Source organism: Apium graveolens, chromosome 9 (genome assembly GCF_009905375.1).
Source record: "Apium graveolens cultivar Ventura chromosome 9, ASM990537v1, whole genome shotgun sequence".
NCBI lineage: Eukaryota > Viridiplantae > Streptophyta > Magnoliopsida > Apiales > Apiaceae > Apium > Apium graveolens.
In genome coordinates, this window is record NC_133655.1 from 216,604,114 (window position 1) to 216,676,202 (window position 72,089).

The 72,089-nt window shown below is 34.0% G+C and overlaps 1 protein-coding gene across 2 annotated transcripts; it reads left to right on the plus strand.

Moving 5' to 3' along the window:
• Positions 1–49,295: 49,295 nt before the first annotated feature.
• LOC141683730 (7-hydroxymethyl chlorophyll a reductase, chloroplastic) lies at positions 49,296–58,236 on the plus strand. Of its 2 annotated transcripts, none has more exons than XM_074488483.1 (20): positions 49,296–49,453; positions 49,590–49,692; positions 49,800–49,884; positions 50,165–50,276; positions 50,801–50,885; positions 50,999–51,040; positions 51,161–51,239; positions 52,329–52,380; positions 52,474–52,536; positions 53,397–53,494; positions 53,821–53,856; positions 53,936–53,997; positions 54,926–54,953; positions 55,838–55,917; positions 56,062–56,131; positions 56,237–56,294; positions 56,675–56,739; positions 56,828–56,922; positions 57,007–57,097; positions 58,069–58,236. In XM_074488483.1, exons 1-19 carry the CDS (start codon positions 49,387–49,389, stop codon positions 57,095–57,097), a joined length of 1,371 nt encoding a protein of 456 aa, XP_074344584.1. In that variant the 5' UTR covers positions 49,296–49,386; the 3' UTR covers positions 58,069–58,236. The 2 variants fall into 2 exon arrangements, with proteins under 2 accessions (XP_074344584.1, XP_074344583.1); XM_074488482.1 differs by lacking the exon at positions 58,069–58,236 and adding an exon at positions 57,448–57,705.
• Positions 58,237–72,089: the final 13,853 nt, after the last annotated feature.

Below are 72,089 nucleotides of genomic sequence, written 5' to 3' on the forward strand. Positions count from 1 at the left end.
TATGTAAACGCTATTAGTTTTCAAAGAAAATGAACTTTGAAAAGTGACCGTATTTACGAACCATCGAGGATTACGAGAATCACGATATAATTACGAATTTCAAATCCTATGAATTTATATCCAAGGACGATACTTCAAAATATAAAGAATATATACGAAAGGATTTATGCCGCGAACCGTTTACGAGAAATTATTACGAAAACAATTAAGCGACCGAACGAACGTGTTAACGAATAAATAAATGTATCACGCTAACCAACCATGGTAGAAAAGTAACCATGGTTACTTTATCAAATAGTAAGCTAAGCTATATAGGAATGAGCATCTAAGGCTAAAGAATACTAAGCTAAAGTCTAAAACCAACTAGCTTAGCTTGTAACCTAGGAAAGCTAGTAAGATTTGTCCAAGATATGCCAACATAACTCTAGTTTAGGTTATATACTAAAAGATATACAAACATATAACACAAGTCTTATTCAAGAAGCAACATAAAATTCTCTCTCCCACCTTCTTCTTCTTCCATTCGGCTCTAACCAAAACAACCAAGAAATCATTTTCAAAACTCCAAGCTCTAGTCATGGAAAAAATCCCTCATTAATTCTCAAGCTTCATACATCCTAAACTAAGGTAAGATAAATTTTAAGCTCATTTTATCAAGATTTGATGGATGAAATAAATTCAAGAAAGATGATAGTGAATAGTATGAATAGTAACTTTTCTTTGGTTTCTTGATTGTAATGGTTGATTTAAGTTCCAAAAACCCTACCAAGCACTCCCAATACTTCACCATCACCAAGAACACATCTCAAGCTTTCAAGAAAGGTATAAATATTTGACCCATCTTTATTTAAGGTTTAAGTTCAAGAATCTTTTGGAACATTGTTGTAAACCTAGTTTGGTGAATGATTTGTTGTAATCTTGATATTTAGTTAAGTAGATTTAAGGTTGATGATTGTTTCCTCAAGAACATGATATTCTTGAGAGGAGTTAGTGTGGTGATGATTATTTGATGATTGTTGGTGGTAGTATAGAGATTTAAGGCATAAACGAAACTCGGATCGTAATCTCGCTAAAATGAACAAAACATAACATTATGTTTCTGCAGAAAGTCCCGAAAATATAAACTATAGTTTCTTGAAAAATAACACTTCATTATGATATACAATGTTATAAGGATCGTTTAGGCAGTTGAATCGCTTGATTCCAATTTACGGATCAAAAGTTATGACTGTTTTACTAAAAGTGATTTACGCGACAAAAACTGCTACAAATAACGAACTTTGGAAATAAAAATGACCAACTTAAAAATGTTCATAAATCATAAAAATTTTACAGAGAGTATTAAATATAGTTCCATAACTTTTATAAAAATTTCAAGTTAAAATAAGGATTTTTCAATTTTATAAAAATATCGGAGCCAAGACCGCGCGATTAGAAAGCCTTTAGAGCTCATAAGTGGAGCCAACGATGAATATGTAAACGGACATAAGGTACTTCGAAAAAGGAAGCGACCGTGACATGAATAAGTACTTAAAGAAATAATAAGGGTAAATTAAGTGAGAAAACGAATAATAAGTAGGGTATGAGTACGAGTCGTCGTGAATTAGAACGGGACCTAACGAAACGGTTTGTGTTTATGCTTATAGATTTTCGAGCGGACCCTAGAGCATCCTTCGCCTCGAGATACCCAGACAAGTTTACGAACCGAACTCCATATATTGTTGTGTTGTGAAAGGATTGTTTTATTATCATTGCATAAATACCATTTTTGCCATGATACTTTGTAATTGAGTTTTCGCATAATATAGCGATGTTGTACGATACGTATATGTCGTAAAATGTTTAACGTCGCCACGAGCGTGACGTATAATTATAAGACCGATAGTCAGTCGGGATTTTAAAATAAAAACCCAGGAATCATTCCATTAATATTTTAGGACGACTAAAGTCCGTAGTACTTGTATTCCAAGGGGCTCGGCATCCACTTGCTATACATTATACACCTCGGACTTTTATTAAAACGATTTCCAAAAATCGTATTCCCTCGACTATATTTATTTACCCGCATGATGGATATTAATTCATTTATTCATTTAAAATAGGAGAATTATTCTCTAATGATTATTTAGTTCAAAGTTGATTAATTAATAAAGATTACTTTAATTATTTAAAACATAAATTAGTTGAAGAATATTATTTCAAATATTCTTTTAAAAGTATATTATTCGAGGTTTATTTATTTAATGATTATTATTTAATTAATTATTTATTTATCAAATGATTTATTATGATTTAAACATCATAAAACCTAATTTAAAAATACTTTCTGAATTTCAGAAAGTCATTCGAATAATTTCAAATCGTCGGAGAATATTATCTCGACTTACTTTCAAATATTTTGAATATAGTTTCAAAAGAAACTCCCCCTTATTTAATTATCTGTTGACAACGGTCAACTGACATCCTTAGTACTTCCTCCAAAAATTTCGGAAGTACATGTATATATATATATATACATTTATAAGATAAGTTGTTTCTATCAACAAGCAAAACGCTTGGGGAACTTCGATATGGTTCGAGTTCTCGAGATATGAAAGGATTCTTTTAAAGGACAAGGGAGGGGTAGACTCTAGTATTATGTGTACTAGGGAGACTACCAAAGGTACCATAGGTGAAGGTACTCTGTGTACTCAGGAACTTGTGAAGTATGTGTATACCCAAAATGGGACACGTAGCCCGAATGCGGAAAGGGTGATAACCGGGATACGAAGGTTTCAACCTTCTACTAGTAGAAAAGGTTACTATTTCTGTAGTACGACTGATCATCGTATGCGGTGGCTCTAGTGAATGTCCTATTCTTCCAATTGGAATTGTGTTGCAATACCATAACCCAAGCCTAGGTGTTGGGTTTACCATTAAGGTATTCGCAGAATAATAAATCCACTAAAGAATTATTTTCAAAAGAAGGTGTGTATCACCAAGGAAAACTATTTTGAATAAAACATATTTACCATATGACATTATACTTGAGTTTATCATACAGTCATTTCATACTGTACATTAATATGCTGGGCATTATAGCTCACACTTGTTTTCTTAAATTGACACAACACAACAATGAATCAAGATGCCTATCATGAAACTCACAGCCAGGAAATGGGTAGGAAATGGCTAGCTATTCCGTAGGATGTTTGGTGATGTACCTCAGGTAGACCGAATAAGCTGGATTGGTTTTCAGTTATTTTTAGTCCGACTTATTTACAAGTATGACTTATGTAAGATAATGAATAAGAAAAAAATATTTGGCCGGCGGACTAACCTTACTTAAAGGTTATTTCATCGGTGTAACACCCCCAAATCCGGGGTCGGGGATTCGGGTTGTCACGAGTTCCATTTCCCTTATCAATACTTAATCCTAACAGAAAACCAACTACTGAGTACTGTGACCCCACAATATACACACACACACCACAAGTTATAGTCTCAGAGATGAATACCAAAAATAACACAAGTCATTTTATTCCACCATTATAAACCGTTACACCTTAAAAGGGTTTCTTAATAAATTTATATTTCTTTGCCATTATTACAATTCATATAGATACATAAGTCTGGTACATCAGAAGTTGAAAGTCTAGCCTATTGGTAATTTCTACCTCAGCTACAGCGGCATCAACGCTTACTAAAAACTGCGGAACGTTTCCTAACCGCTTGCGAATTGGAAGCTTGGTCATGTTCATCTTTTCTATCTGTTGTTGTGTGATGAAAGAAGAAAGCAAGGGTGAGCAACAAGCCCACCGAAATAATATATATAATAATTAACAATGTATGAGCATTCTCATCATACTCATGAAAGTCTTGGTCAAGAAGAAATGAACCAAGTTTGATATCTTAACGCGACCAAGTCGCAAAATATTCAGTATATATGTATATATACCTTTTCAAAATCTTGGAAATCCTCTTCCATGCATCATATACACAAAGTTCCAGTTTATAACTGTATAAAATATCGTTGCAAGGTGATCTCATATATCTAACCTTGTCTCAACGTTTTTCTCAAAATCTTTGACATGCACAAAATAATCATTTACTAGATATAAGTTTAAAAGATGAAGTTACAAGATACTCCAATATACTTATATCTTTTCCGAATACTACTTGAACTACCACCGTTCAAGGTATAATCTGTGTCAAAAGTTCATCACATAGATGAGACTACAAGATATGATTTGAATAGATTCAATCCTTGAAATATCATTCAAAAGAAATGAAGTTACGAGATACTTCATTAAGTCCCGATATATATATATCCATATATATATCTCTCATACATTTCCTGAAAACCTCTGTCATGTAAAGTATGAACAGAGTTGTAATATCCAATGAATTTGGAAAGAAAAGAATTTTGGCATAAACCTGATATCTTGCTGATCAGGAAAAGATACCAATAAGTAACATTTTCTACTAGTAGATGGACGAATTCCCCACTGGTCATCACCCTGGCCGCAATAGGACTGTATGCTGGACTGCCACTCAGCCACTTACGCATTTGATGGACTCCCACTGAGCCACTTACACTTTCACGGACGCCCACTGAGCCCATATTGCTTATGCCGACTCAATAGATGGACTTACTTCCCGAACGTTGGGTAAGTAATCAATTCATTTACCAAAGCAGCAACCTCGTTGCGAATATAAAATACACCACAGAGCCGGATCCCTCAGGTTTTGAGCGAATATTTAAATCCTCTTTAAAAGGAAGATCTTAAATATAAAAATGAGTTTTGGGATTCGCTCTAACTTTTAAAAATTATTTTGAAGACTCGAAAACACTTTAAAGAGTGTTTGGAGTAATGTTGATTTAATGAAATAAATCAGTCCCGATATATTAGAAAATATCCGAATATTATTATTTAAATAATATTCCCATAAAGAATAATCTTTATAAAAATACTTGAAGTAGAAGTTGTAAAACTTATACTTGAAATGAATATTAAATAACCAAAGATTTACTTATACAAAAGTAATATCTTTATTTGAATCATCAAAGTGAGTTTGATTATTGACATATTATTCTTTAATAAAATAAAGAATAATAATTAGTAAATAATCGGAGTCATAAGTCCTCGAATGAATATTCAAAATAATATTCATTAATAAAATAAACGGAGTCATAAGCCCTCGAATGAATATTCAAAATAATATTTATTAATAAAATAAACGGAGTCATAAGCCCTCGAATGAATATTCAAAATAATATTCATTAATAAGATAAACGGAGTCATAAGCCCTCGAATGAATATTCAAAATAATACTCATTAATAAAATAAACGGAGTCATAAGCCCTCGAATGAATATTCAAAATAATACTCATTAATAAAATAAACGGAGTCATAAGCCCCCGAATGAATATTCAAAATAATATTCATTAATAAAATAAACGGAGTCATAAGCCCCCGAATGAATATTCAAAATAATATTCATTAATAAAATAAACGGAGTCATAAGCCCCCGAATGATTATTCAAAATAATATTCATTAATAAAATAAAGTTATCGAATAAACCTTATTCGATTCATAGTTTTAAAAACTATATCTATATATATATAAATATATACAATATACTCGGGAACATCGACTCCCGATTTTTAGAAAAATGTCCACCTTTGGATCCCCTATACTAATGATATACGTAACTATTGCTTATCTCTAGCATAGGTATTATGCAACTATAAGCATTTGAATCAACATATATATCAAGATTACGAAATAGACATGCATATATACCATATCACATTCTCCAATATATCGCAAGATTTGCTAATTAACCATCATGCATCTATCACAAGATAATGCATATACATATGTATACATCACAACAACAGTGTAACTGGTAGAAAACTTGCCTGAGCGACTGGGGGTTATAAATGGCTTGGGACGAGTCTGGTAACCTATAAACAACATATAAGTTGGAATTAAACCAAAGTCACTTATAAATCTATACTTTAACCAATTTAGACTCTAACGCTCGTTTTGCGCTTAATGATTATCTTAAGTCGCTCGAGTACCCTCGGCTCCACCATTTTTAATAAATTAACCATTAAGAGTTTTAAGGCAATTCTTTCGCGAGTGCCTTACCAATTACCTAATACACTTTACATAAATGTTTCATATTCCAGTTAGTCCTTTTAGGTCTTTAACCTATGTTTCAAAGTAAGGAGAGGGGTAATGGTTCGTTCGCAAAACGCCGTTACTTAAAACGGTCGTTTCTCCTAAACCGTACATCGGATTCAAACGAACCACATATCAAAACGAAGCTCGTAACATGAACTATCTAATCATGGCAATGGTAAAAACCTAGCAGTGAGTTCACGGGTCCTACTGTTAAGAACAAAAACAGTCTAAAGTAAATCGGGCATTACGACGGCTATGTTTACGCGATTACCCAAATTTATACCACTCCAAATCAACCCACAACCAACCCACAATCAACATCCCAACCAAACTCCATCCATACTTCACCATAACAGCCCCAACAACTCAATATTATCAATTTATACTATTCTCAAACATGAATTTAAACTATACTTAAGTTCATTAATTAATAATCCAAGAATTACAACTCCAAAAATATCACAAAACCAACTAACCTCTACATACACAACAATCAAGCCTCTCATGAACTATAAAAACAAAACTAAACCTAATACTCAAAGTAAATTTAGGGTTTGGAGGGGTTATACCTTCCTTGGAGAGTGGAGAATCAAGTAATTAGCTTGGAATCACCCTTAAAAGTCCTTATCCAAGCTTAATCTAAACAAAAACTCAAGAACAAAAATTTTAGTTCTTGAAAAACACTATTCACCCTCTTCTTCCATGATTTTTAGGAAGAGATTGTGAATGAATTAGAAGCTCAAACTTATAGAATAGCTATATCTATGCATAAGGAGTCTTAGATAATTACCTTGCTAATTAACAAAGCTTGGAGCTAGGATTTTGACTTTTACTTTCTTTGAAGAAGAAGAAAGCCAAGAGCTTTTGATGAAGAAAGGGAAATAACTTTTTGTTTTTGGTGAAATGAATTGTTGGTTGGCTTGGTTGATTTGTTTTGTTTTGATTTATTACCTTTTACCATGGTAACTTTTGTGTGGTTCTTAATCAACCAACAACACACCTTTCTTTGTCATGCTTATGTCACCCTCCCCCACTTGTCCTCCTCTTATTGGTTTGATGACATCATAATCCCTAACCTCCTTGATTAACTCTTAATTGCTTGCCTAATGACCGCTGATCTGTTGTGCGGTTAGCTTAACTTTCATTTTCGTTTATCGTTTGAGGGATCATACCCGGGATCTTATTACTTAGGTTTCCTTAACCTTTCTCAATACATTATATTCCTTTTATGATCCTCTCTTATAATCCTTGAATTTAAATCCTTTTTATTATGTTACCTTATACTCAATTCTTTTTGTATCTGGTAGATTTCCGGGAAAAATCAAAGTGTTCGGATTTGGATTCTGACGATCTTTACATACACTTATATACCACATAGAGTACTAATAATATCCCAGAAGATCAATAAAAGAACCCCTACATAGTGTGGCATGAAAAGTTTTCTTATTCAGCATAATCAGCAAAACACTATTCATAAGGGTTTCAAAAATTCCAAAAATTGGGGTTATTACACCCGGTAAGACTTAACTACTTTTGGGTTGTAATAACTATCACTTTGTGGATTGATTTACTCTAGTAATGAATGGTTCGTTTCCAAGACAATAACCTATAAGTGTGTGTGTGTGATAAACGTGGGGTTGTAAAAGTCTGAGTATTTATATATTGTGATACGAGATAAGTGTTATATAGTATTCAAGATGGCATGGTCTCCTAGATCCTTGACCCTGGATTTTGGGGCGCCACAGAAATGGTATCAGAGCCTTAGGTTATCAAATCTTGGAAATGATAGGATATAAAATATGTAGACATAAGAATAATAAATAATTAATTAGAGCTCAAGTCGAGTTCATTGTCAGGCTACATGGGTAGTCTTGACAGTTTTACCCTCAAGGGAATTCCGACTCTAAGTTAGTAACACCTTGCCTATTGTGTCAGGTACCAGTGGAGCCTATGGGGGAGGTTGACCCTGTTGATGATATTATGGCCCCTGAGCGTGACCCTACTCCCGAGCCGGAGGACCCACCCATTGATGACTCGGATGATGACCATACTGAGGATCCCCCAGAGTAGGAGACTGACCTTCCTGTCCCCATAGCTGATGACGTTGAGATGCCCCAGGGAGATGGCATAGACTGGAGGGATATAGAGATGTACCCTCTCCCGACTATTCGCTTTCCTACACCACACCCAGGGATGTAGAGCCCTTTGCCTTACACTTATGAGGACGAGGAGGATGGGATGGACGTATAGACCTACGAGGCTCATGACATATCCTCTAGCGAGCCAGACTCACCTCTACCACCCCCAGCGACCATACATATAGCTGTGCATGACTGGATAGTGGCTCAGCTTAATGCTGAGCTCACCATAGCATCTGCCCGCATTGTGGAGCTATGACAGGCACTGACAGCTGAGAGAGCCATCAAGATAAGATACCTAGGGGACTTCAAAGCTGCTTACCCGGCCATAGCCCGCAGGGAGATCGATGTGATCGAGCTCCGTACCCGGGTTCAGATGAGGATGACAGTGATGGAGGGATACATCCCGGTAGTTGACGCAGAGCTAATGTTGGCAGGATCAATGAGGAGGGTGCAAGACCTCACACGCAGCGACAGTGACTGAGGGGCCAGTGGCTACTGATGGATCTTAGAGAGGGATGGGTGATTAGTCACCAATTTTGTAGAATAGCTAGTAGTAGATAGCATTCCTAGCCCCTTAGGGTGCCCCGGTATATGTATTTATACTTCAACAGTTAGGTTGATATAGTGGTGTATTGTATTCAGAACTATGTAAGGATTTGATTGGTGTTTGGTTCCCAAGATGTATTCTGGGAGACCCTATGATATATATTTAGCAGTATTAAATTATCTACCATATTATCGCACTTGATAAATGCATGCTAGATAATTATTAACATACTTGCCTTCAGATAAATTAATCAAATTGTAAAAGAATTTGCAACTATATTGACATATTTTCATTATTAGAACGATGCCATCTCGTAGAAGCGGATCCAGGGCACAGCCCGCAGAATCTATTAACCAACAACGGAATGGACCTGACCACATAGTGAATGAGGAAAGTGAAGAAGACCTAGACTATAATGAGTATGATGAGGAAGAGTATGTAGAAGAAGAAGCTGAGGATACCCATCAGGGAGGGAACCCCATAAATGAGTTTATGGAGCTTTTAAGGGCAAATATGAACCAACAACCCATTCCACCATAGCCGCATATTGCCCAATAGACTGCGGCCACTGCCTTCAGGGCATTCAAATCCCTCAAACCCCCAGAGTTTCTAGGATCTACCGACCCCGTTGAGGCACGAGCCTGGCTCAAGGAAATAGAAAAGTCCTTCGAGATACTAGGTGTGTAAGAACGACACAAGATCATTTTCGCTTCTTACATGCTAAAAGGGGAAGCTAATTACTGGTGGAAGTCTAAACAAAACCTTGAGACTGATGTTGTGATTCCATGGGATAGATTTACCCGATTGTTCTTAGATAATTATTTCCCTAGGTTTATGGAAACTCAGATGGAGATTAAGTTCCTAGAGTTAAAAAAGATAAGATGACTGTGGCAGAGTATGAGGCCAAGTTACTGAGTTATCAAGATTTATGCCTAAGTTTGTGAATAGCGAAGAGAAGAAAGCGTGAAGGTTTCAGCTTGTTCTGAAATAGTAGATCCAGAACCGAGTGGCAGTACTAGAGCTGACAGATTACGCCACCTTGGTGCAGAAAGCCTCGATTGTTGAAGCTAGCAGTGAGCAAAGTTTTAAGGAAAATGAAAGTAGGAAAAGGAAGATAGGGAGTCAAGGAGGAGGAGGCGGAACCGGGAATAGGAGCCTTCCAAGCAGGTTTGTCAGTGGAGTGGTGTCCCAACCTGCGAGAGGCCCCGAATTTAGAAAAGCCCCAAGTGAGAGTGTTAACCAGGGCGGCGGACAATCTAGGGAAACATTTCATAGCCAACCCCGCATCCCAATATCGGAGTGTCAAACATGTAGAAGAAGATACCTTGGAGTGTGCAGCTAGGCGAGAGCCCCTCTGAAATGCTATAAGTGTGACCAAATCGGACACCTTGCCAACAACTGCAACTGACCCAATATAACATGTTTCCAATGTGGGAAGGTAGGACACATGAGGAAGGATTGCCCGACATTGAAGCCCCCAGCCTCAGGGATGAGCAGAGTTGCATCCAACCGGCCCCCAGCTGCTAGGACTGTCAACATGACCGTTCAGGACGCTGTCCGAAAAACTAACATGATAGAAGGTACCCTTCTATTAAATTCCGAACATGCAAATATCCTATTTGATTCTGGAGCGACTAAGTCTTTTATATCTGAAGATTTTTCAAAAAAGTTAAAACTTAACGCCACACCCTTACGTGAGGTATTGCAAGTGGAAATAGAAAACAAAGTAATAATTCATGTAAATCAAGTACACCCCAAATGCAAGTTGAAACTAGAAGGGAAATTCTTCGAGGTTGACTTAATCCCATTTGCGTTAGGAGAATTTGATATAATCTTAGGAATGGATTGGTTATCCAATAATGGAGCACAGATAGATTGTGAGTGAAAGAGGGTGAAGATAAGAGTGCAAAGTGGAAATGAAGTAGTGTTTAAAGGTCAACGACAGACCCAGGAATTTCTGACCATGCTACTGACAAAGAGATTGTTAAAAAAAGGTAACGAGGCCTATTTGGCTTATGTGATGGATACTAAGAAGGAAGTTCCCAATATACAGGACATATCCATAGTGAATGAATTCGAGGATGTGTTTCTAGAGAACTTAACTGGATTGCCACCCGACAGAGAAATAGAATATAATATAGAATTAGCACCAGGGATGGCACCAGTGTCCAAGGCCCCTTATAGGCTAGCCCCAGTTGAGATGAAGGAACTAACTTCTCAACTGCAAGAGTTATTAGATAACGGAATGATAAGACCCAGTGTGTCGCCATGGGGAGTGCCAGTACTGTTCGTAAAGAAAAAGGATGGCAGTATGAGATTATGCATAGACTATCGAGAGTTGAATAAGCTGACTATCAAGAATAGGTACCCTCTCCCTAGGATTGACAACCTATTCGACAAACTCAAGGGTGTTGTACATTTTTCCAAAATAGATTTGAAGACAGGATATCACCAGTTGAAAATCAAACCTGAAGATATACCAAAGACCGCTTTTTGCACTAGGTATGGGCACTATGAGTTCTTAGTCATGTCGTTTGGACTAACCAATGCACCCGCAGCCTTTATGGATTTGATGAACAGAGTGTTCAAAAAGTACCTAGATATATGCGTGATAGTTTTATAGATGATATTCTAATCTACTCAAAGACAGCAAGATCATGCAGAATATTTGAGGATAGTCTTAAAAATCTTGAAGAATGAGAAATTATATGCCAAGTTCTCGAAATGCGAGTTTTGGTTAAGGGAAGTTCGGTTCTTAGGGCATGTGGTGAGTAGCAAAGGAGTTTTAGTTGACCCCGCCAAGATAAAGGCGGTATCCAATTGGGAAAGACCGACCACCCCAACAGAGGTTAGGAGTTTTGTGGGTTTAGCAGGATATTACTGGAGATTCGTGCAAGACTTTCCCAAGATAGCCGGCCCACTGACTAGACTTACCCGAAAAATGGAGAAGTTCGTATGGACAGAGAAATATGAGGAAAGCTTTCATGAACTGAAAAGGAGACTGGTGTCAGCACCAGTGCTCGCTCTTCCCGATGAAAAGGGAGATTTTATGATATACAACAACGCTTTGCATAAAGGACTAGGATGTGTGCTTATGCAGCACGGGAAGGTTATGGCGTATGCCTCTCGGTAATTCAAGAAATATGAGATCAGATACCCTAGTGTTTGCCCTAAAAATTTGGAGGCACTACCTATACGGTGAGAAATGCGAGATTTACACAGACCATAAGAGCCTCAAATATATTTTTACTCAGAAAGAACTAAACATGAGACAGAGGAGGTGGTTAGAATTAATTAAGGACTACGACTGTGAAATTTTGTATCACCCGGGTAAAGCCAATGTGGTGGTTGACGCCCTCGGTAGGAAGGAGAGACTCAAAATGATAATGACATCTGAGGAGTTAGTTAGGAAATTTGAAAAGATGGAAATTGACGTGAGAATAACCGGTAAAGGAACAAAAGGATTTTTTGGGATTAAGCTAGTGTCGGAATTGACTGAAAAGATACAAGTGTGTCAGGAAAAGAAGATGAATGAAGAAAGAGGAACATTGACCGGTGAGGAAGTCAGATGCGAAAAGGATGAGAAAGGGATCATGAGGTATGCATCCCGAATTTGGATTCCAAATGTGCAAGAGTTAAAGGACGAGCTACTGCACGAAGGGCACAACTCCATATATTCGATCCACCCATGAAGTACAAAAATGTACCGTGACCTTAAGGAATATTATTGGTGGCCTAACATGAAAAGAGAAGTAGCAGAGTGGGTCAGCAAGTGCTTGATATGCCAGAGAGTGAAGGCTGAACATCAGCAACCGAGTGGACTATTACGGCCCCTGGAAATTCCGGAATGGAAATGGGAGCATATAGCCATGGATTTTGTGACAGGCCTACCAAGAATGAAAACCAATCACAATGCCATATGGTTTATCATAGATAGACTGACCAAGTCCCTGCACTTTATGCCGATCAATGAAAGGTACACAGTAGACAAGCTAGTGGACATTTACTTGAAGGAAATTGTAGTGAGACACAGCGTTCCTGTTGCCATAGTGTCAGATAGAGACCCAAGGTTTAATTCTCGATTTTGGAGAAGTTTTCAGGAGTGTGTAGGCACCAGACTAAACATGAGTACCGCTTACCACCCCCAAAGTAATGGGCAAAGCGAAAGGACTATTCAGACCCTAGAAGATATGTTATGAGTATGTGTCATCAACTTTAAAGGGAATTGGAATGACCACTAACCCCTGATCGAATTTTCCTACAACAATAGCTATCACGTTAGAATAGGAATGCCTCCGTATGAAGCTCTTTACGGAAGGAGATGCTTCTCTCCTCTATATTGGGATGAGGTTGGAGAACACAAGATAATAGGACCCGAGTTAGTCCAGCAAACCAAGGAAATGGTGGGACTCATTAGGAAGAGACGGGTAGTAGCTCAAGACAGACAAAAGAAGTACGCCGACCAGACCAGAAAAGATAGAGAATACGAAGTAGGGGATTCAGTGTTATTGAAGGTATCTCCACGGAAGGGAGTAATGAGGTTTGGAAAGAAAGGAAAGCTGAATTCCGGATTCATAGGACCCTTTAAAATTTTGAAGAGAATAGGACCTATGACTTACGAGCTCGCCTTGCCTCCTAATCTGCAGCAAGTGCACAACATGTTCCACGTGTCAATGCTAAGAAAATACCATGTCGATGCGTGACATGTGATAGAGTATGAGCAGGTAGATTTACAACCAGACCTAACCTACGTCGAGCAACCGATAAGAGTAATGGACCAAAAAGAACAAGTGCTGAGAAACAAGACGGTGAAGCTGGTTAGAATCTTGTGGAGAAATCAAAATATTGAATAGACAACTTGGGAACTAAGACGCAATAAGAAATATATATCCCCATATATTTTCTAATTGATTCTGGGACGGAATCCTTATTAGAGGGGAAGACTGTAATAACTCAAATTTTTGAGACTTTGTAAAAAAATGTTTAATGAATAGTAACCCTGACAGACGGGAAAAATTTTTTAGCCCACACTATGTTCTCCATGACAAAATGAGTTTCGGAGCTGATAACATAATTATACGTACCAGATGAGTGTATGTAAACGCTTTTAGTTTTTGAAGAAAATGAACTTTGAAAAATGACCGTATTTACGAACCATCAAGGATTACGAGAATCACAGTATAATTATGAATTTAAAACCATACAGATTTATATCCAAGGACGATACTTCAAAACATAAAGAATAAATATGAAAGGATTTACGCCGCGAACCGTTTACGAGAAATTATTACAAAGATGATTAAGCGACCGAACGAATGCGTAAATGAATAAATAAACGTATCACGCTAACCAATGTTACTTTATCAAATATTAAGCTAAGCTATATAGGTATGATCACCTAAGGCTAAAGAATAGTAACCTAAAGTCTAAAACCAACTAGCTTAGCTTGTAACCTAGGAAAGCTAGTAAGATTTGTCCAAGATATGTCAACATAACTCTAGTTTAGGTTATATACTAAAAGATATACAAACATATAATAGAAGTCTTATTCAAGAAGCAAGCAAGAAGCAACACAAAATTCTCTCTCCCACCTTCTTCTTCTTCCATTCGGTCCTAACCAAAACAACTAAGAAATCATTTTCAAAACTCCAAGCTCTAGTCATGGAAAAAATCCCTCATTAATTCTCAAGCTTCATACATCCTAAACTAAGGTAAGATAAATTTTAAGCTCATTTTATCAAGATTTGATGGGTGAAATAAATCAAGAAAGATGATAGTGAATAGTATGAATAGTAACTTTTCTTTGGTTTCTTGATTTTAATGGTTGATTTAGGTTCCAAAAACCTACCAAGCACTCCCAAGACTTCACCATCACCAAGAAAAAATCTCAAGCTTTCAAGAAAGGTATAAATCTTTGACCCATCTTTATTTAAGGTTTAAGTTCAAGAATCTTTTGGAACATAGTTGTAAACCTAGTTTTGATGAATGATTTGTTATAATCTTGATATTTAGTTAAGTAGATTTAAGGTTGATGATTGTTGTCTCAAGAACATGATGTTATTGAGAGGATTTAGTGTGGTGATGATGATTTGATGATTTTTGGTGGTAGTATAGAGATTTAAGGCATAAACGAAACTCAGATCGTAATCGTAATCTCGCTAAAACGAACAAAACATAACATTAAGTTTCTGCAGAAACTCCCGAAGATGAAAAATAACACTTTATTATGATATAAAATATTATAAGGATCGTTTAGGCGCTTGAATCGCTTGATTCTGATTTACGGATCAAAAGTTATGACCATTTTACTAAAAGTAATTTACACGACAAAAACTGCTACGAATAATGATCAACTTAAAAATGTTCATAAATCATGAAATTTTTACAGAGAGTAGTAAATAGAGTTCCTTAACTTCTATAAAAATTTCAAGTTAAAATAGCGATTTTCAATTTTATAAAAATATCGGAGCCAAGACCGCGTGATTTGAAAGCCGTTAGAGCTCATAAGCGGAGCCGACGATGAATATGTAAACGGACATAAGATACTTCGAAAAAGGAAGCGACCGTGACATGAATAAGTACTTAAAGAAATAATAAGGGTAAAGTAAGTGAGAAAATGAATAATAAGTAGCGTATGAGTACGAGTCGCTGTGAATTAGAACGGGACCTAACGAAACGGTTTGTGTTTATGGTTATAGATTTTCGAGCGGACCCTAGAGCATCCTCCACCTCGAGATACCCAGGCAAGTTTACGAACCCAACTCCATATACTATTGTGTTATGAAAGGATTGTTTTAATATCATCGCATAAATACCATACTTGCCATGATACTTAGTAATTGAGTTTTCGCATAATGTAGCGATATTGTACGATACGTATATGTCATAAAATGTTTAACGCCGCCACGAGCGTGACGTATAATTATAAGACCGAGAGTCGATCGGGATTTTAAAATAAAAACTCGGGAATCATTCCGGTGATATTTTAGGATGATTAAAGTCCGTAGTAGTTGTATTCCAAGGGACTCGGCGTCCACTTGCGAAACATTAAACACCTCGAACTTTTATTAAAACGATTTCCAAAAATCGTATTCCCTCAACTATATTTAATTACCCGGATGATGGATATTAATTCATTTATTCATTTAAAATAGGAGATTTATTCTCCAATGATTATTTAGTTCAAACTCGATTAATTAATAAAGATTACATTAATTATTTAAAACATAAATAAGTTGAGAAATATTATTTCAAATATTATTTTAAAAGTATAATTATTCGAGGTTTAATTATTTAATGATTAATATATTAATTAATTATTTATTTATCAAATGATTTATTATGATTTAAACATCATAAAACCTGATTTAAAAATACTTTCTGAATTTCAGAAGATCATTCGAATAATTTCAGATCGTTGGAGAATATTATCTCGACTTACTTTTAAATATTTTGAATATAGTTTCAAAAGAAACTCCCACTTATTTAATTATCTGTTGACAATGGTCAACTCACATCCTTAGTACTTTCTCCGAAAATTTCGGAAGTACATGTATATATATACACTAATAAGATAAGCTGTTTCTATCAACAAGCAAAATGCTTGGGGAACCTCGATATGGTCTGAGTTCTCGAGATATGATAGGATTCTTTTAAAGGACAAGGGAGGGGTAGAATTTAGTACTATGTGTACTAGGGAGACTACCAAAGGTACCGCAGGCGAAGGTACTCTGTGTACTCAGGAAATTGTGAAGTATGTGTATACCCAAAATGGGACACGTATCCCGAATGCGGCAAGGGTGATAACCGGGATACGAAGGTTTCGTCCTTCTACTAGTAGAAAAGGTTACTATTTTCCTAGTATGACTGATCATCGTATACGGTGGCTCTAGTGAATGTCCTATTCTTCCAATTAGAATTGTGATGCAATACCGTAACCCAAGCCTTGGTGCTGGGTTTACCATTAAGGTATTCGCAGGATAATAAATCCACTATAAAATTGTTTTCAAATGAAGGTGTGTATCACCAAGGAAAACTATTTTGAATAGAACATATTAACCGTATATGACATTATACTTGAGTTTATCATACAGTCATTTCATAATGTACGTTATTATGTTGGGCATTATAGCTCATACTTGTTTTCTTAAATTGACACAACACAACAGTGAATCAAGTTGCCTATCATGAAACTCACAGCCAGGAAACGGGGAGGAAATGGCCAGCTGTTCCGTAGGATATTTGGTGTTGTACCTCAGGTAGACGGAATAAGCTGGATTGGTTTTCAGTTGTTTTTAGTTCGGCTTATTTACAAGTATGACTTATGTAAGATAATGAATAAGAAACAAATATTTGGCCGGCGGACTAACCTTAATTAAAGGTTATTTCCCCGGTAAGACTTAACTACTTTTGGGTTGTAATAACTATCACTTTGTGGATTAATTTACTCTAGTAGTGAATGGTTCATTTCCAAGACAATAACCAATAATTGTGTGTGTGTGTGATAAATGTGGGGTTGTAAAAGTGTGAGTATTTATATATTGTGATACGAGATAAGTGTTATATAGTATTCAAGATGGTGTGGCCTCGTAGATCTTGACCCTGGATTTTGGGGCTCCACATCGATGAAATTCATCAATTACTATACTTATATTCTATTATCCGTAGTCATGAACATACGATTAATGAATAATCTTGTTTGGGTTGGTGAAATCAAAGTGATTTTGATGATAAAAATCGACGATTTATACATAAATCGATCGAGAATCATTAAATCGAACATTAGATCGTTTAATTCATATATATATATCTAACTATATATACCTAAAACTTCACTTTTGATTCCGATTTTATGAAACCCTAACTTGTTCTTTAAGTTTAGATGACAGGAGAAGACTGGTATCGAGTGGAATGGTTGAATAAACAACCCCAAGACGCTAAATCAGAGGTGCATGTGGCTTAAATCGGTGAATCGGAAGTTGACTCAGTCCGTGACTGAGTCAACCAGGTAAGTCCTAATAGCCAGGCCAGGCTATAGGCTCAGGTAAGAGTTAATTTCTTCCAATTAATCCCTTAAAATTGTGAGATTATGATGTTTATACTTGAATTTTTGTGAATCTGTGATTAGGAGTGTTCGCATGTGATTGATTGTTGATCTTATTCAAATTGAGAGCATAAATCGAAATATGACTTGTGATTTTTATCTGTGCTATATCGAATCCGAACATGGTTTATGTTTCCGATATATTTAAGTTAAATTTGAATAAAGTTCATGATGTGTTTGATATATTCCAGTTAAAATTGAATGTGATTCAAGTTTTTTTAGTTAAAATTCGAGTATGATTAATGAATGTTTTTGGTATACTCGAGTAGGGAGTATAGATTTGAATGTGGTTCATATTGCTTTTGATATATAATCAAGAGAAGGGTATAACTACTTCAATGAAAAAATTGGAAAATCAATTCTTGTACTTAATTAAGGGGCTTATGGTTTTTGATTAACAAAACTTTATTTTACAACTAAGAAACAGCTTTTGGAAGCTAGGAAAGTATGTGCTCTCTGTATATTAAGGTCTAAAAATAAACAATGATTTCTGTTATCCTGTTTTATAAATTGAATTAACTAAAGTTGTATTTCTGAGGAAATTTCACTTAGTATCTCTTATGTAATGTGATAGTTTGACTGGTTTCTATTCATTGAAGAAGAGTTTCTATAATTTAATATTTGTGTGAGAGGTTTTTGGTAAAAGAACTGATCAAATAGTAGTTATGAATGATAGAACCTGCATACCTATTTAAGGACATAGTATCACTAAACTAGGTGCAAGCTTAATTGATTATGGCAACTGTGAAGTCATTGTGATTATCCTAAGATTGTGCAAAACTGAATTTTATGTGCATTAATGCTAAGATATAGTATGACTGTGTGTTGTGACATAATTTGAATTCATATAATATTAATACTAATATCAGAATAGAGCCTAGTGAAAAATTGAACCCGGATTGTCAATTCTTAAATGATAAAATGTGATTGAATGTATGATAATTGGAATACTGAATTAAAATATATACTTAAGTATATGCTATCAATTGACAGTCTTGCTTGCTTGTTTGAACTGGACTCTTTATATGTTATCTATGATTGTCCTTGATTAAATCTTGATTGTTGAAAATCTACCTGATTAACCTATACTTACTAAGATAGTAATTAACTAATCAGTCTGTATAAGTATGTTCCCTAAATTATATCAATAAAAGCTCTTCAAATAGTAAAAAAAATTACATATCTAAATACCTTAATATATGCAAGTTGTCCTGATTACTGTTTTGAGCTAAATACTATGTATCTGGATAAGAACTGTCTTGTTAACTTGAATCTCTACTTGTCTATTGAAAGTTGTACTAAGTCTATGTGCATCATACTTACTTGAATATATATATATACATATATATGATCTGTGAACTTGAGTGCAACATTGTTTACTATACTATGCATTTTACAATTGCTTGTGCAGTCATAAGAACTCAGGTAAGGTATAATCAAGACTGGTTTGTGTAATCTCAGATTAAAAGATAAAATTATTCAATCACACACCAGCCCTCACAGAAAGACCTGGCAGGGGAGCCTTGAGCTTCCGTGTATCTGGATCACTGCTGTGATTAATGGCCACTTAGAATTCTAGGTGAAAATTCAATTAAAATCATTGCAGTTAATGTGTTATATTTGTTGTTACTTGTATCCTGATTATTTTGTGAGTGTTGTGTTACCTTGAATGCTATTTGAACTAATTGAAACTAATTGTGCATTAATATAGATGCATTGTTCTGTATTAAATGTGCATATCATTCCCTGAGTTGCATTTCATTTAACACACGATGACCAAAGAAATGAATGTAACATTCTTTATTAAAACTCAAAAGTTTTCAGAAAATTAATTTATTTCAAAAGGTGACAACCTTTCTGCACTGATCTTTTCTTAAAACTGAACATTCTTAAATGCATTGTTTGTCACTTGCTAGTTCCTATGTTGTAGAGTGAGCTGCATTTCACCTTTATGTCACACATTCTCCCAAATCTGTGTACTTTTTGTACTTCTAACAGTACTAAAACAGTATTATCTAGTACTATTTGTCACTATTTACATATGTCAGCTATCACACATCATACCTTAGCTGCATTATACACATACCTAGGATCTGGAATTATGCAAACCATGCGTCTGCACATCAACTCGTTGCAAATTGCATTTAATGAAAATCACTGTTCATAAATAGTAAAAGCTACTTTACAGAAAATTATTTTCCTAACTGATATTGAATTATGTGCTATGTGCATGATTATATACTCATATTTACATCTGCTGCATTCACACACAAACACAGTTCATTTGCATACTTCACTTCATCAGTTATGAACCCAAATGCTAGGCTATTCTACCCTAAGCCAAGACCAGCCATCACAAATCTATATCTGCTGGAAGATATGGAAAAGAAACAGTTTCTTCACCACAAATCCTCATCATTCAAAACTGTAAACCCTTCAAACCCAAGAAACAGTCACCAAAGGCCATCTCATCCAAGAAACCACAGAAAAGGTTTCAAAAATCACACTATCCCCTTCTATCAGAGTAGTAAATTTCAAGTTCCTCACTCTCCAAGCCCTAGACCAGCCAAACCCTTTCAAGCCAGAGTCTATACCAGAAAATCAAACCTAAGACAGGAACCAAACACAAACACAAACCCTAACGCCTCTAAGCCTCCACCACCAGACCTTGCTAACCCTTCTAATTCCAAGAAATTCCTTGACTTAGTCAAGAATATTCAGCCTGGTATTTATATGAACTTAACTAGTGAAGTGGAGAGGGTCATTAGGCATACTAAGTGGGGGGATTAGTATTTCATTTGAGTAAACAGTACTTCATACATCTCATGGGTCATGGGTGAGTTTTACTGTAATATGAATATAATTAAGGGTGTAGAGGGAGTCTTGCATTTTACAACCACTGTGAACAAGAAAGTCATTTGTGTTGATAATAAGAGTCTTAATAGGGCACTACACCTTCCACTGCACTTGTGTGAATTGCCATGTCATGATATATATTCCTTGTTTGTGTTCAACAAAGCTGAGTATGAACTTATGCTTGGTGTCTTGTGTGAGTCTGATGTTCCATCTGGTCTTTGTGATGTTAACTGTGGAATCCATTTTAAGCATTTTAAAGGAGTCTTTCAACATCTTACAGTTATCATAAGGGCAAATGTCCTGCCCAAACCTAATCAAAGTAAATACTTTGACTTTTATGATATTAAAGTGATTTATCTTCTTTATAACAACAAATTCAACTTTAGCATTTCTTATGTCATTCTTCTAAATATGATAAATGCTAATTTGGTAGGATACATGCCATATGGACTCCTCATCACTTGTTTCTTTCTTATGTGCAATATCCATCTTCTTGATAAATTTTATAATTTAGGTGATTCACACATTACAAATGAGCACATTAGGCCACAAATTCCTCTCATACACTGTGAACCATAAGAGGTTGAACCTATTGTGATTCCTCTTATAATTAGAGAAGAAGATGTCTTCCTATCTAACTATGAGTCTGTCAAAGTCATGATAAATGAACTTAAAAATGAACTTAGGAGGGTTAAAACAGAAAATAGTGAGATTAAGGAAAAGGTAACCTACCTAGAAGGTGTAACTTTGTCGGAAAAGGTAACCTACCTAGAAGGTGTAACTGTGTCTTGTAAAAATAGAATTACATATCTTGAGAACTTAGCTGCATCCACCATAGGAGACCACTGTATGATTGACCAAGTGAATATGAATGCCTTCCAAGTTCCAATTTCTGATGACTTAACTATGGTTCATGAGTTAGAGGACATGGGTATGGATGCAAGGGGACCACCTATTGAAACTTTGCCTGATTTAATTCAAGTGTGTGATGCTGATGGAAATGTAATTGGGTGAGCTATGTGCTGCTTGTTGTTGGATAATTTTGTGTTGTGTTGTGCTGCTATTTTTGGACTGCTTTTGCTGATCTGTGTTTGATCTGCTGTACTTTAAGAACTTTGTATTGTTTAGGCTTGTTATGCTACTTTTCCTGGATGACTGTAACCTTAACTTTACTTTGAATTTGTGGAGTGTATACACTCCTAATGCTTTGTAATCTTTAAACAGGTGCAGAACCTTGTTCTAATTAATCAGTGAACCACACTGATTGATATGAACACTTTTGCTTCATGTAAATATAATCTGCATTGTGTTTAAGTTATTGGTGCCCACAGAATGATACTTCCTGACCTTGCTATTATAATGATTATCTAACTTATGCAGGGACATAATGATTATTGGAGTTAAAATATTATAAATGTGTTGTGCAAATTATTACTCTCAAACTATTGATAATTTCTTAAACCTGTTGATTCCAATTCATGATCTCTAACCAGGTTGATTTATTAGCATAATTAACTTGTCATGATACTCTCTTTTATTCAGACTGCTGGTTATCCAATAAAATGAGACTTACAGAAAATAGTTTTGTTCTATATGTGGACTGCACATTGTATTCTGTTATGATCAGAATTAATGTATTAATACTAACTATGGATTTAGTTTGCACTTGTGCACTGTTTGATACTCTGAAGGAATAACGCATGGACTTACTGAGAATAGAACCTGTGTTGATCAGCTGCACCTTCCAAATTCAAACCCCAGGTAAGTAGAGTATACAGTTATATTTTTCTTCAAAACCAACCCGAAGCTACAAGCATCCAGATTTGACAAGGTAAGAACAGGTATAGCTCTTCAGATTATGTACTTAGTTAAATGGATTAGACTTGATGTATGGTTAGTATAAGTCAGTTTAGCCTCTTTTATATAGAATGTATTAGCTTGAAAAAATGTATAAAGTATGTAGTTTGTATGATTGAAAGCAACTAGATTGTATTAGTCAATCCAATTGTGTAAACTCTGTGAGTCTGTTTGTAGTTACTAAAATGATAGATTGCAGTAGGTTCTTTAACATGTAACTACTGCTAAGAAGCAGCACTTGGTTTGTATTCAGATTAGTTTCTATCACTTATAGTACAAACTGGTTAAACATATGATTCTAAATGTTGAAATAATAGATTCAGGTTATATTCTCAAATAGACGACATTAAAATAATGTAAACAAAAACTAAGTTGTTTTTCTAAAATACATGCATGCAAACAAGGACAAATATAACTTATATATAAATTTTGTTAAAAAGGAATTGTGTCACCACCTTTTTCTTAATTTGCTTAAATAGAAGACAACCCGACTTTACTAATGTCTGTCTAAACAAAAAGGAATAACCACATCTTTCTCTAAATATTTTACTGCAAATGAATTTCATATATTATATGCATCAAATAAATTACAATGCCTCTTTATGCAACTAATTTTGAATAAACATGCATGGCTTATTTTCTAGAGATATAAAACTACACCTCATTTATTCATACAATACTCTAGCTTACATATCATCAAGCACAGTAAATCTAAAAGAGGCAAAAACAATGTTGTTTGACATGCTTATATGCATATAATGCCTTTACCTTGATAAACACTATATAACCAACACTGTTTGATAATGTTGTTACATGATAAAAACTGTCTGATAAACACTTTTTGATATCTCCCAAATAAAAGGAGAAGAGGGGTTAAAAGAAATTTGAAATTTTAGTAGAAATATTATATTTCTATATTTATATGAATACTCTAAAAAGTTTTTGCAAGAATTACCTAAGAGAGGAATCAAGCAGTAATCCCACAAACTGTATGTGCAAATATTTTTAAAACTCATGCATACAACAAGGGGAAACACACACTTGAAAATTTTAAATTTTATGTTTGTTTGGAAAATACCAAAAAAGGGAAGATTGAAAGGATATCTACGATATATTATTTATTTTGGTATTTGTAAGATTAAACATAAAATTTAAATACATGTAGATCCTCTTCATTAGGACATGATTTTAATTGATCCAAATCAAAGTCAAATGGTCAAACTAGCATAATTATTTTCAAGTATATTCATATAAAAGAGATATTTCATTATTCTAAAATATCAAATTTATATCGTTATGGAATAAATCTCTAAGGCAATATGATCAAAGAAGAAATATCAAGACATGATATTTCTTAGATCTCAGTTGCAACATCAATAAGGCAACAAGCTCGAAAGAGGAATATATCAGAAATATTCCTTAGAAGACTCGTGCTATATCAAAAATATTTTAATCTTCGCTCCAAAAAATTTTTTTACATCCATAAAAATAGTTTTTATCCAAAGTTTATTAATATTCATGATTGAAATATTAATATCCATTTTTATAACCCATTCCATGTATACGTGAAGTAATATTCTCTCGTTTCGTAAAATCAACATTTCTCGGAGAAAATTATTCAAATATACTCTAATATATTTCTGACCATCCAAATATATTTTATATATTAGGAAATATATTTTAAGTATTTATTCAAGTCGAAACTTTGGTCAAAATATCCATATATTTAAATTCGAGACCAATGGTATTTTTACTCGGAAGAAATTTTTGTCCAAGCACAAATTTCGAGGCAGTTGATCCCACAGTTGACCATATTTGACCTAGTTACCATTGATCAAAGTTGACCAAAACTTGCAGGACATCATTTTATAATATTTAGGTCATTATCATATTTTTTATGATATTTATTTAAGAGTTTTTAGGGTGATAATATTTAATGGTGCTTAATGCTTAATTAAAATGATTAAACAATAATTAAAAGAAAAGGAAAATATATATTTATTTAAATATATCAGCTGAGGTTTGAATCCCATAAAGTTGTTTGTCTTATATGGATATGTCAAAGAAATACAACCTACTTTCCAAGTCATCAATCCATGTGACATACAACATCCACCATCCATTTTCCTCAAATCTCCACATTTTAATCCACCTAACTTTTCCTATAAATAAACCCCCACTCCAACCTATTTTCTCCAAGAAAAAGAACCACAAAGTTGCTGGGATGTTTTCAAGAAGTGCTTCTTTTCATCTCTTTCAAATTCTATACACACACTTCTTTTCAAAAACCTTCTCTTTCTTAAATATATATACATATAGACAAAGTTTTTGAAACCTAAGCTTAGCTTCACTCAACCAAGCTTGTTCCCACAAAGTGAGCTCATCCACTACCACTCTCCGGCCTCCCGAAGGGCTGCCCAAGTTCGACCATAGTGCCAAAATCCGGCCGAACCTCCGACGAATTTTTCTAGCGAACTTTTCCGACCGTTTTCCAAAAGTGGTAAATTTTTTAGCTTCTTCTTTGAGTTTCTTTTATTTGAGATTTGTAATTAATTTCTCTACTTCATCTCAAGCTCTAATACTTGATCTCCTATAAAGAAGGTTCTCTAAGAAAAGAGAACAAAGATTCGAACTCGGAATTCGAATAAAGTATTTGATCTTCAAAAAGAAGCTTTAAAAAAAGAAGATCTATAAAATACAGGTACTTAAATCTCTATAACTCCTCACGAGTGAGATTTCATAAATCTCTATAACTCCTCACGAGTGAGATTTTATATTTGACAAACCTCACGAGTTGGCCAATTACTTGCACTTTATTTATCTCTATCTTGGCCAACATATTTCGTGAATATAGAAATAATTACGAAATGTATCGTATAATCCTCACTAACATCTTTAGTGTTTTGTGGGATTATAATTCGATCAATAGTAAGCTTCGTAATTTTTTCAAATATCAAAGACGGATTTAATCACATGAGTTGGCCAATTACTTGCACTTCATTTATTTGGATCTTGGCCAACGCATAATTCATGTACATAATATCATTACGAAATTATAGTATAATCCCCACTAACATCTTTAGTGTTCCGTGGGATTATAAATCGATAAATAGTAAACTTCGTAATCATCCGTCTAAGCTTCAAAGGTGAATTTAATCACACGAGTTGGCCAATTACTTGCACTTCATTTATTTGGATCTTGGCCAACGCATAGTTCGTGTATATAGTATCATTACGAAAAGTATCGTATAATCCTCACTAACATCTTTAGTGTTCCGTGGGATTATAAATCAATAAATAGTAAACTTTGTAATCATCCACCTAAACTTCAAAAGCACAAATCCAAATCCAATTACTTGCACTTCTTTTATCTCGATCTTGGCTTGTATAGAACCTATAAATTGTGCACGAAGTTAAAAGTATACTTTGGCTCTACAATTGTCAAAATATAAGTATACTAAAATCCTTAAGCCTACGAGCTTGAAAAGGATAAGTTACAATTTTGAGATTATAACTAAAGTATTTTTCGATTTATAAATACATAATCGAAAGAAGAAGAATACTAAAGAAGTCATAAGCTATATTGCTTATATATATAAGAGTTCTTATATTACTCCGATAAACATATATTCTATAAAGACGGAGTAATTGAAAGTATACTTGACATATTATTATATATCTCAAGTCAAGTATACATAGATGATATTTAATATTCTTATTTGAATATTATATAATCTTGTGGGCTAGTACCGTAACATACTAGTTCAACCCATATTTTCTCTATACTTGTTATTTTGTGGATTGTCTTATTAGTTTTATAGTGAGGTGAAGTGACGTGAGGTGATTCTCGTTCTAAGACCCAAGTCCTATACGTACTAGTGGGGAGTTAGTAGTATTTGCACTGTGAAGAAGAGGAAAGACCCAAGATCGGATCACTAAGATCCAAGACCGACAAAAGCTAAGGAAGCCAAGTCCACACAAGGGTTCTACATCAACTTTGAAGAAATAGCGGGGAGTTATTGTCTAAGATAAGTTGTGTAGGTATTACATTTATTTTGAGGTGGTGACCCTTTTGTTACCCACCAAGACAAATATTTATAAGGGTGTAAAGGCTTCTCCGCCTACTAAAGGAGCGAGTTTATTATAAGGGAAAATCCCGAGTCCGGGAGAGGAGCTCGGGGACTGGACGTAGGGGTGAGCGAATCTATTAGAGGTTGCGCCATCGCGAAAAAGGATAAAATTGTCGTGGGGTATTTTCTTTTCTTGCACTTTATTTTCCGCACATATAAACTGCATAACCACTCGGTAAAGTTTTAAAAAGGGATAAATTTTTTTAAAACGCCATAATAATTTTTAAATTGGTAATTAAGATATTAAACCCCCCTTCTAGCTTAATATAGCCCTTTTACGGGACCTATCATCTTCTTGAATTTGAGCTTGGCAAATTTCCTGGATAAGAATGCTAGATGCTCATCTATATCATCCATGTCATCTTGTCTCAACTGTTCTTCATTTTCAGCTACCTGCCCTTTACCCTTGCTTTCACAGACCTTTGAGTTTGATGCAGATTCAACAACTTGAACCTTTATCTCCCTTTCCTTCTCTTGCTCAGCAACAAGTGCAATGGATCCTCCTTTCTTCCTTCCTTTCTCCATCCTTTCATCTTGCTTTATTTCAAGCTTATAGGTTTTCAGGATACCATATAGTCTCTCCAAAGTGAATTCCTTGTAATCTTGAGAATTTCTTAATGAGACTGTCATTGGCTTCCATTCCTTGGGCAGAGATCTAAGTAACTTGAGGTTTGAGTCTTTGGTTAGGTAGACCCTTCCATGCAACTTGAAAGCATTTAGTAATTTTTGAAATCTACTGAAAATGTCACTGAGTGACTCACTTTCTTCACAGTGAAAATACTCATATTGCCGAATCAAGAGTTACATCTTGTTCTCCCTCACTTGCTCAGTACCATCACAAATAATTTGAATTGTGTCCCAAACCTCTTTAGCTGTTTTATAGTTTATGATGTTGTTAAACATATCACCATCAACACCATTAAACAGTATATTCATGGTCTTTTTATCTTTCCTGACTTGCTCAATGTCTGGATCAGACCATTCATGTCTAGGCTTTGGAACTAATGGTTCATTCCCTGTAGCAGCTCTCATAGGGATATGAGGATCTCTTTCAATGTAGTCCACATAAGCTTCATATTGAGAGAGAAGATGTAGGTGCATCTTCACCTTCCAGTGGTGATAGTTGTCTTTGTCCAGAAATGGAATTTTCACTCCAACATCCTTTTTATTCATCTTGTTGATTATTGTGATCTTTAAACTCTTTGTACTTCAAGAGCTTGCTCTGATACCAATTTTTATTCCCAAACAATGCAACAAGAATTACAGAAGGGGGGTTGAATGTAATTCTGGCTCCTTTTTGAATTTTAAGACTGTTCTTACTTAATATATATATAACAGTATTTGATTTTGGAAGAAGTGCAGAATGAAACTTGAATTGAAATCAAAACATAAAGTAATAAAACACAAAGATTTAAAATTTTCTGGTGGATTTGAACTTATCCACCAGAGATATATGTTAGATATATTTGATAATGTCATGGCTAATATGATTTATGTTTAGTTTTCAGATCTTACTTAAACAGGATAAATCAGTACTTACTGGAAGTCAGGACTTAAGGATATCAGTACTTATATTATCAGAAGATAATCATCAGAAGATGGATATCAGAACTTAAGTACTGAAGGACGTTCAGATAAGGACAGCAGCTGATTAAAGGAAAGAAGATCGAGACAAACATAAGAAGAGATATGCATGAAGAAGGAATTCTATGAAGAATAGAGTACTTGGAAGAAAAGATATCTGATTGATATATTTTAGGAAGCAGAATTATATTCCATATCAATTAGCGATTATCTTGTAACTGTGTAGTATATAAACACAGACATAGGGTTTACACTAAAAGTGTTATCATATTCGAGAAGATTATTAATTATAACCCTAGCAGCTCTCGTGATATTTGTTCATCACTGAGAGGTAACAGTTCCATACTGTAACAGAGTTTATTGTTTCAATAAAGTTTGTTTTCTGTTACTTGAGTTATTAAAGTTCGATTTGATTGTACTTTACACTGTATTCACCCCCTCTACAGTGTGTGTGTGACCTAACAATATATATTAGTATGAGAACTCTGTGATACTTGATTAGCACATAGCTGCTTACAAGTGAACTTACAAACTTACAGAGAAATTCTTAACAGATACAACTTTTTCTCTCTCTCTTAAAATAATGCTAACACAGTTATTTGTTCTACTTACTACACTTGGTTTATATATTACCAAGTTACATGACAGTAAGAAAAGATAATAAGACAAACTATATCTAGTCCAACTCCATGCTGTTTCACTACTCTATTCCAGCATCTTTGAATATCTTCATAATTGCATGGAAATGGTAATGCTTCTTTGTTCTCTAAAACTTGTAAATAGGCTGCCACATTCCATTTGCAAACACCCGACGCATGTGACTGTGTTGTCACTGTCAACTGCTATTTTAAATATGATCATCCGTCGGGAATATGTTGGTCATCCGTCGGGAGCCTTGTTGATTATCCATCAGTAGTCTTTGTAGATCATCCGTTAGTAGCATTTCTGTCACTTGACTCCGTTTCACTTATACAGAATTACAAGACATCTCATATTTACAATTAGCCAACCTATTCTATATATCTATCTAGTAGTCAACATGATTTAATATACCTACAGAATCTACTAGACTAAAAATATTTTTGTTTGCAGAAATGTGCTGCAATACTTATTGTTACATAAGCTACACTCTCGATGGATGTTCAGTTGTCATCCGCCGGGACTATAAAGATCATCCATCGGGACTATATTAGAACATCCGTCGAGAGCTACAAAAACACTAAGTTAAATCTACTAAGGTGTTTTATTTAATTTATCATCAAGTTCACAACATATTTGTTAGAAATATGTGTATTAGTTTGATGATAAGTTCAGCTCTGGGTACCTATGCTTCTATCCCAACCGAAGCAAAACACTTAAGTAGAAATCTAGTGTTTGTAGCCTCAACGGATAAGACCATCTTGGCTATCCGTTGAAGGAGTAGCCTTTCTTAGCAATAAGTTTGGTATTGTAGCACATCTCACTCTCTGGTTTCAAGCTGTAATTCTTAGATGTTGTTAGGAGATAATCAGTCATGTTGACTACTAATGGATGTACAAGTAGGAGGGCTAATTGTAAATATTTCATGCCTTGTAATTTTGTATAAGTGAAGAAGTGTCAACGGATATTGAAGACCTTCAACGGATAAGAAACTAAGCTTCAACGGATGTCTCTAACGCCTCAACGGATAAAGCTTCAACTGCTAGAGCATCAACGGATAAAGCCATCAACGGATGAAAGCTTCAACGGATGCACTGCTAGAGCATCAACGGATAAAGCTATCAACGGATGAAAGCTTCAATGGATGCTCAGTCTCATAGCAGTTGATAGTGATAGTTAACAAAGCTGACAGAGGCACATGGATTGACAGAGATGTGGTAGCCTATTTCAGGAACAGCAGAAAAAGCAGCCGTTTTTAGTTTGGTTCAAAATGGAAAGTCAACAGATAATTCCATATTACACTGGATAAAAATGGAACAGAAACAAGTGGAGAACTATTGTCTTATTGTACTTTATCTTTGTCTTCACTTGTAAACTTGATGTTATATAAACCAAGTAGTAGCTAGTAATTAGAAATGAATTTTCCCTGAGCTGTTTAGAAATATCAAGAGAGAAAATCATCTAGTTTGTACTAGGAAGCAGCTGTGATTTAATTTTGAATCACAGATTTTCTGAAATAACACATCTCTGGTGGAACAACAAATCCACCAGAAAAGTTTTTAAGTTCTTTGTGTTCATTTCATTTGTGTTTAAATATATATCTGTCTGCATCAGCTCCAAGCAATTCACACACATTTGATCACTCAAACACTTAGTCTTACAAATTGCTCAAAACTTGAAAAAGTTTTGAGATTTACATTCAACCCCCCCCCCTTCTGTAAATCTCATTGTTAGTCCACTGGGAATAACAATATTCCTAACATCTCTTTTTTGGTACAACATGATATTACATAATTTCCTTTTACTTTATTATATTAAAATAGTTTAATATACAAGAGGATTGTATCAATTTAATATAAATTAGAATTATAAATTGTAATACACGAGACTGAGACAAACACGGAAACATGGAGACACACTCCAAACTGAGACACGTTGCATGTGAAGGTGTGATAATTTTTACCCTTGCTTTATTATATATTTTTATAACGAATTATTTACTCAAATATCCTCAACTTAAAAGTTTTAAAATACTAGATTTTAGCTATTTTAGTTTCATACCACGAAAATCCCTCCAAGACTCAATGTTTTAATTACCTTCTTACCCTTACTTAATTAGTCAGTTATCAGTCTGTCAATTGTAATTCTAATTGATATTGAAGTCACATTCATCTATCAATTTAAATTCTAATTTTTATCAAACTCCATATTATTTAATTGATGTTAAATTCAAGTTTTTTTACCAATTTAAATTGTAATTATACTATATTATAATAGACGAAACATTGAAAGTTTTGGTACGACACTTATTTTTTTGCTACACGCTGATTTTATCTTATTACCCTTGCTTAATTAGTCAATTTTAATTTTAATTCTAATTGATTTTGAATTCAAATTCATCTATTACTATTATATAAAAGACGAAACATCAAAAGTTTTGGTACAATACCTGTTTTTTGGTACAACATGATATTACATCATTGTTCTTTACTTATTTATATTAAAATAGTTTAATATATAAGGGGATTGTATCAATTTAATATAAATTAGAATTGTAAATTGTGATACACGAGACTAAGACAAACACCAAACGGAGACACGTTGCATGTGAAGGTGTGATAATTTTTACCCTTGCTTTATTATATATTTTTATAACGAATTATTTTACTCAAATATCCTCGATTTAAAAGTTTTAAAATACTAGATTTTAGCTATTTTAGTTCCATACTATGAAAATCCCTCCACGACTCAATGTTTTAATTACCTTCTTACCCTTACTTAACTAGTCAGGGATTAGTCTAATGGTTTTCATTATACTATTATATTAAAGACAAAACAATGAAAGTTAGGTTAGTATTCGATCAAATCACCGTAATTGTAATAATATTTAAAATAAAACACTTTCATAAATTGATAAATATTCATAACCGAATTATAATATGTCTAATTATTTTTGTTAAAACAAAATAATATATAAAATTCACCCGACCGGGCTAAACGAAATTATATTTTTGATCCCATTTTAAATAAAAAATTAAAAAGACTACATATAGTTAGTTGGATTTGAAGAATCGGGCTAAAATAAAATAATAAATATTATTGATCCCGCTAAAAATATTATATTATTGGACTGGACTAAAACAAAATAAAAATTTGAAAGGAAATTTGTGGAGTCGAAATAGTGTCATAAACTAAAACAAAATAATACATATTATCCATCGATATAACATAAACTAATAATCACCCCGCGCTAAAATAAAATTAAACAAAATATTAATTATAAATAACTGGATTTGGTTGATATAACAGGTCTCAAGGTAACATAATTTTTTTTCCATTGACACATAAAATTTTAGCATTGCTTCGGGTTTAAACATATGAAACTAACATAAATTTGAATGTAGTTAGTTGGATTTTATCGGTTAACAGACTAATGACAATTCGTATACTATTGATTTCAGCTAAAATTTATCTTTAATTAAATATAAAGATATTTTGTTAACACACCTATAAATATCAATAATAATATAAATTTCAATCATTTTATTATTTTTTAAAATTGTAGTATCGCTAACTTATACACCTATGTGTATATTAATAAGTATTATTAAATCATATTATTAAACTTTTAAATAAATAAGTTCCATAACTTAAAATTTTTACTTCAAATTAAATTCAAAAAAAATATGTAATACTAAAAATAATTTGTGCATCGCATGAGTTTTAGGCTTATATATATATAAGTGTTCAAATGAGACCTAATTTTAAAATTAGAACATAGACCCTATCTCAACCATGCATATTTTGCATCCAAACTTAATCCTACCCCTATAAATTATAATATACTAATTTTTTTTCTTTCAATCTATTTTTTACCCATTTCATATATCTTTGTCTTTCTTTCTCCGTCTGCATACGTTTTATAGATCGATATTGTAATGGATAGAATTAGAGAAGGTCAAGCAAATTCTTTTAGATAATCACCTAGTATATACATACACATATATACATATAGAATAGATCTGTAATTTTGTGATTTTTTGTATATATTTGGTGAAATTGTTGCATATTATCAACCGGAGATGCATGAGCCGCTGAGATTGCGAGAGAGATAAATGGAGAGACATAGAGAGAGATATGGAGGAGTAAACAAGAAAAGTTAGATATATTTGTGATGTCATGTCTAATGATGATTTGTGTTTAGTTTTCAGATCTTAACTAATAGGACAAATCAGGACTTAACTGGAAATCAGTACTTATACTGAAGTCAGGACTTAAGATATCAGAACTTAAGTTGTCAGAACTTAAGTTATCAGAAGATATTTATCAGGAGATAATATCAGGACTTAAGGAGACTTTCAGATGAGGAAGACGACTGATTGAAGGAAAGAAGATTAAGGCAAACACAAGAAGAGATATGCATGGAGAAGAATTCTATGAAGAATAGAATACTTGGAAGAAAAGATAACTAGTTGATATATTTTAGGATGCAGACTTATGTTCGATATCAATTAGAAGTTTATCTTGTAACTGTGTGTCTATATAAACATAGCATAGGGTTTACACTATATGTGTTATCTAATTCAAGAATATTATTCATTGTAACCCTAGCAGCTCTCGTGATATTTGTTCATCACTGAGAGAGAATGGTTCCATTGTAATACTGTTTTATTAATAAAATTATTATGTGTTTCATACTTGTGTTCTTAATTCGATTTAATTGTGCTAGACACTGTATTCAACCCCCTTCTACAGTGTGTGTGACCTAACAAGTGGTACCAGAGCAATCTGTTAACATACATACAGTAAAGATCCAAAAACAATCATGTCTGAAGAAGCACAAACTCCAACCAAGCCCACCAAAACTGAAGAAACTCCAAAGAATCAAATCTATAATCGATATGAGATTATTAGGGTTCCCATACTGAAACCTTATGAGTATCCCATATGGAAGGTGAAGATGTCTATGTTTCTGGAAGCTACAGATCCAGAATACCTTGACAGAATTAATGAAGGACCACATAAGCCAACCAAGCTCTCTGTTGTAGTTGCAGATCAGCCAATACAGACTGTACCAAAGGAGAAAAGTGAATATACAGCTGAAGATATCTCATCTATTGCAAAGGATGCAAAGGTAAGATATTTGTTGCATAGTGCCATTGATAATGTCATGTCAAATAAGGTAATTAACTGCAAGACTGCAAATGAGATATGGGATGCCTTGAAGACAAGATGCCAGGGAACTGATTCAATTAAGAAGAACAGGAGGACTATACTCACTCAAGAGTATGAGCACTTTGACTCAAAACCTGATGAGTCATTAACTTGTTTATATGACAGGTTTGTCAAACTCTTGAATGATTTGTCACCGGTGGATAAGGAATATGATCTTGAAGATAATAATCTTAAATTCCTTTTAGCTCTTCCTGAAAGTTGGGATTTGAAGGCAACTACTATAAGAGACAACTATACTCTTGATGAAACTACTCTTGATGAAATTTATGGTATGCTCAAAACCCATGAACTTGAGATGGATCAAAGAAGCAAGAGGCATGGGAGAAATTCAAGGAAAGTTGCTCTTAAGGCTGAGGAGGAATCCCCTAAAGTGGCTATCTCAAAGAAAGGCAAAGGAAAGGCTCTCATCACAAAGTCTGATACTAAGTCATCAAGTTCTGATAGTGATGAGGATTCAGAAATTGAAAGTCTATCTGAGATGGATGCTGATGAAGAGATGATGAAATTGTGTGCTCTTATGGTAAAGGATATCACAAAGATAGCTTACAGGAAATTTAGAAGGGGAAAGAAGTTTTCCAGGAAAATTGGAAGTTCTGATAAGAAGGGATTCAGAAAATCTGAAGGCAAAGCTGGAAAGTCTGACAGAGGAGATTACTCAAATGTTAAATGCTACAATTGTGGTAAGAAAGGCCACATATCTCCTGACTGTAAGAAAGGAAAAGGTGACAAAGTCAAGGCACTTGTCACAAAGAAGAAAAGTTGGACAGACACTTCAGATTCTGAAAGTGAGGTGAACTATGCTTTGATGGCAAATGCTAATAGCAGTTCTGAAGCTGCTGAGTTAAAGGTACCTCAAATAACTTATGCTTTTCATACTGATGATATTACTGAGTTGAGAAGATATCTTAAAACCATGTTCATTAGTTATAGAGATCAAACTTTAACATGTGAAAGATTAACTTCTGAAAATTTGGCTTTTAAGAAAAGGAATGACTATTTAGAAGAGGAGTTAGTTATGTTCCATCAAACTTAGAAAGAAAGAGATGATGCTTTTTATGTTAGAGATGAAGTGTTAAAATTGAATTAATCTCTAAAAACTGAGTTAGAAAAGGAAAGAGAGATTATCAGGAGTTGGACTAACTCTGGAAGAACAACTCAGAATTTGTTAAGTAGTGGAAACTGGAAAGAGGGCTTAAGTTATGGAGATGATAATAATAATAAAGGAACTGTAGAAATTGAGCCTATAATTGTTAAACAAAAGCCAAAGGTAAATCCTGTTAAGTTTGTAGCTGTAAAGTCTGATATTGATAAATCAGAAGTTAAAGAGAAATTAACTTCTGACAAACCAAAACAGGATAAGCCAACTGAAGTTAACATAGGCTTAATGACAAAGAAGCAGCTTAAGCATAAGCTGAAAGATGTTAAGAATGTAAACAAGGTAAAGCCACCTAGGAAAAATAGGAATGGAAAGGAAGGTGTGAATAAAAGCAATGATTATAAGCCTGTTCCTAATGCTCCTAGAAAGAAATATTATAACTGTGGAAATTCTAACCATCTGGCTTCTTTTTGCAGGAAGAATAAAAACATAAACTCTTTACCTTTAAAATCAGGAGTTAAGAGTCAGTCTATTAGATATAGGCCAAAAATCCTTGTTTTCATTGTGGTAGTTTATGGCATTCCATTTATACTTGTAAGGAATATCATAGTTTGTACTATGATTATTATCAAATAAAACCTTCTTTAAAGAAAGTTAGCATTATTTCTTCTAGTGTATGTTCTGATGCAAAGTCTGATAGTGTAAATTCTGATAAGAAAAATGTTAACATAAACTCTGATGTTAAATCCACTGCAAATGTTAACAAACTTAATAAGGCCAAAGGATCCAAACAAGTCTGGGTCCTTAAAACTAATCATTAGTGGTCTTTGTGATTGCAGGGCAACAGGAAAAATACCCTAGTTCTGGACAGTGGATGTTCATGACATATGACTGGAAATAAAGCCCTGCTATCAGACTTTGTGGAGAAAGCTGGCCCAGGTGTTTCGTATGAAGATGGCAACATGGGAAAAACTCTGGGATATGGCAATATAAATCCTGTGAATGTCATCATTGAAAAAGTAGCTCTAGTCTCAGGACTTAAACACAATCTGCTGAGTGTTAGTCAAATCTGTGACAGAGGTTATCATGTGGATTTCTTTGAAGAACACTGTGAAGTTGTAAGCAGATCTACAGGCAAAGTTGTTCTAAAGGGAAACAGGCATGGTAACATTTATGAAGCCAAGCTTTCAACAAGTTCTGATGGTTCTGCAATCTGTCTATTAAGTAGAGCATCAATTGAAGAAAGCTGGAATTGGCACAAGAAACTCTCTCATTTAAATTTAAACAATATAAATGAACTTGTCAAGAAATATCTTGTGAGAGGACTGCCAAAATCAATATTTGCTCCTGATGGCCTTTGTGATTTCTGTCAAAAGGAAAAACAAAGAAAACCTTCATTCAAGAGCAAGACTGAATCTTCAATTCTTGAACCTTATCATCTATGACATGTTGATCTATTTGGTCCAGTGAATGTCATGTCTATTGCAAAGAAGAAATATACTATGGTCATAGTAGATGAGTTTACCAGATACATATAGGTGTATTTCTTGCACACAAAAAGTGAAACTGCATCTATCCTGATTGATCATGTCAAACAACTGGATAAATTGGTTAAAGACTCTGTGAAAATCATAAAAAGTGATAATAGCACTGAGTTCAAGAATTTGATTATAGAAGAGTTCTGCAAAGACCATGGAATCAAGCAGGAATTTTCTGCTCCTGGAACTCCACAGCAAAATGGAGTTGTTGAAAGAAAGAATATAACTCTTATTGAAGCTGCACGAACTATGCTTGATGAAGCAAAGTTACCAACCTACTTTTGGGCTAAAGCTGTATAGACTGCTTGTTTTACTCAGAATGCAATACTTACCAACAAGCATGGAAAGATATCATATGAGATGGTGAAGAAAAAGAAGCCAAATATGAAGTATTTTCATGTATTTGGATGCAAGTGTTTTGTTCTTAAGACTCATCCTGAACAGCTATCCAAATTTGATCTAAAATCTGATGAAGGAATTTTTGTTGGATATCCACTTTCCACAAAATCCTTCAAAGTCTACAATTTAAGAACAAGGGTTGTCATGGAATCTATCAATGTCTCTTTTGATGATAAGAAGATTACAGGACTTGAAGATTTCAATGATCATGATCAGCTGAGATTTGAGAATGAAGTTTTAAATTATGATTCTGTAAATCCTGACAGTCTAAATCCTAATACTGCAAACTCGGATGGGTTAAACTCTGATGTTATTGAAACTGTGGTAACTACGCCAAAAGTAAATACACCTGTGCAGGAGGAGCATATTGAAGATACAACCACATCTTAAGAAGCATCAGAACCTAGTACAGGCTCTTCAAGTTCTGATTCATCAAGTTCTGATGGGCCAAGTTCTGATAATTCTGGAAACTCAAATTTTGATAATTCTGGAAACTCAAATTCTGAAGGATCCAACTCAGAGAGCATAATTTCAGGGGGAGCATCACAATATGTTGATGGAGACAGCATGGATCATGGGGGAGCATCCAGTTCTAGAGATAATCTTTCATCTGCAAGGAAGTGGACTAAAGCATATACACCTGACTTGATTATTGGAGATCCTGAAGTAGGTATAAGAACTAGAACAACAACATCAAATGAATGTCTCTATCACTCTTTTCTTTCTCAGACTGAACCAAAGAAAGTGGAATAAGCTCTTCAAGATGCTGATTGGGTGCAAGCAATGCAGGAAGAGTTAAATGAATTTGAAAGAAATAAAGTCTGGACCCTAGTACCAAGACCAAAGAACAGATCTGTTGTTGGTACAAAATGGGTGTTTAGAAACAAAACTGATAGTGATGGCATAATTACAAGGAATAAAGCAAGGCTGGTTACAAAAGGATACTCTCAACAAGAGGGAATTGATTATAATGAAACATTTGCACCAGTTGCTAGACTGGAAGCCATAAGGATATTTTTGGCTTATGCTGCTCACAAAAAGTTTAAAGTCTTTTAAATGGATGTGAAAAGTGCTTTTCTTAATGGAGAATTGGAAGAAGAAGTATATGTTGAACAACCTCCGGGTTTTGTAGATTCAACATTTCCTCATCATGTCTACAGACTTGATAAAGCACTTTATGGCCTTAAGCAAGCTCCAAGAGCATGGTATGAGACATTAGCTTAGTTTCTTCTGGAAAGTGGATTTAACAGAGGGATAATTGACAAAACTTTATTCTATCTCAACCATGGAAAGGACTTACTTTTGGTGCAGATATATGTTGATGATATCATTTTTGGTTCTACAAATGACAGACTGTGTAAAAGGTTTGCCAAGCTAATGCAGTCAAGATATTAAATAAGTATGATGGGAGAACTTAGCTATTTTCTGGGCCTTCAAGTCAAGCAGAATAAAGAAGGAACTTTTATTTATCAATCTAAGTACACCAGAAATTTGTTGAAGAAATTTGGAATGCAAGAATGTTCAAGTGCATCCACTCCTATGGCCACTGCAACAAAATTGGATAAGGATACTTGTATATCAGAAGATATTACTAATTACAGAGGTATGATTGGCTCACTACTCTATCTAACTCCAAGTAGACCTGATATCATGTATGCTACCTGTCTTTGTGAAAGATTTCAAGCAGATCCAAGAGAACCTCACTTAACAGCTGTAAAAAGAATTTTCAAGTACCTTAAGGGTACAGCTGATTTGGGATTGTGGTATCCTAGAGAATCAGACTTTAAGCTAATAGGTTACTCAGATACAGATTTTGCAGGATGAAAAATTGATAGGAAAAGCACAAGTGGAAGCTGCCAATTTCTTGGAGGCAGATTGGTTTCTTGGTTTAGCAAGAAATAAAAGTCAATTTCCACATCAACTGCAGAAGCGATATATATTGCTGCAGGAAGCTGTTGTGCACATATTCTTTGGATGAAGAATCAGTTACTGGATTATGGGTTACCATATTCTAAAATCCCTATTTACTGTGATAATCAAAGTGCTATTGCTATGACAGGTAATCCAGTTCAACACTCAATGACAAAGCACATCAGCATAAGGTACCACTTCATAAGGGAACATGTGATGGAGGGTACAGTGGAATTGCACTTTGTTCCAACAGATCAACAACTAGCAGATATCTTCACAAAACCACTGTTTGAAGCTACTTTTACAAGATTGGTAAATGAACTTGGAATGGTTTCAGGTTCTTTCTCTAAATCTGCTTAGTTTATGTTCTGATACATCAGACTTTATGATCAGTATTTACAGATATTACTATCTTTATGTATTCTGTGCTTAAGTATTGATTGTTGTCTGATGTGAATTTCTAAACTCTGATAGTGATATGAATGTTTCTGTGACTATTCAATCCAATGAGGATAACTGTTCCAGATGCTGACAAAGTAGTCTTTAATATATTAATGATCCCATATTTGAAGTAATTGTTTATGTGGAAATTTTTAACACAAGCAAATTCTGATATTGAGCTTGGTTAGGTTTACTTTATGTATCTTATTACTAAGTGAAAAACTAGAATAGTGCTTCTTATCTGTTAAGTTCTGATGTTGGTAAATCTTATGGATGTACTAAGTGCTGATAAACCTCACTTATCAAAAGAAAAAGAAAAGAAATAAAAATCAGGTACTCCTTTGAGATCTAGAGAAAAATACATGTGGAAGGGAAGACCCAAGTGCATTGCTGGTATTAAGTAATATGCATTAGAAAAGCAAAATAAATTTTCTAGGTGACTTTTCACATTCTCTGATGACTAGAGAAATACTCTGATAATAGCATAAATTCTGATAAGCAGTCGTGACTCACTTACACTGAGAAGCCACTGTAAAAAGGAATTTCAAAAGATGCATAAAATGAGCACAAAACAGTTGAGGTGGACTCATGCATGAACTCATTCTGTAGTGGACTTCAGACTATGACAGATTTTGAGCAAAGTTCTGAGTTATGCCTTATTTCTAAGATGTACTGAAGTGAATCAGACTTTACTCTTTGTCTGATATTTAGCTTAATGCACACACTTACACTCTATATGAATGATGAAAATTACTGTGGTGATCAATGTTGTTTTAGATAAATAGTTTAAGTGTCAGTTGTATAAATTCTGAGGATAAGTTCTGATGAAAGTTCTGATGATTAAGTTCTGTTGTAACCATATCAGTATTTGTGTGAAGAATTACAGAAATAAACATTCACTTTTTGAGTTGAAGGAGCCATATTCTGATGACTTTTAAATTCTGATAATAATCAAGTTCTGATGCTTACGTGGCAGTATTTATTTACTTGATTTATTTTTGGTCATTACTTAAACGGTTATATTTTTCAGAATATTGGATTATGTGAGATAAAGCAGTAATAATCATTTGTTTAGTGGGAACAGTTTTTTTTTGAAAAACTGAACGTGCAAATTAATCATTACTTATTTACCGTGCCCATTAACTTTTGTCTTAACTGCTGCATGGCTGACAAGTGTAAAGGTCTGTTCCACTTCTCAATAATTGTTGTCACGTGGGTTGTCTAAGTAAAAGAGATAAAAGATTTTCAAATCTTTTATTCACATTACTATTCTATTCACTCTCTCTCTTTTCTTATTTTCTCACATTTTCTGACGGTTCTTTATACAGACATTTCATCAAACACCATCCAGGCATCTAATTTTTCACTTATTTCTGATGGCGCCCAAGAATTTAATTGTTGATGGAGCCAAGTTTGTACCAAATAATTATGCTGCAATCTTGAATAAGGCTGAAGCTCCATCAGATCTGCACTTTGTGCAAGATTTATTAGCCAATAGTGAGATTGGGTATGCTTTGACCCAACCTCAAACTATTTCAAGCAAACAAGTGCTGACATTTTGGCGAACTGAGCTTTTTGATAATTGTGGTGCTGCTGGTTCACTAAGCATAATTTTCACATCAGGAGATGTCGAGCATGTGTTTACTCCAGGAGCAGTTCGTAAAGCTCTCCACTTACCTGAAGGTTGTATATTCTCAACAGTGGAGGATCCTGTTTTACAGCAGCTTATGGCTAGTCTGGGCTATGAGAAAAGTTTGGGAAAGCTGGGTCAACTGAAAAGATCAAATATCAGAAAGGAATGGAGCTTTTTCTTTGATTGTATCACCAAGGCATTCGCTAATAAATGCACCAACTTTGATGTTATTCCCATCATGAGTCAGCAAATCGGGTATGCCCTTATCCATCAAACTCATTTTGATTTTGCAAGTGATGTGCTAGGTTTTATAGGGGATAGGATGACAGAGGATAGGAATGTAGTATACTTTGCTAGATTCTGTCAGCTTATATATACTTATTGTTGTGCTGATGAACCCCAATCAGCCAGTGATTTAATTTCACCCTTTAAGCTTGCAAAAAGGGCCTTTAATGATTTGTTAAATGCTGACAATAAGAAACAAGAGCTGAGACCCTTACAGATTCCTCAGTCAGTAAAACAAATCTTGGTAAATGCTGATCCACAAACTTATACATCTGTCTATCCTAATGTCCAACCCACCAACTCATCACAACCAACAAAATAGCCATCAGAACATACCATCTCTCACCAACCTCAAACTCAACCACAACCTTCAACACATCCAGTGAAGCCTTCTTCTTCAAGAGCAAAGAGGACTAAGATAGTACCTCAGTCATAGCAGAAAAGAAGGAGGATAGTTCTGAGAGATGAGTCAGATACTGAGGAACAGGTTCCGATATCATAACCTATTGTTGTAGAAGCTGAGAAGATCTCTTCTCAGAAAGATACTGAAACTGGGAGTTCTAGGCCCCTCAAAAGGCTTAGAAAGCTAAATTCTGATGATGAAGCTCCCAAAGTCTCTACTTCAACAAAGAGACTTGAAAAGCAAAGAGCCAGGAGGGCTGTAAGTGAATCATCACACTCTGAAGAAATCCTGGAAGCAGCAGCTAAGGAAGGGGGTCAGGAATCTCTGATCCCAACAGAACCTATAGTAATTGAATTACTTCTCACTGCTGAATCAGCTCACAAGTCTCTTATTCAAGAACAAGAGGATATTCTAGAGAAAGTGCCTACACCTCATGTGTCTTCTATTAATGATCCAGTACATGCTGAAGATCCAGGTACAAGTGACGAAATAGATATTCACAACTTAGTTGTACCTGATGTTCTGTACTTGGAAGCTCCACCCACTCAAGTTACTCCACCAACAACACCACTTCTAGATGTTGATTTCAATGCAAATATTCCAAGAACACCAGTTCTGAATCTAGATGATGAAGATCAGATAGTAGGTGGGAATCAAAATTTGGATGTTGATCAGAACTTAGTTACAGATCAGAATTTAGAGGATGATGTTGAAACCTCTATAGCCTCACATACTATTATTCTATCAGAGGATGCTGATACTGCAGGCTCTGTAAGTTCTGATGCTGACAATGCTGAAATTACTGGTGAAGCTGCTACAAATGTAGATGCTGATGCAGCTGGTCCATCTGGACATGCACCTCAACAAGCTCCATGCAAAGCTGATCTAATCAAGAAGTTTGTTAGAGAGGATGCACCAGTACCTTGGAGTGAAACTCCTAGAGGAAAGGAGTGGACTAAGGAGTGGAACAAAGTTGATTTTGTTCCTACTGAAAAAATTCTTGCTGAGCACCTGGCCAAAGCTGATGAAATGCTGATAAATGATGATTTCAAGGCACAGCTGAGAGTTACTGCATTGAGTACAAGGCACCTTCAAGGCCAGCACTCAATAACTTATGACAAGGTGAAAAAAATTCAAGAATCACTGATCCAGCAAGATATGAATATAAAATTGGAAAAGAACAGATTTTTCAAGCCAGCCTTTGACCGAATTGAGTATATTGAAAAGACTCAGGAGAACAAACAAGATCAGATTTCTGAAATTCTAAAGAATCAAGCTTCTCAGCAAACTCAACTCAATGAGATCCAATCCTCTGTGGAATTGTTTGTCTCTCTTCTTCTACCTGTTGATGCCAAAAAGGGGGAGAAAGTGATTAAGTCCAAATGCAAATCTAGTCAAGTACTGAAGGGTAAGGATGATGGAAATGATGACCAGGGAAACTCTGAGATGGGTAGAGGTCATGGTCAAGGTCAAGGTTCTTTATCTAGGAAAGCTGAAACTTCTACACAGAGATCAAGCTCTGATGCTGATAGAAGAATAAGTTCTAGTAAACAAGTTCTGACAAAGCCTGTGATGGAATTTACGGATGAGCGGAAGCGTGATATAACATGTATTCCGTAAAAACCATATACCGCACATATAGAAAAATATATAAAAAGAAAAACTGAGGAATCGTAACCATACCTTGTGAATCGAAGCTTTATAAAAATGGAGTGCTAGCAGTTGCTCCTCAGCGTGTGAAGCACTCTACCGGTATCCACCTTGAATGATCCTCGTTGATGAACCTTTTTATAAAACCGAGCTTTTATAAAAATGGAGTTTTTGGGAGAGAGAGAGAGAGAGAGAGGAAGAAGATGGAGGCTAGGGTTTTCACAAAACCAAAATTGTGTAAATAGAATGAGCCATCTAATTCTATGTATAGGGCTCTCCTAGGGTTAAAAAAATATATCTTTATATATATATATTAACCCCCCACATTTTATCTTTATAAAATGCTTTAATAATAATTAAAACTATTTTAATCATTATTTCTTTTTCTAAACTATTTAGAAAATAATTCTCTCTCTCATTATTTCATCAAAGAAAATATTCTTTTATGGTGTGATCCTGTAGGTTCAATATTATTCCGGTAGTAGAAATAAATAATAATAAACTTTTATTAATTATTTCTATGAATACTAAAATTCACTAAATATAATTAACTGATTAATTATATTTATTCTACATCGTGAGTGATGCTTCTCAATATATCGCGACTATCCGGATAATATGAATTCACTGCTTAGAATACCAAGAACCTGTCAGTGACTAGTTACCGTACAATGAATTCCTTCTACCCTTATAATATCCCGATTAAATACAAGGCATGGATCTCCTGTCAGGCCTATCAAATTTAATCATATGATTTCTTATTCATAATGCAAAGTTCATATTAATGCAAATTAGAAACTCCTTTCTAATTTCATACACTCTGGCCAGAGATTCCAGAACTCGCATACTAAGAATAACATAGGATATTCTCTTCCTATACTGGAAGGGGTAGATCCTCTATTGACGTTAACTATCTCTGTACACAAATCCCTATGCCCAGAATATACCTAATGGATGTCCTTGAGACAAAGGACTAAACCAAAGCACAGTTCATTATATAAAAGATAACTTTAACGATCTCAAGTCTAAGGACACTTGTACAACTATCACTTAGTGAACAATTATTGACACATGAGTAATCTCCATTAGTTGTTCAACTTATCGAGTAATGTTCAGTGAACTTATTCCCTAATAAGCACCTACATACTAGCTATAGTGTCATCACACAAATGCCTATGAGAATAGACATCCTCCTGAAGGGAGCAAGCATAGTATGTACCAATTTTTGTGGATCCACTAACATCCGATTGGTTATCCTATGATCAGGAACTGTTTAAGTCTAGAGTTGTCGTCTTCTAGATCTCACTATTATAATCTCATTATAATTCTAGAAGCTTTACTCTAAACTAAGGAACATCTTATTTAATACACTTTAAATAGATAAAGCCCATAATAAAATCAAAACAAGTCTTTTATTAATTTCAATGAAATCAAATTAGAATACAAGAAAGTTCTTCCTAACTCATCATACATGATTGGATTTAGGACAAACACTTTCAGCCTGATATTCCTGCACAGGGTGAAAGTCAAGAGTTTATGCAGAAACTGAAGCTCAAGGGGAAGGAAACAATAGTTTACTATCAAGACCTAAGTTACAGAAGCTGGATGAAGAAATTTCAAAGAGATTATTTCTTAAAGAAAATCCAGGAATGGACTTTGAAAGTCTAAAGGAAGAAGAAGCCAGACTTAAAGCAGAAAAAGTTAAATCCAAGTCTAAAGCTTCTATTGTTGAAAAGAAACTTCCAAAGCCTAAGGGTATTGTGATAAAAGAGAAGACAAATTCTGAGGCAACCAAAGCCAAATCACAAGTAGAGGTAGATCCTAGATCCAAGGGCAAAACAAAAATTGATGAACCTGTAAAGGTATACATGCCAATCATGGATGAAGAAATAATTAATGATGAAGATACTAGTATGATTTTGAAGAAAAAGGATATTCAAATAACCTCTGACAAAGCTCATGTTGTTTAAGATCAGTACTTAGTAAAATCTGATATTACCGTGAAGCAATCAACCTCTGGCATAGCTCAAGTTGGCTTGATATCAGAAGATAAAGAAAAGGAAACCTCTGACATTGCTCATGTTAAACCTTCAAAGATGCTACTACCAGGATTCACAAAAGCTCAACAGACTCAACCTTTGAAGACTACATCAAGTGGTTTTGAAGCAAGAGTTGTTCAAGGAAAGGAAGCAAGAGACAAATCAGGATTGGGTAGTTCCAAAGAGAAGAGAATACACAACACTACCAATGATCAAACTTCCTTAAGTGAACCAGGAGTAGGAGCAACTCCTGAAAGATTGAATCAACTTGAATATGTACAAATGGTTTACCACTCTGTTTTGAAAGAAGATATCATGTTATACTTTATGACAGATGGGAGGGTATTCCAGATCAGGAAGAATGCTATTCCATTGAAGTATTTTGAAGAACTGGAACATGTTCTATTTCTACTTCAAGTGAAAAATAGATCAACAGATGGTGCTGCAGGTTATTTAAAATCAAATATTCAAAGACATAAGAGGCTTTACTCTGTAAAGTCTGACAGCCCATACTGTCCAAAGTACAGATCTCACAGTGGATATATTGTTGAAATGAAGCCTAATACTACTAAAATCATCACTACATTATCTGGTATTAAGGGACTTGAATTCAATCTAGAGTCTGATAAAGCCTATATCATCAGACTGGATCAAGATATAAGAAAAGCTAAAATAAATGATCTCAGGGCTGCTATCTTTCAAACTGGTGAAGATACAGTTGAACTGAAAAATGCTAAAAGGAGGATGGTCAATGAACTTGAATATGCTGAGAGAACACTTTTGAAGAACTATCTCAGAACAACTCCTGACATCAAAGAGATCATAAATTGAAGCCAAGTCAAAGATCTACAACTGCTTAAATTCTGAAGTGTATACATACTGAAGCTGATATCAAACTTTAAGGATGGTAAAGCTGTAAGGACTGTAAGTTATATTTATCTAGTCAAATTCTCATGCATTTGTACTTAATGTTTTTGACATCATCAAATATCTGTTAAACTTGTATATTATGCTAATTTACAAGTTGGGGGAGATTGTTAGATATATTTGTGATGTCATGTCTAATGATGATTTGTGTTTAGTTTTCAGATCTTAACTAACAGGACAAATCAGGACTTAACTGGAAATCAGTACTTATATTGAAGTCAGGACTTAAGATATCAGAACTTAAGTTGTCAGAACTTAAGTTATCAGAAGATATTTATCAAGAGATAATATCAGGACTTAAGAAGACTTTCAGATGAGGAAGACGACTGATTGAAGGAAAGAAGATTAAGGCAAACACAAGAAGAGATATGCATGGAGAAGAATTTTATGAAGAATATAATACTTGGAAGAAAAGATAACTAGTTGATATATTTTAGGATGCAGACTTATGTTCGATATCAATTAGAAGTTTATCTTGTAATTGTGTGTCTATATAAACACATCATAGGGTTTACACTATATGTGTTATCTAATTCGAGAATATTATTCATTGTAACCCTAGTAGCTCTCGTGATATTTGTTCATCACTGAGAGAGAACGGTTCCATTGTAATACTGTTTTATTAATAAGATTATTATGTGTTTCATACTTGTGTTCTTAATTCGATTTGATTGTGCTAGACACTGTATTCAACCCCCTTCTACAGTGTGTGTGACCTAACAAAAGAGAGGCGCAAGATTGATGAATATGAGTGTGGCCACCACGAAGTTTGTGATTCAGCTATGACTTGTGATATATTTTTAGGCGATATCATGTTTATGCTTTTAGAGTGCATGTAGGCACCCTGAGTTTTAGTGATTTTCTTTGAAAATTTAAAGTGCTTTGTGTCAAAATTCAGTGTTTTGTGTTGAATTTTTTAGTGCCTTGTTTGAAAAAAAAATTAAGTGCTTTGTGTAGAAATTCGATGTTTTGTGATGAATTTTTAGTGCTCTGTATCAATATTAGGTGCTTTGTGTTGAATTTTAAGTGATTTTAGTATAAATCTGTTGATTCTGTATGTGATGACGATAGTGACGATATGGTCGTGAGTTTTATACGTGATGGAGATGATGTTAACGACTGGTAATTGCAGTAATAATGATAGTCGATTGATAGTAACTATAATTGTGTCATAGTGGAACATGTGGTTAAAGGCGATGTTTGTTGCGGGTCTGGTAAAATAAATGAGGAGCAATGTGTGCAGTTGGCATGTAATGTAATTGTCAATGTGTGTGTGTGTATTTTATAGAAATTTAAAATTTTAGTATTGCTGGTCATGCCCTGTCACTGTCTTTCCATTGGGCTTATTTTAGGCACATACTAAATTCTAATTCTAATATATGTTTCACTAGAGTTAGAACTTAGTATGTATCTAAAAATAGGACCACTACATAAAACCAAAACGCGAATCCATTAAATCTTTTATCAGCAACCATTATTTTTTTGGTAATCATAATCGCCTGCAACCATCGACATCTCAATAATACTAAAAATTCAAGACTAAGCACTAATAAACTCAACACAAAAGTACCAAATTTTAACACAAATCACCTATAAAATAACACAAAGAATCTCACAAAATAACGAATATTGACATAAAACACTGAATTTTAAGAGAAAAGCACTAAAATTCAATACAAAGCACCTCATAAAAGTACAAAATTTTATCACTAATCACCTAAATACTAATACAAAGCATCTCATGAAAGCACCAAATTTTAACACAAAACACCTAAAAATTAACACAAAACACCTCACAAAAGCACCGAATTTTAATACAAACTACCGAATCTTAAGGATAACACCTAAATGTTTCACCTATATACATTATGAATTTAAAATAATCATATCCCCGAAATAAATCTCGAAGCATCAATAAACCACAAATTTGTATCACGACATGATCTTTCAAGACCTTCATCTTTCAGATATTCGATATGTTCCTGTACATCCGTTCGTCGCTTGTAAACAAAAACCGTGACTTGTATTACTTACTCCCGATCAAATTTAATTTTTGAACCATATATTTAACATTAGATTGTGTTAGTGGACTAATCTTTATGAAGTAAAAGGGGAGATCAATAAGGTAAATTTAAAGAAGAGAGATTTATGAGTAAGAAGAAGAGAATGAAACGAGAGATATACCAAAAGAAGGGAGAAATGGATTATAAAAATGTTAGATCGTTAATAAATGGGTAAATAATTTATCAGGATGATAGACAAAATAAAATATATGTTTGTATGTAGAGAAGTCATGTAAAGAATTTATGATTTAGATTAAAAGTTATTAGAAAAATTGATCGACTAGATTTGATCTAATTTCTAATTTTAAGAGAGGATCTGTTATAACACTCGACTATGTAAATATATATACAAATAGAATAATACCAAATTCAAATCGGGCTTTTAGTTCTAATCCCGGACTTTTAAAAGAGCAGGATTAGCCTGGGGCTTCTACAGAGCCGGGCTTAATTTTAGTTAAAAATATAGGCTTAATTTTAGTTATTTTAATGTGCGCTTGATGACCCTACTTGACCCGATAGTGGCGGCCAGATTTTTAGGTTCCGTTTTTTTCATCTCAGCCTTCTAAACATTTTTTTTTTTACAGAAACCGGCCTAAAAACATGATGATAAAGTGGGAAAAGATAAAATACGACGTCGTTGCCGAGCAAAATATGGGTAATTCTAATTCATATTAATATGTGGCGCAAAACAACTCTGATAAAGTATATTAATCTCTTGTAACATTCAAAGCTGCCATGGCCATCATCAACTCCAAGTTCTACTCTTTGTCTTTCACATCTCCTATCATTTCTGCATCCAGAGGTAATTTCTCCTGTATATATGTATCTCTTTATATCCACACGTACTTGCTCAGTCACTGTGTGTGCAGTGTTTTGCATGTATATTGTCATGTATCTTGATTCTTGCACAATCATTGATTATTTGTGTTGGGTTTTAGATGCAAATTCAAACCCAAAATCAGTTAAGCTAAGACAAGATTGGAGACAAAAATCTAAGCCAATTCCTCCTGGTGGGACCTACCCTGCTAAAGATCATTGCAGGTTTATAATCAAAGACTTCATTTTTTTTTGTGTTCTTGCAGCTTAAATTGGATGATATGTTATTTTTAAGTTGAAATGTTTAATTGTAAGTGTTAACTTGGTGGCAGTCAATGCGGGTTATGTGATACGTACTATATTGCTCATGTGAAGAATGCTTGTGCTTTCTTAGGTGATGGCATGTCTAGAATCGAAGTAAGTATCTTTTGTTTAGTTCAACTTTGTTAAGAATTGTTCGTTGTATGTTTTAATACCACATTATCTTAAATTTGGGCATTAAGCAATCATCTTGATGCATTTGATAGTTGCAGTTACTCGTTGGATTAGATTGCAATAGGAGAATAAATAATTAATTATCCAAATGTAATAGTAGAGACATGAAAAAAAAATGTTAATGTTGTATGTTACATATGAGTGTAGGATATGGGTCCTATACGTAGGTATCGTTGGGAGATATAATTTTTGTTTGCTACAGGGACTAGAGCCTATGGTCCATGGCCGAGGAAGAAAAGATGATTCATTAGATGAGACATATTTGGGGGTCTATGAAGAACTTCTTTATGCTCGCAAAATTAAGCCCGTTGAAGGTAAGTTCCTGGAGCTTCCAATATTCCCTAATTAAAGCACTACAGGTGTAAGTACCTTAACTTTCGTCAGAAACATATTACTAAGGGCTTCTCTTGAATACTTGTCCTTGATCCACCTTTCAATCTACAATGGATATATTTGTTTATAATTGAATAGACTTAACAAATTTTTCTATTGAAAGGGAAGCAAACTCAGGTACAACACTATAAGGTTAATAATAACAGAAAAGTAGGCACAATACTCCTTTTCAATCAGACCTTTTAGCTTCCTAGTCAGTAGTCTACTGGTTCTTGTAGTCATCATACCAGCTTTGACATTAAGAATTGTTTGTACATGATATCGATCTCATTATGTCATATTTCGGGATGTCTATGCATATTTTTCACTATTTTATATCATTGGACATACACAGCATCTTTATTATAGATAACTGTCATCATTATAGTTTTATACTACATCTTTTCTTATATTTACCTGATGTTTCTCGATTACATACCAACCTGCTTGAAATTCTATATTTTAGGAGCCCAGTGGACAGGCATAGTGACAACAATTGCAATTGAAATGCTCAAAACGGGCATGGTCGAAGCTGTCATATGTGTACAAAGGTATATGACACATGCTCATAATAGTATATAATATTGTTTCTCCTTCTGTTGATCTAATAATGGTCTTTTTCCTTGTTCCTTTGTTGCTGACCATGTGATTTTGTTTGCCTCAGTGACCCAGACGATAGATTTTCTCCCAGACCTGTTTTAGCAAGGTTTGCAGTTGGATCTTTGTCTGATTTTACTGTATTTCTAGTTGCATCGGCCAGTAGTTTATTCCTATGACTGTCTATTTTTCGCCAATCTTTGTAATCAAATGACATTGTTTTTAAAAGGACGCCAGAGGAAGTTCTTGCAGCTAGAGGTGTTAAACCTACCCTGTCTCCTAACCTTAACACCCTTGCTTTAGTTGAGGTGCTTTCTATCTTTCTCCTTGTCTATAGATCTCATTTTTTCCCCAAGCTATGCACATATATAATTACTTTTTTTACTTTTCTGAATTCTGATGAATGCTTGATTAGTAAGATAGTATAATGTAAAAGTCTCATGGAAACACAATGTCCTTCATACTTAAATAGTCTGGTTCAGCTATGAGAACCAAATCCCTTGTGACCTGCAGAAATGACCACATAAAAATAAGTATAGTACCATACGTATGTAAAACCCCCCACTTATGGCATGGGTTGATTCAGTTCGAATGCTCAATCAAGGCATACGCATCTATTCAGTGTTCCATGATCTGCTTGTTTGATTAAAGGCTGCATTGTTGAAAACCAGTGGTCGAAAACCTCTGTAAAGTTTGTCCCACGTTGAGAAAAAGAACTTAAAAGTTTTTAAAAATTTCAGCCTTCAAGTATGTAACTTGTTAAAAGTCATGTTATGGTCGAACACCCCTTGAGCAGATAGTTTTTTGAACTTAAGATTTATATACTCTTTATTTTACATTGCTTTACACCAGCATGAATTACATTCTTTGCTCCAGCTGGAATAAAACTACAAATAATAGAGTAGAGACGGAGAATAAGAGAAGAAGTTAAAGAAGTATAAGTACAATGACCCAGAAATTGTGTAACTATATCAATAGATAAAATCATATCGAGTTATGCTTTATGAATCGTGTTTCACGCACTTCTGTGTTAATATGTTTCATGCTTCGAAAAAGTAGAGAATCTTTGAAATGGGTCTTTATTTTAATATTTTTTTTTTTTTTGTGGGGGGGTTGATCTGACTTCTATACTCTTTTGTCATTTTAAATATCTTCTTTAAAGACTTGTTGAAATATTATAAACCTGTGTTGTGTATTGACACTTCTTGTTTCCTAAATTATTTCTGATTTTTTTTAATAATCATCCTTCACTTAAAAAAGATTAAAAGAGACCAGGATGACAATTCGACTCATTTGTATTTAAAGAAATCTGATATGGTGCAAATCTTTAGTTGATATATTTCTATTTATTGCACTAGTGGTTGCCATTGAATTTTTCCATTTTTTATAATTACCAGGCAGCTGGTGTCAAACGTCTTCTTTTCTGTGGTGTCGGGTGCCAGGTGCAAGGTATGTTATGCGGTTACCCAGCTTTTTGGTTTGACAATATCCTTTGTTGTGACTTGTAATATTGTAATGCAGAGTAGTTTAATTGACATGCAGCGCTAAGGTCAGTCGAGCAACATCTGAATTTGGAGAAGCTTTATGTGTTGGGAACCAACTGTGGTAATTAAAACTTTATGTTTAATAACTTAAATATTTTTCTTGGGAAATGATAGTATGTTGCAAAACTAGTTTTAGAAAAAGAATGATCATCGTTGGATATTTGATACAACGCTTGCTCATAATATTGACACTTTATATCTGTACCTACTAGCTTAGTACTCTGCAATAAAAGAATTAATGAGATCATAATTGCCACAATGCCAATAAGAATACTACACTTTATAATTTTCAACTTCTTAGATCCAAATTAATTCACTTATAAAAATTTGATAAATAGCTAGATATGGTATAGGCGGTGTTCTAAAAGTCGGCGATTAATCGGGAGACTGATTAATCGAAATCGGGTCAAAAATCGTTTTTTACAAAAATCGGTTAAAATTTGGAAAAGATCGGATTAACCGGTCAAAATTCAGGTAAATTTTTATATATAAAATATATATATTAAAAAATATATATATATAAATAGAATGAAAATTATAAAATGTAAATTTGTATAAAATTTAAGAAATATCTTATTCTCGTATTAATAATTGCTATTTTTAATTTTTATATAATGAACTTTTTTAATTTGTCATCTCAAATTGACCTCAATTCGTAAGTTAGATCTTAAAAATTATATTTACTTCAATAATATTACATATTTTAAATTTAATTATATAAATTAGTAATAAATATACATGTATAATCAAAATATTAAAAATAATATTAAATTATTTCCGATTAATAACCCGATTGATTAATCATTACGATGATTACCCGATTAATCCCTTCCTCCATCGACCAAGTCCGATAAGTCTTGGAATTTTATTAATTTTTTATTATGATGGTAATAGGATTTCTTTTTCTCCTTTCATTGATAGTGGATAATGGAAAGCGAGAAGGGCTTGATAAGTTTCTAAAGGCTGCCAGTAGTGAGCCAGAATCAGTTCTTCATTATGAGTTTATGCAAGATTACAAGGTCTGTTTTAAGTGTTACATTATAGAAATATTCATTGCTACTATACTTTTGTACTGTAGATCAATAATATGTATTTAAGTGTATGTGAGTAAATTTAAAATCATTCTAGCACCACTGAACACTTATTGTTGCAATCATGCCTATTTTGATAATTGGTATATGATTTATGATATTATGTTTGGACTAGAATTTTAGAGTCATGCATATGAATTTGTTAAGTAGAAGCCCAGGTTCGCCTTCTGCAAATTGGAATACTGTGTTTAAGTAGAATAAGCTGTTAATTAATATCTTGCATCTTGCTAATTAATTCATCAATTCTTTTAAAGGTTCACTTGAAGCATTTGGATGGCCACATTGAAGAGGTAGCCACATCTTATATTGCATATTCTAATTGTTATCCTAGATGGCATCTTCATTGAAAGTTACACTTAACTAAAACAGGTCCCCTATTTCTGTCTGCCAGCAAATGAGTTAGTTGACGTTATTGCTCCATCTTGCTATAGGTAAATTCTACGTCTGAATACCTATTTTATCTAGTACCTTCACCCTTTCGTAGAGGGATTTTGTTTTATTAAAAAAATATTATTTTGTTGTGTACAAACATGACCGTTTGGTTGCAACAAGTGTGACCAGAAAAGATGTGGTAAAGAGTTTCCAGAAGGTCGCAGTAATGCATAGCTTATCCAAAGCTCTGTAACATCAGAGTCAGAAAAAAGAGTGTAATGATAAATGAAAGAAGTTTCTGGAATTTGATATAAATTATGTTATGATATAAAAATACGAAAATACTAATACATATTTATATGTTATGTTGTTATTATAACCTTAATTAAATTATTCTGTTAAATAAAACACGAACAATGATTGCTGTATTTGAAGGACTCTTTAAGTCGCAGCAATAAATTTGCGACTCTGTGACCATTTATAACAATTTAAATTTATATATAGTTTATAGGGGTGTACACGGATCTAGAACCAGCATACAGTCAGGTGCTAGAACTAAAACTAACAAAAATAGTACCGCAATTCTTAAAGAAACCAGCGCTCTCCAAAATATAAGAAACACTGTTACGAGAACCATGTTTCTGGTCGATTTGATCTGTTTTGGTTCTTAAACATGGGTCTGGTTCAGTTCAAAAGGGAGGTGGTTATAGATAATTATTCCCTGTGGATAGGTAATTGTATTATGGCTCTAAACCCTTCTATTAGCCTGAAACTGTACACCACAATCATAATTTTTAGTATTACAGAAAGGCAAAATATGGATACAAGAGGAAGAATGGAAGATTGATCGTGTTATTGTGTTACACAGATTAATAAGCTGTTTAGTATTACAAAAAGGCATGCTATGGCACAATTATCTTCTGCTTCCCTAAATGACTCCCATTATCTTTCATAACTCTTTTTATCATTGATCTTGTTGTTTTGCAGCTGTTTCGACTACACAAATGCATTAGCGGTGAGTGTCCACCATGTTTAGCATCTAGCAATCTAGCATAAAAGTCTTCTTATATTCCAATCCTTTTATCTTTTGTATTGCCTTGTGGAATTGTGTTCCTCGATTATGTCCATTAGGAACGATACCCTCTTCCCTTGAAGAGCATTTTATATTTAAGATCAAGTTATCTTATTAGTTGATACACCTTTACCACTAGGCTATCCTTTCATCTCTGTTATAGTCTCTGTTATCTGCTGTCAAGTCATTAGTGATTTCTCGTAGCCTTAGTTTCATAAGTTTGCCATTCTTTTCAAGTGACATGATGGTGGTCCTTTGAAGTAGTTGAGCAGTAGGATTACAATGTAGTGGAATTCAGAATATCTTAAACGACCTATTTAACTAGTTTCAGTTCTTTGCAATAAAAAGGAGAGTGGAATATCAGTTTTTAGGAAAACCGATCCAATGGACTTATAAACGAAACTGTAACTTGGCTAGCCTGACTGCGATACAATCAGGGAGAAGCTTTATTAACGCCCTTATCCTCTTGTGAAGTTAATAATAGGTAAAGTGGTAGTTAAGTTAATTAATTTACTTATCCTTCTATCTTTACCAAGTTTTTTCTTAAACAAAATATTTGAAAAGAGGAATGGTTTCTACATATCTGAGATGTATGCATCCTATATACAGGCTTTAGAATGTTCCAAAATTAAGAAGATTGTACATTCTGGGTAAAAAATTTGTTGACTTCCTTCGGAATGAATAAAAACATCAATATATCATGTAGAAGAATCACAGGCTGCTCTGCATATTAGATAGCCAAAAGCATTAAATAAAAGGAAGTCACCTTTTCTTTGAACATTATTATGGACACTTCTAAATTTATGCTTCGTGGGATGCTGTTCCAGGATTTGGTAGTGGGGTATATGGGTGTCCCAAAGTATGCTGGAATTAGCATGCCACAACATCCACAATATGTTACTGTAAGGTAAACTAATTTCTGCTGGTTTCTACTAAATCTTATTTTTGTATATGATTTTGAGATTTCATATGGCTTATTTCTGTTTTATCTTTCAGTTTATATCTAAATATACTGGTGGAGTTTGTTGATATTCTCTTTTTACTTCAACAGAAATGAACGTGGAAGAGAAATGCTCAATCTCGTGAAAAACCTTCTTGAGATTACTCCAACAGTTAGTAGTGTAAGCCCCCTGCTATATCATTGTCTATCTAGTATATACACACTACACTGTACCTAATCATGCTAAATAACTTATTAAGCTCTGAGCACATGTTTACATTTTCAGGGTGACCGTCGTCCATTTGTTATGGAAACCGTTAAGGCAGATGATAAGGCTAAGTTGGGTATGATTTTTTTTCCTTTTTCAGGAAAAAATAGAATTTCTGCATGTTATATGTAGTTTCCAATTTCAACAAATTCATTAGTGAAACAGGAACCGTAACTTGTTCACATACAAAACGTTTTCTACTCAAAGTCCCGTCCTACCATTGAAATTAATGTGTAATTGATAATTTTAAAAGTAATACAGGGCACAGGCATTGTAGTTGCTTGATATTGTTTAGTCATCATGTGCATCATTTCATGTATATATAAGATACAGAATTATATTGAATTGAAAGTTGTTCCACCCATGTCAAGATGTTATCTGGGGTATACATTGGGCATTGAATCAATAAGTGTTTGGATGTACTTTGTTAATGTTTTCTGATGATTTTCTTCTCAGGGAAGGGTCCTGCGGAGCCTGCCCCAAAATTTGTTGGAAACATAATAGCACTTTTACTAAATCTGGTAATCTTCTTATGATTTATTTATGGTATTTGCAACATTAAATTGGTAATAATAAATAATAAGTCATAACGGTTGGAACATTTTACAGATTGGTCCAAAAGGTCTAGAATTTGCCCGTTACTCATTGGATTATCATACCATCAGGAATTATCTTTATGTAAATCGGGTGTGGGGTAAACAAAGGTAATCTTAAGTAGGACCTTATCTTTATGATATTGCTTGACGTTAGTGTGTTGCTTTTAATATCTGGTGCTGCGGTTGATGCAGAGCCGAGAAGCACATGCCATCATATGCCAAGAAACTTGTAGCTATGTATAATCAGAATGATGAAATTGATCAGATGCTATCTTCCAAATAGGTATGTGCAATGTTTTAAATTTGTAGGTGCCACTCTAGTAGGGGTGCCTGGTGCAATAGACATGTGCTCGTAGTTGGTATCTGGTTGCCAGAATTATAATAAAGATTTAACCTCAGATAGGGAATTAAATATTCTAATAAAAAATTTTAGTATGAATATCTCAACAATTGTTAAGAACATTGATTGCCGTATCAGTTCAGACAGTCCCTCGAAGGAACCAGATATGTGGTTAAAGAATTATGGTTTAAACAAAATTATAATTGAAGATCGAAAAATTATATTGCCATCGTTATTGTTGATTCTTCATCTATTTTTTTTTTCTTGATATTCGTTTCCTACTATTTTTTCAGTTCATTAATTTGCTGTGTTATGGACATCTTATATTTGAGGATGTTCAAGCTGTTCTACATGGATTTGCGGTTTTCTTTTGACAAGGGGATTTGTGAAATTTAGTCAGCTAACTTTATAATTTAGTCTTTCTTGCAAAATCCAAACAATATACATATGAAAATATTGTTATAGTGTAAATTGCAGTATGTAGTCGTTACTGATAAAAAATTCGATTGGTCCCATTATTTGAGTTGTGGCACTCACTTCGCATTTGCTAAGCTTCTATTTGCGCTACACTTTGCACCAATATCTAAGTTTCATAATCTCATTCATCAGAGATGTTATCTTGTTAAGATATAGGCTTAAACACTACTATAGCAGATTAAAGTATAAACTCAGTTAATCCACTGCCTTCAGTACCGAGGTTTTAACTGTGGGTAATAAAGTACGTAACGAAAAAATACCTTGGTTTCCAAACATCCATTTTAGTTCAATCGCACTAGAAATTGAAATTGTCAATTTCAAGAAGAGCATCAAAGCCAAATACAGTGAAGGTAATCGTGTTTCTATGCATCCTATTATTGTTGGTCCAATTAAGACAATTAACTACTAAAGCTTTTCGGTAATTTGGTTGCAAGCAGGGGAGGAACTGAACTGGGGGACTGGAGGAGCCTCGGTCCGGCCAACTGTCAAAATTTACCGAAATTATAGTGTAAAATAATAAAAAAAAATATAAAATAATTACCACGAAATGTGTTTGTGCATATATTAATGATGTTTATTATTAATGATGCATCTATTTTTAGTCAGTGAGAAGTAAGTGTTTTACTTAATCCAACCTTGATAATCATATGATTAATTAAAATATAAAATTATTATGACAAAATGTGTTTTACGGGTGCATGTCTCTTCTTGTCATTTAAAATTAAGAATTGTGGATTGCTTCCCATTGTGGGGTGAAATCAACCGCAATTGCACCATCAATAACTATTCGGGCATGTACAAAATAGTCACAAAAAACAAAAAGGAAGGCATAATAAGGTCTTACTTGATTATGTCGCTGAGATTCTGCAACTAATGAGAAATGGAGGTGTCACATTTGAGTGAGTTTCGTAAATATTTAGCAATCATATAAAGGAAAAAAATAAAAAAAGAATAACAATACCTCCACTTTGTTGCTCCGCCGCCCGTAAAAGTAAGTAGCCAAAGTTTTATTCTTCTCAACATCTATGACCCATGTCATATGTTTACAACAACAAAATAAGCACCGCTCTAGTAAAAATTCAATGAAGTTACTATACAAGTAACGGGGATAAGCATTTTCAACTGCGTTCAAGTTGATTTCTTGGAGATAAAACCAACTGATCACCGAAGCTAAGGTTAGTGAAACTAAAAGTAGGGTCTTAAAACACATTCTGCGTAACTTGATTGTTGTCTGATGCATCAGTTCCATTAGAGGCTCCAGTTGACTCAAACTGCGCAATTAAAAATAGTCATTGAGTCTAACTTATTTGTAATGCAGCTCAATACAAGGTTTTAAGACTTCAAAAATGCCCCGAGGTTTTTATCTAAATTGAGGTCACATTCCGGAAGACCATATCATGAAGTATGTGAAAGATATAGTTTTATTATAAAAATGAATGGGTTAATTATATTTCGCATGCTTGTTTCATTATCATTTTGATATAACTAATTTCACTATTTGCACTTTGCACCAAGAGAAGTTAGGACGCTGTAAAAAACATACTTTACATTATTTTCACCGTTACCATTAAACAAAGAAGGGGTAATAGAGTAATTTTCATATTGTTTTAATGCAGTTTGACCCTTAAATTATACCCATTTTTCATCTAAACCAGTAAACAAATAATTCATATAATTATGACCCTGAACTATAGGAATTGTACGGTTTAACCAATTTATAAAAATCATTTACATATTTTTCAAAATTTACGAAGTTTAAAATATTAACTAATATCTAGTATTTTATAAAAATTTGAGTATGATGTCATCTCTCAAATTATAAGAATAAATTTAAAAGATTAAAAAAATTGCCAAATGAGTTCGAATAATTTTCATAAATTTAGTACTCTTTAATATTCGTAGTAAATTCAATTCGTATGGGATTTCTATTATTTTTAAAATTTTCGAGAAAAAATTCGAACATTTATAAAACGTAAGTTTATATGTTTGATATATAAATTCAAATATACTTTTTTTAAAAAGTAAAATTGCACATTTGTTGTATGTTTTGATTTTTTTTCTCAAAAAATTAAAAAAAATTATATAACTCCTTAATTAGTTTTTTATTCGTCGTAAATTTCGTTATATATCCGTTTTTAATGAGTATTATCATTTCGGAAAGATTGCTAAGTTATCTACAACATTTGTTTTTGTCAATTTTTCAAAAAATATCATTTAGAAGGTCAAAAAAATTAAATAAATGTATTTTATAATAAAAAGGTTTAAATGTATCATTTTTAAAATTGAGGAAAAAATGTGTAAGAAAAAATTATTAAGAAATTCTGGTGAAAGATATGTCAAACCTTAAGAGTCAAATTGCACTTTAACATTATCAATTTACTGTGTTGTCCCTGATCTACTTAACGGTAACGGTGAAAATAAATGAAAAGGATGCAAATTACGACGCCTAAATATGTCTGGGAGGCAAAATGCAATTATTCAAATTAGTAGTACCAAAATGACAATTGAAAATATCAAATGGATGCGAAATGCAGTTTACCCATATAAATATATAAACATACTTTTTTAATGTAACCTAATTATGTTGTAACTTTTTTGATTAATAATATTGGAACCATATCATCTTTGGTTTACTTCAAAAAATTGATAAATTTTTCAATTTTTTTAAAAAAGTTGAAAGCTACGTATCAAAATCTATACTATGTTATAATAACCGGAATAAAGATAATTTGGTTCAACCGTTTGGTTCAACGATAATTCCTTAATTTTGATTATTACAAAAATAGATAAATAGTGTTATATATCTAATAAACTACTAAATTGTTAAACTACTATTAAATATAGTATACTTATCCTACTAAACTACGAATACAACTTATCATATTATTAAAAGATATAAATAATAGTGTTACATATCTGCTAAACTACTAAATTGTTAAACTACTAGAAATAGTCTATTTATTCTACTAAATTACGACCACATGTTATTCTATTATTTTTATTATAAATTTATAATCATTATATATTTATATAAATATTATAAAAATATAACATAACTTAATAAATAAAAATTTAAAATATTAATGAAAATCCGTGCATCGCACGTTATTTATGCTAGTAAAATTAATAAGAAAACTTATGCGTATGCACACTAATATAATTTATGACATAATAACACACGTGAAATACTCAATACATAACCTAATAGGTCGTGTCACTGTTTCAATTATCAAAAAATTGTTGCGCCATTGGATCGAAAAGAGAAAAATTATAATTATAATTTTTTTTATTATATGGAATCTGCCGCTACCTTTTGAGTGCGTACATGGTATATTCTACGGGTTCATACAATAGCCTGCAAACCACGTGAACCAAGATAAACCGCACTTAAGCGACAAACTCTGTTTCACGAGTCATAATCATAAATTTTCCTTCCGTGAGATTCGAACCTGTGAACAAGAGGATAATTATCCCTTTTAAACCAATCGATAAAACTATAACTTTGTAGGTTGAATTTATATACTTTACCTTTAAATAATTTAATTATAACTTTTGAATATATATAATAGTTCACATTAAAATAATTTCTTTGAAAAAATATACAGTAGACAATTACTCAAATTTATAATTTTTTTGAGAAAAAACTGGAACACTCTATGCACATTAAGCATGTTTAGGGTTGTTGATATTATTGGTATGCATTTTAATTTAAAATTCTATAATTTTAGAATTATGAAAGCTAGAAAAAAGAACTTATCATAAAAATGGTTGGACTATCAAAACATTTAGGCATTTGTCATTTTTTTTATAATAGAAAATTGTAGAAAATATTGTACCCTATAATGCTTAAGATTTTATGTTCGAAGGTTCGATTTATTTTTATTTTTTCTAATTTATATATATTCAAATGAAAAATAATGTGTGCAACAAATTATTTTGCTAAACTATATAATGTCAATAACAATTACATAAATAGTAAGATTATGAAAACCATACATCTTTATATCTACTTACTAATTAATTATAACTTAAATTATATATATATATATATATATATATCCTCATTGAAATGTTTTTGTTTTTAGGTGTCTATTGTAAATGTCATTATTTATAACCTTAAATAACAATAAAAAATTAAATAAGAAATTTTATGGGTGGACTTACTTTCAGTCCACCGGCTAAAACTTTCATCTTGATGAATTCAGGGTGTTAGGTCTCACACACTGTAGAAGGGGGTTGAATACAGTGTTTATCACAATCAAATCGAATATAAGAACACAGAAAACATATTTTATTTAACACAAATAAACTCTGTTACAATATGGAACTGTTGTCTCTCAGTGATGAACAAATTATCACGAGAGCTGCTAGGGTTACAATAAATAATAACTTCGATTATGATAACACTTTTAGTGTAAACCCTATATCTGTGTTTATATACTACACAGTTACAAGATAAATTCTAATTGATATGGAATATAATTATGCTTCCTAAAATATATCAACTAGTTGTCTTTTCTTCCAAGTATTCTATTCTTCATAGAATTCCTTCTTCATGCATATCTCTTCTTGCGTTTGTCTTGATCTTCTTTCCTTTCAATCAACCGCCTTCCTTATCTGAAAGTCTCCTTAAGTCCTAATATTATCTCCTGATAAATATCTCCTAATAACTTAAGTTCTGAAAACTTAAGTTCTGACTTCAGTATAAGTACTGATTTCCAGTTAAGTACTGATTTGTCCTGTTAAGGTCTGAAAACTAAACACAAATCATATTGGTCATGACATTATCAAATATATCTAACAATTTCCCCCAACTTGTAAATTATCATAATATACAAGTTTAACAGATATTTGATGATGTCAAAAATATTAAGTACAAATGGATGAAAATTTGACTAGATAACTACAACTTACAGTCCTTGTAGCTTTACCATCCTCAAGGTCTGATAACAGCTTCAGTCTGTATACACATCAGAATTTAAGCAGTTGTAGATCTTTGACTTGGCTTCAATTACTGATCTCTTTGATATCAGGAGTTGTTCTAAGATAGTTCTTTAACAAACATCTCTCAGCATATTCAAGTTCATTAATCATCCTCCTTTTAGCATTCTTCAATTCAACTGTATCTTCACCAATTTGAAAGATAGCAGCCCTGAGATCATTTATTCTAGCTTTCCTTATGTCCTGATCCATTCTGATTAAATATGCCTTGTCAGACTCAAGATTGAATTCCACAGCCTTATAACCCAGAAAAGTAGTTATAATCTTAGCAGAGTTAGGCTTCATCTCGACAATATCACCTTTGTGATCTCTATACTTTGGACAGTATGTGCTGTCAGACTTTACAGAATAAAGCTTCTTCTGTCTTTGAATTTGAGTCTTCAAATAATTTGCAGCACCATCTGTTAATCTGTTCTTCACTTGAAGTAAGAATAGAACATGTTCCAGTTCCTCAAAATACTTCAGTGGTATAGCATTCTGCCTAATATGGTATACCCTTCCATCTGTCATAAAATATAACAAGATGTGTTCTTTCAAAAATGTATGATAAACCATCTGTACAGATTCAAACTGATTCAATCTTTCAGGAGTTGCTCCAACACCAGGTTCACTTAAAGAAGTTGGATCATTGGTTGTATTCTGTATTCTTCTTTCATCAGCACTACCCAATCCTGATGTATCTCTGGCTTCTTTTCCTGTAACAACTCTTGCTTCAAAACCACTTGTTGCAGTCTTCAAAGATTGAGTCTGTTTAGCTTTGGTGAATCCTGGTAGGAGTAACTTTGAAGGTTTAACATGAGCAATGTCAGAGGTTTCCTTTTTCTTATCTTCTGATATCAAGCCAACTTGAGCTATGTCAGAGGTTGCTTGCTTCACTGTTATATCAGAACTTACTATATCTTGACTCTGAACAACATGAGCCATATCAGAGGTTGTTTGAGAAATCTTCCTTTTTATCAGAGTAAGACTAATATCTTTATCAGATATTTCTTCATCCATGAATGGAACATAAACCTTTAAAGGTTCATCAACTTTTTCTTTACCCTTGGACCTTGGATCTATCTGCACTTGTGATTTGACTTTAGTTTCCTTAGGATTTGTCCTTTCTTTTATCACAATGCCTTTAGCCTTAGGAAATTTCTTTTCAACAACAGAAGCTTCAGATTTAGAGTTGACTTTTTCTAACTTAAGTCTAGCTTCTTCTTCCTTTAGACTCTCAAAGCCCATTCCTGGATTTTCTTTCAGAAATAACTGTCTCGAAATTTCCTCATCAAGTTCCAGATGTTCATCATAACTTATCATTTTACCAGTATCAGAACTTATTCTTCTCCCAGTATCAGAACTTGTTCTTTGACTTGTAGTTCCAGCTTTGCTTGATGAAAAACCTTTACCTTGACCATGACCTCCACCCATTCCAGAGTTTTCCTGGTCATCTTTTTCATCATCATTTCCCTTCAGTGTCTTAACAGTTTTGCATTTGGACTTAATTACTTTCTCCCCCTTTTTGGCATCAGCAGGTAAAAGAAGAGAGAGAAGCAATTCCACTGAGGATTGGATCTCATTGAGTTGATTTTGATGAGAAGCTTGATTCTTCAAAATTTCATCAATCTGAGCATGTTGCTTCTCCTGAGTTTTTTCAATGTACTCAACTCTGTCAAAGGTAGGTTTGAAAACCCTTTTGTTGTCCATCTTGACAAGCATATCTTGCTGATTTATGGATTCTTGAATTTTGTCTACCTTGGCCTGAGTTACAGATTGTTGACCTTGAAGGTGCCTTGTACTTAGTGCAGTAACCCTGAGCTGTGTCTTGAAAGCATCATTGAGTAGCATCTCATCAGCTTTGATCAAGTGGTCTGCAAGTATGGTTGAAGAAGGAACAAAATCAACATTGTTCCATTCCTTAGTCCACTCCCATCCTCTAGGAGTTTCACTCCAAGGTACTGGTGCCTCTTCTCTAACAAACTTCTTGATTAATTCAGCTTTGTTTGGAGCTTGTTGAGGTGCATGTCCTGATGGACCAGCTGCATCAGCATCTACATTGGCAGCAGCTTCACCAGTAAGTTCATCATTAGCAGCATCAGAACTTATAGAATCAGCATCATCAGCATCTTCTGATAAAAGAATAGCATGAGAGGCTATTGAGGCTTCAACATCATCCTCTAAGTGCTGATCTCCAACTAAGTTCTGATCAACAGCCAAACCTTGATGCCCACCTAAAATCTGATATTCATCATCCAGATTCATAATTGGTGTAGTAGGAATATCTTCATTAAAATCAGCATCTAGAATTGGTGTTGTTGGTGGAGTAATTTGAGTTGGTGGAGCTTCTAAGTACAAAATCTCAGGCACAATCAAGTTATGAATATCAATCTCAGCACTTGTACCTGAGTCATCAGTATGTACTTGTTCAATTATAGGTTACACAGGATGAGTAGGCACTCTGTCTTGAGCAGTTTGTGGTTATGCTGAAGGAAGTAATTCAATTACAATTGGTTCTGTTGGGATAAGAGATTCCTGACCCCCTTCCTTAGCTGCTTCCTCATCTTCTGATTCTGTCTCAACTGTGTCCCTGTGAGCTCTTTACTTTTTCATTTTCTTCAAGGGTGGAGACACTGTAGGAGCTTTATCATCAGGATTTAGCTTTTTAAGCCTTTTGAGAGGCCTAGAACTCCCAGTTATAGTGTCTTTCTGAGAAGAGATCTTCTCAGCTTCTACTCCAACAGGTTCAGACATGGGAACCTGATCCTCAGTGTCTGACTCATCTCTCAGAACAAGTTTTCTTCTCTTCAGTTGAGTCTGAGGTACTGTCTTAGTCCTCTTGGGTTTGGAAGATGAAGGCTTCACAGGATGTGCTGAAGGTTGAGATTGAGATGACTGTGATGGTTTGTAATATGTCCTGATTGAGGGTTGAGTAGGTTGAGGTTGAGAAGTTTGAGGTGTTGATGTAGATGTGGTATGTTCTGATGGCTGTTGTGGTGGATGGGATGTGGGTTGAACATCAGGGTAAACAGATGTGTACGTTTGAGGATCAGCATTTACCAGAATCTGTTTCACTAACTGAGGTATTTGTAAGGGTCTAACCACTTTTTTCTTAATGCCAGCATTTAACAAATCATTAAAAGCCCTTTTTGCAAGCTTAAAGGGTGGAATTAAATCAGTGGTAGGTTGGGGTTCATCAACACAAAAATTATATATAAGCTGACAGAATCTAGCAAAGTATACTACATTCCTATCCTCTGTCATCCTATCCCCTATGAAACCTAGTACAGCACTTGCGAAATCAAAGTGAGTTCGATGAATAAGAGCATACCCGATTTGCTGACTCATGATTGGAATAACATCAAAGTTGGAGCATTTATTGGCAAATGCCTTAGTGATGCAATCAAATAAAAAGCTCCATTCCTTCCTGATATTTGCTCTTTTCAGTTGCCCAAGCTTTCCCAGACTTAACCCAAACTGGCCATAAGCTGCTGTAGAACAGGGTCCTCCACTGTTGAGAATGTACAACCTTCTGGTAAGTGGAGAGCTTTGCGAACTGCCCCATGAGTAACTACATGCTCAACATCATTTATTTCAAATACGATGCTTGGAGTACCAGTAGCACCACAATTATCAAAAATCCCAGTCCGTCAAAACATCAGTACTTGTTGGCTTGAAATGGCTTGAGGTTGGGTCAAAGCATACCCAATCTCACTATTTGCTAAGAAATATTGCACAAAGTGTAAATCTGATGGAACTTCATCCTTGTTCAAGATTGCAGCATAATTATTTGGTACAAACTTGGCTCTATCAACAATTAAATCCTTGGACGCCATCAGAAATTAGTGAGAAACTTGTTTGCCTGAAAGGTGTTTGTTGAAATGTCTGTAGAGTGAACCGTCAGAAAATGTGAGAGAATAAGAAAAGAGAGAGAATGAAATAGAATAAAAATATGAATAAAAGATTTGAAAATCTTTTATCTCTCTTACTTAGACAACCCACGTTACAACAGTTAATGAGGAGTGGAACAGACCTTTACATCTGTCAAACATGCAGCAGTTAAGGCAAAAGTTAATGGGCACGGTAAATAAGCAATTATGACTTTGCACGTTCAGTTTTTAAAAAAAACTGCTCCCACTAAACAAATAATTATTACTACATTATCTCACATAAACCAATATTCCAAAAAAAATGTGACCGTTGAGATAATGACAAAAAATAAATCAAGTAAATAAATACTGCCACATCAGCATCAGAACTTGATTATTATCAGAATTTAAAAGTCATCAGAATATGGCTTCTTAACTCGAAAAGTGAATGTTTATTCCTGTAATTCTTCACACAAATACTGATATGGGTACATCAGAACTTAATCATCAGAACTTCCATCAGAACTTGTCCTCAGAATTTATGCAACTAACAATTAAACAGTTCATCCAAAATAACATTTATCACCACGGTAATTTTCATCATTCATATGGAGTGTATGTGTGTGCATTAAGCTAAATATCAGACAAAGAGTAAAGTCTGATTCACTTCAGTACATCTTAGAAATAAGGCATAACTAAGAACTTTGCTTAAAATCTGTCATTATTCTGAAGTCAACTATAGAATGAGTTCATGCAAGAGTCCACCTCAACTATTTTGTGCTCATTTTATGCATCTTTTGAAATTCCTTTTTATAGTGGCTTCTCAGTGTAAGTGAGTCACAACTGCTTATCAGAATTTATGCTATTATCAGAGTATTTCTCCAATAATCAGAGAATGTGAAAAGTCACCAAGAAAATTTTATTTTACTTTTCTAAAGCATATTACTTAATACCAGCAATGCACTTGGGTCTTCCCTTTCACACATTTTTTACTCTAGATCTCAAAGGAGTACCTGAGTTTTATTTATTTTCTTTTCTATTGATAAGTGAGGCTTATCAGCACTTAGTACATCCATCAGATTTACTAACATCAGAACTTGACAGATAAGAAGCACTATTCTAGTTTTTGACTTAGTAATAAGATACATAAAGTAAACTTCAACTAAGCTCAATATCAGAATTTTCTTGTGTTAAGAGATTTCCACATAAACAATTACTTCAGACGTGGGATCTTTAGTATATTAAAGACTACTAGTTCAGCATCTAGCACAATTATCCTCATTGGATTGAATAGTCACAGAAGCATTCATATCACTATCAGAGTTTAGAAATTCACATCAGACAACAATCAGCATTTAACCAAATTTTCAATTTAGGCACAGAATTCACAAAGACAGTAATATCTGTAAATACTGATCATAAAGTCTGATGTATCAGAATATAAACTAAGCAGATTTAGAAAAAGAACCGGAAACCATTCCAAGTTCATTTACCAATCTTGTAAAGGTTGCTTCACATAGTGATTTTATGAAGATATCTGCTAGTTGTTGATCTGTTGGAACAAAATGCAATTCCACTATACCTTCATCCACATGTTCCCTTATGAAGTGGTACCTAATGCTGATGTGCTTTGTCATTGAGTGTTGAACTGGATTACCTATCATAGCAATAGCACTTTGATTATCACAGTAAATAAGGATTTTAGAATATATTAACCCATAATCCAGTAACTGATTCTTCATCCAAAGAATCTGTGCACAACAGCTTCCTGCAGCAATGTACTCTGCTTCTGTGGTTGATGTGGAAATTGACTTCTATTTCTTGCTAAACCAAGAAACTAACTTGCCTCCAAGAAATTGGTAGCTTCCACTTATGCTTTTCCTGTCAATTTTGCATCCTGCAAAATCTGCATCTGAGTAACCTATTAGCTTAAAGTCTGATTCTTTAGGATACCACAATCCCAGATCAACTGTACCCTTAAGGTATTTGAAAAATTCTTTTCACAGCTGTTAAGTGAGGTTCTCTTGGATCTTCTTGAAATCTTGCACAAAGACAGGTAGCATACATGATATCAGGTCTATTTGCAGTTAGATAGAGTAGTGAGCCAATCATACCTCTGTAATCAGTAATATCTACTGATGTATCAGTATCCTTATCCAATTTTGTTGCAGTGGCCATAGGAGTGGATGCACTTGAACGGTCTTGCATTCCAAATATCTTCAATAAATTTCTGGTGTACTTAGATTGACAAATAAAAGTTCCTTCTGCACTCTGCTTGACTTGAAGGCCCAGAATATAGCTAAGTTCTCCCATCATACTCATTTGATATCTTGACTGAATTAGTTTGGCAAACCTTTTACAAAGTATGTCATTTGTAGAACCAAAAATGATATCATCCACATATATCTGCACCAAAAGTAAGTCCTTTCCATGGTTGAGATAAAAAGTATTTTGTCAATACTCCCTCTGTTAAATCCACTTTCCAGAAGAAACTCAGCTAATGTCTCATACCATGCTCTTGGAGCTTGCTTAAGGCCATAAAGTGCTTTGTCAAGTCTGTAGACATGATTAGGAAATTTTGAATCTACAAAAACCCGGAGGTTGTTCAACATATACTTCTTCTTCTAATTCTCCATTAAGAAAAACACTTTTTACATCCATTTGAAAGACTGTAAACTTTTTGTGAGCAGCATAAGCCAAAAATATCCTTATGGCTTCCAATCTAGCAACTGGTGTAAATGTTTCATCATAATCAATTCCCTCCTGTTGAGAATATCCTTTTGCAACCATCCTTGCTTTATTCCTTGTAATTATGCCATCTCTATCAGTTTTGTTTCTGAATACCCACTTTGTTCCAACAACAGATCTGTTCTTTGGTCTTTGTACTAGGGTCTAGACTTTATTTCTTTCAAGTTCATTTAACTCTTCCTGCAATTACTTGCACCCAATCAGCATCTTGAAGAGTTTATTCCGCTTTCTTTGGTTCAGTCTGAGAAAGAAAAGAGTGATAGAGACATTCATTTGATGTAGCTGTTCTAGTTCTGACACCTGCATCAGGATTTCCAATAATTAAGTCAGGTTTATGTGATTTAGTCCACTTCCTTACAGATGGAAGGTTTTCTCTAGAACTGGATGCTCCCCCATGATCCATGCTGTCTTCATCAACCTTTTCTGATGCTCCCCCTGAAATTATGCTCTCTGAGTTGGATCCTTCAAAATTGGAGTTCCCAGAATTATCAGAACTTGGCCCATCAGAACTTGATGAATCAGAACTTGAAGAGCCAGTTGTAGGTTCTGATGCTTCTAGAGATATGGTTGTTTCTTCAGTATGCTCCCCCCTGCACAGGTGCATCTTCTTTTGGCGTAGTCACCACAGTTTCAATAACATCAGAGTTTAATCTATCAGAGTTTGCAGTATCAGGATTTAGATTGTCAGGATTTACAGTATCAGAATTTAAAACTTCATTCTCAAATCTCAGCTGATCATGATCATTGAAATCTTCAAGTCCTGTAATCTTCTTATCATCAAAAAAGACATTGATAGATTCCATGACAACCCTTGTTCTTAAATTGTAGACTCTGAAGGCTTTTGTGGAATGTGGATATCCAACAAAAATTCCTTCATCAGCTTTTAGATCAAATTTGGATAGCTGTTCAGGATGAGTCTTAAGAACAAAACACTTGCATCCAAATACATGAAAATACTTCAGATTTGGCTTCTTTTTCTTCACCATCTCATAAGGTGTATTTCCATGCTTGTTAATGAGTGTTGTATTTTGAGTAAAACAAGCAGTCTGCACAGCTTCAGCCCAAAAATAGGTTGGTAACTTTGCCTCATCAAGCATAGTCCGTGCATCTTCAATGAGAGTTCTATTCTTTCTTTCAACAACTCCATTTTGCTGTGGAGTTCCAGTAGCAGAGAATTCTTGCTTGATTCCTTGGTCTTTGCAGAATTCTTCCATAATCAAATTCTTGAACTCAGTGCCATTATCACTTCTTATGATTTTCACAGAGTCTTTAACCACTTTATCCAGTTGTTTGACATGATCAATCAAGATAGATGCAGTTTCATTTTTTGTGTGCAAGAAATACACCCATAGTGAACTCATCCACTATGACCATAGCATATTTCTTCTTTACAATAGACATGACATTCACTGGACCAAATAGATCAACATGTAGTAGGTGATAAGGCTCAAGAATTAAAGATTCAGTCTTGCTCTTGAATGCAGATTTTCTTTGTTTTTCCGTTTGATAGGAATCACAAAGGCCATCAGAAGCAAATACTGATTTTGGCAAACCTCTCACAAGATCTTTCTTGACTATTTCATTTATATTGTTGAAATTTAAATGAGAGAGTTGTGCCAATTCCAGCTTTCTTCAATTGATGCTCTACTCAACAGACAGATTGCAGAACCATCAGTACTTATTGAAAGCTTGGCTTCATAAATGTTACCATGCATGTATCCTTTCAGAACAACTTTGCCTGTATATTTGCTTACAATTTCACAGTGTTCTTCAAAGAAATCCACATGATAACCTCTATCAGATATTTGACTAACACTCAGCAGATTGTGTTTAAGTCCTGAGACTAGAGCAACTTTTTCAATGATGACATTCCCCAGATTGATATTGCCATATCCCAAAGTTTTTCCCATGTTGCCATCTCCATAAGAAACACTTGGGCCAGCTTTCTCCACAAAGTCTGATAGCAGGACTTTATTTCCAGTCATATATCCTGAACATCCACTGTCCAGAACTAGGATGTTTTTCCTGTTGCCCTGCAATCACAAAGACCACTAATGATTAGTTTTAAGGACCCGGACTTGCTTGGATCCTTTGGCCTTATTAAGTTTGTTAACATTTACAGCGGATTTAGTATCAGAGTTTATCTTAACATTTTTCTTATCAGCATTTACACTATCAGACTTTGCATCAGAACTTACACTAGAAGGAATAATACTAACTTTCTTTAAGGAAGGTTTTATTTGATAATACTCATAGTACAAACTATGATATTCCTTACAAGTATAAATGGAATGCCATAAACTACCATAATGAAAATAAGGATTTTGTGGCCTATATCTAACAGACTGACTCTTAACTCCTGACTTTGAAGGTAAGGAGTTTATGTTCTTATTTTTCCTATAAAAAGAAGCTAGATGGTTAGAATTTCCACAGTTATGACATTTCTTTCTAGGAGCATTAGGAATAGGCTTATAATAATTACTTTTATTCACACCTTCCTTTCCATTCCTATTTTTCCTAGGGAGATTTACCTTGTTTACATTCTTAACATCTTTCAGCTTATGCTTAAGCTGCTTCTTAGTCATTAAGCCTATGTTAACTTCAGTTGGCTTATCCTGTTTTAGTTTGTTAGAAGTTAATTTTTCTTTAACTTCTGATTTATCAATATCAGACTTTACAGCTACAAACTTAACATGATTTACCTTTGGCTTTTGTTTAACAACTACAGGCTCAATTTCTACAGTTTCCTTATCATTCTTATCATCTCCATAACCTAAGCCTTCTTTCCAGTTTCCACTACTTAACAAATTCTGAGTTGTTCTGCTATAGTTAGTCCAAGTCCTAATAATCTCTCTTTCCTT

Bases quoted from the DNA above. Each gene is read 5' to 3' on its own strand.
- LOC141683730 (XM_074488483.1), top strand. From the start codon at position 49,387: ATGGCCATCATCAACTCCAAGTTCTACTCTTTGTCTTTCACATCTCCT. The intron at 51,041-51,160 runs GTTTGCAGTTGG...TGTTTTTAAAAG, and splicing joins CCCAGACCTGTTTTAGCAAG to GACGCCAGAGGAAGTTCTTG. The intron at 53,998-54,925 runs GTAAATTCTACG...GTTGTTTTGCAG, and splicing joins ATTGCTCCATCTTGCTATAG to CTGTTTCGACTACACAAATG.